Raw genomic sequence first — 72,089 nt, forward strand, 5'->3', positions numbered from 1 at the left:
ACGCTATTAGCCTATTATCAGTGGCGTGCCGTGACATTTGATGATAGGGAAGCTGTGTTTCTGTAAGAAGCAGACTTACAGGGGCAATCAATTAATTGCGCGTCAGGGCCCGTTCGTATTCGTTTGTTCGATAAGCCAGTAAAAACCGTATACTTCTTTAAATGTATTTTTAATAGATTATCCGACGTACTTAATAAATAAGAAAGTTCAATATAATTACCTCCGTTATTAGATTCAATGAATTCCGTATAACCCTTAAATGCCAATTCTTGCTTTGAGAAAAAACATATAGCATCTATTAATTTAGATATATCCATTAATCGTAATTATCTCGTTATAATTTTCAATATTTATTTTATATTGTCTACCAATGTTAAATTCTATTCTATTTTGATTTCCAAATTGCTTCAATTTTACGAAAGAATCGTCATTCGTCATAAATTTTATCGTCAAAATGTCAAAATTTTTTTGTCGACGTATTTATATTTAATTTAGGCATTGGTCTTTCTCTTTTAATAATGTTTTCTTTTTCATTATATGGTCTCGAGCCAAAACTTTTTAAAAATAAATTTTTGAATCACTAGCCACGATATAAGGGCTGAAATTAAAATTATAAAAAAACTTACTTGGTAAAACAAAATGTGTGACGAATATACACGCCTAGTACAAAAAATTCTTCAATTATACGAATATACTTTTAATGAAACTTATAATTAAATATAACTTTGTGAAGAAACGTACATAAAAATAAAAAAATATTCTTTACTTTTTAAATCTTAAAACAATCCACTTAGTGAAATAGCTCCCTACGAGTGGCTAATGAATGGAATCGGAGACGTCCTGGTAGGTGTGTGCGTGCCAAATCCCGAGGGTGCCGATACCGGTCGATGTCGAATGCCTCTTTTGTCGCTCACTAGTATTTATCAAAGGACGCGACGAGGTTGTTGTAGATTTTAAACGTTTCTCACCATAGCTGTAAAAATCTAAATACGTTAAACACAACAGATTGTCCGTCGTTCGTTTTCTAACTAATTCGTTTTAGGACCGAGTGTACACGGAAATTTCCAAAATTTACAACTTTTCGGACACTCTCGTTGAACTGGAAATATTTCTGTCTTTATTACATCTAATATTACGAAGAGATCAGACCCTACTGTACTCGGCAAGAGATTGGTTCAGTTAAGCTTGTGTTTAAGTAAAATTTCGGCTCTTTCGTCAGGGTTTTATTTATGTTTCTAATTCCCTAATCGCTTAATTATTTAACTACTTCTTAAATAGAAATAAGTCGAAACCGGTTACTTTATACTCGAATATCTGTACTCTTAGGGAAGAAGTGGAAAGAAATTTTTATGACAACGAATACATAAATCGAAAATTTAAAGAAAATAAATTCTAAAGCTTTTTTTGTATCATTGTACGTCCCATTCATCAAATTTGGTTGTAAATGATGCTGCCAAAGTAACAGTTAATTTTTAACACTGTACTAGAATTGTACACGTTTTTTCTGCACCCTCTTACAAATGGGACGTACTAAATCGTAATATCACCGGTTTCACATTGAAATCCGTAAGTTATATAAGATGGGAGAGCGGAATAAACGCAAAATAAACATATCAAATATTTTAATGGATTTTTTTAAACTCCTGTCAACTATACAGAATTATCATAAAAACGTGCCAGTAAACTTCTATCGGTTGGGTTAAGTTATAAATCTAGTCTAGGGTGAGCAACCTTTTTTATAACACGGGCCAGAATAAATTTTACGTTTTTTCCGCGGGCCGTAGTAGTTAATTGACGTCCTCTTGTGACTCGTAATTTTTTAAGTCTGCAAATATGAAATAAATAAATAAATAAGTTAATTACTACATTTATTTCTCTTATCGTTTTCGAAAATAACAAAAAATTGGAAAAATAACTAATTATCTATTAAAGATCTCGCGGGCCGGATAAAAACTTTTCGCGAGCCGTAGCTGGCCAGCGGGCCGGGGCTTGCCCGCCGTTGATCTAGTCTACTCGTGATTCGCATAATCGGGCGAGGGCGGCTGAATATCTAGCAGGCAGGCGGCTAACAACCGGTCCGGGATATAAAATAAGAAGCTTTGTGTGTGAAGCATCCACCGGCTAAACCGGGTGGCGTTGGTGCTCTATAAAGCGCATGCGCCAATGCCTATAATCTGGCTGCTTGGAAACTGACCCGGTTTCGACACTCCTTTTGCCACCGAATTATTCGAATATACAATAGCAATCTTATCGTTTTTTTTTCACATGTAGTATAGAAATTTCTAAAAGATAGATAATGCAGTTATAATAAAATATTAATTTTAATTAATGCAAAGTACGTTAAAATATGAAAATTTATATTTTATAAAATACAAGGGAAGGTCATTGGAAGATGGAATCGGCGCTCCATCGCTTCCAATGACGGCACGCCACTGACTATTATAGTACGCTTAGTGTGCGTGTCACCATTCGCCGCTGACCGACACTCAAGCTGAGAAAGGGGATTCCCCGAATTGCGGGTCGAAACTCGATTGGTCGTAAGAGCGAGTGGTCGTTAAGCAGATAGGTTGTAAAGTGAGGAGTACCTGTATATATTATAATGAATCTAATATATATTAAAGAATTTATGTGAATGTAAAAACGTACGAAGACTGGCAACACTGAGGAGAGTTTGACAAACAAAGAAAGCGTTGAAAACACGAAATTAAAATTAAAATTAAAATAATCTACGATAAATGTAATATACGAACACTTGTATATAAAAAAGAATAAATACTGTACTATCAGATGGTACGTTAATTAGACTTAAAATTAAATTAATTACATTCAAAAAACCGCTATAAAAAGCCAACATATTGCTGTCTCACACACAAAAAAAAAAACAACTTAAATATATCTTCTGACATCCTAAAAGCTAAAAAATTAAATTCTATAATATTTAGAAGGACTGATAGTCATATCTCTAGTATGAAAATTGAATATTCGACAAATTTTACGTCATCAATAATATAATCATAAATTAACATAATCATCTTTTACAGGTCAAGGCGTTTTTTAACATAATGTGTTATAATTCGCGAAGATATATAAGTATACGAACATAATATACATCAAAGTGTAGAAAACAGAATTCTCCATTAAAGCAGCATATAGCCAAACAGCAAATACAAGTTTAAATGATTTTACTGCAATTTAATCGGACATAATTTTACAAGTCATTATGTAAACAAGAAAACGAATTTTTATTTTGAAACAAGTAAACAATACAAGCCGGTGAAAAGTACACTAAACAGAACTACTAATACTTGCATATTAACAATATTTTTTTCATACTCCTATTATAAAAATTTGATTTTATACGAATTTTTTAAAATAATAATAGTACATTTCACTTCCATGACGTTCGCATAGAGTGATCACAAATGGACTAGTTTGTACCAACTACGGTTAAGCCACAAAAAGTTAGAATAGCAAATAATTTCCATGTTTTCCTGCCTGACCGTTCATCCAAGCAAGAAGAAAGTGTTATAAACAATTAATATTGGACCATTCTACAGGAAATTGTCCCATTGCTGTATCATCATCACTTATTACTATCGTTATTACGGTTACACTAACAAATTTTATAAAAATTTAATTATTTCAATGACGTGGCAATAAAATTAATCAATTAATTGAATTTCTTTATGAATCATTTATAATGCAACGAAAAATTTTTATAAGAATTGACTGAATGTTTCTCTGTGTTTAAGAGTAAAGATAAACGATGGATAAAACGAAAAACAAATAGAAAAACTAGAGGACATTATTATTTTAAATTAAAAAAATGATTTAAAATTGCAGACCGGCATTTCCTAACTTCGTGTTAGTGCATTAATAAGAGATATTTCTCTACATCTTTCGTTTTGATTCTGAATGCTTCTTACATTTAAGAGACTGGAGAATATCGAGTACAGAGAATTGGCCATCTGAAAAAAAAGAAAAAGAAATTGAAATATTGTACCACAACGAATGTTCCCTCTAATTTTTTGGTAGATGACCGAAAAATATACTCCTCTGAGCAAAAAGAAATTTTTCTCAGCAGATTCTGAGCAAAATACTTTTCTAAGCATATATATACAATTTCTTAAATATATACAGATCTTATTTTTTCCTATACAAATTAAAATAATTAATTATAAAGTAGAGATTAAAATTCATGCTAAAACATACTTCTGCACAAAATATTATCTTTTCTCAATGATTAAATGTATTTAATCGAAATATACATAGCAATAATCATGTTGCAGACAGAGTGAGAAATAAGTAAACAACAATTCAAATAAGTGTGCACGCTCGTCTGCGCGGCGCATAAATTCTCGTGCGCGGCAACAATTTGAGCAATGCGCGGCTGCGCAGCTTAGAGGCAACGTTAACCACAACACACTAAAATATCAAAATATTTAATACTAAAGTATTAAATATTATTAAGTTGTAATAAATAAATAAAACGGTTTTGTGTTTTTTCGATTTAAAGTGTTACTCTTGAACATGATGTAACAAGATAATTTCTTTAAAACAATCCAGCAACGAGTTGCTTAACGAGAAAAATCTAGGGTGCAATTTCCGGCAGCATTTAAAATCGCGCCATTTGTTATGACATTTTATTATTAATAATTTTATATCTTTTTTATTATTATAAATTGGCACATAGCTTAATTTTGAAGATAGAATGAGATTTATAAAACTTATAAATGCTAATATCGTGTAAAATTGTCATTAAATCCGATCCTACCCGAGATATGAAAATGACTCTTTTTATCTTTGCACCCCGTCGAATTTTAACCATGAAAGTTTAACAGCGTGGGACATCCTAATACCCCATCCTCCATGCAAACTTCCAGAAAATGTCGACTAAAAGCACAGGAGTTATTAAGCTTCAATGAAGGCGAACAAATTTGTGCCCCACCTCCCGCCATGCATAAATATCAATATATACAAAAAAAAACCCACGAATTTTTTGCATTTCTCGACTTTTTAAAATCCCCTGAGTACAAGAGGGTGAAAATATAACGGAAGTATTTTTGCCCGATCGCCATACTTTTCCTGTATTATATATAACAGCCGGAAAGGTAAAAATTCACAAAAATCCCAGAACGTTACCTGTTGGCATTTTGTTGGTAGGCCAGCAATTTGCCATTGTCTACCAGTACCATTGGCCATTCAGAGAGGTTATCAACGATCACCGTTATAGAATATTTTAATGTTTCTCTATCATGGGGCAGGAAATGAATCTCTGTAAAGTTTAAAGATTTTACCTTGATGGGAAATTTCTTTGTTACGTCGAAGAAGTCTTCTGGTGAGATCAATAAAGAAGCTTTTCCGAATCTCTTCATGAAATTCAAAATCTGTTCAAACAAATCATTTGCGTGAATTGTCTAATCTGGCACAATAATTAATTGTCAAAAAATGAGTTTAATTCGTGAAGCATAATTATAATTTTATAATAAATACAAGACACGTTTCTTAATTATAAAAGAAATCAATTCAATTGAAAAAGTGATATTAAAATCCTGTACAGTATTTTGGTTTCAGAAGCCGTAAAAACCCCTAACATTGACAGTCCATTAAAATTATCGGAAAACACGAACTTGAAATTATTAAAGACAGCTCTGACAATGCTATTACCTAGAAATTATTGTCATCGCATAGACTTGCTGTAAGAAAATCCTTTGAAGAATTTTTAAGGCATAAACGACTATAGTGTATTGAAAGACCAAGCAATTTCATCTGTTACTAATAAGACAATCAGATTGAAATGGCAAAAAAAAATAATATCCTACAACAGGGCTGTCCAACTGTTTTCCTAATGGGCCAAATTAGAAATTTACATATACTCAGCGGGACAAAAAGGTACAGTACTTTACATTAATATACAGTTTTAAAAAGTTCAACATGTGAGTATCAAATTTTAATAACAAATATATATAATTATAAAAAATACTGTATAACTGACTGTAAATAAATTATACTCACACAAAATAAGAATAATTTAAATACGATTTTTGATATTGCTTTCCTTTTCAACTATTGTCAAAATCTGCTCTTATGGTGTTAGTCGTAATTCTAAGAATGTTAATTAAATGGAAATTACTCAGCGCATTTCTTTCAGCAATTTTTATCTTTTTCATGCACGAAAAGAATTGTTTACAACAGTATGAACTACTCCACACGCATAACAGCAATTTTCTGGCACCAGTTACGCCATTACGACATCAAAGTGTATCCAGTGAAACGAGAATAATTTTTACAACATAATTTACTGAACTAAATGAAAATGTACCTAAAACATTAGAATGCAGTGGGCCGCGAATCGGACATTCCTGACCTAAAACACAGATGGAGACACATTGTGTTTACTAATTTCATTAGTACACACAATTGCACGGTCCACATGATCTGCAATATTGCTACGATATAAGTAGTTAAGAACAAATGTATTCTAAGAAGTAGCAATGAGGTAATAGTGTTTCATGTTGACATGAGTTAAACCAAATGTGCTTTTTTTAATGGTAAAATGAATACTATTGCTTATAAGCTCTTCCATTTGATAAAATAATTGGAAGTGCCGAATGAATGTTTGAGAAGACAATGCTCCGAACTATACAGCAAGAAAGAACGTGAGAAATATTGCCAGGATAATACAGGTATACCTCGACTTACGTCCCTCTCGAATTACGTCGTTCCCGATTATACGTCGTTTGTCAAGAAAGTATATGGAAGAATAAAAATCAAGTTTAAATCAGTTTATTCGACTTTAAATCCGTCCGCCACAAACATTGAAGTCGTAATATCACTAGAAAAGCGTTAAAAGCACATAAAATCATATTAAAATATGTACATTTACAGTAAATGTTAGTATAATCATCATAAATCTTAGAGAACGAAACACGAAAACATCTGTGTTTATGTGTTGTCGTCTTAGTTAGCGGTCTTTAAGTGCTCATTATTGGCGTTTCCTCCATTATTGGCGTTTAGTTACGACGTAAGTCGAAACTACGACATACGTCGTAACTACACAAGTAAATTCGACTTACGTCGTTTTTCGACTTACGTCGCCTTTCCTGGAACCAATTACCGACGTAAGTCGAGGTAGACCTGTATTTTGAAGTTATCACATCTTCTTTTAAGATGATAAATAGAACGTAACTTCATTGATTCTTATAATATAATGAGTTTATATTTTTTGGACATTTCATATTCGCTGTATTCATAAAAATTTTGCATTTGCTAATAACTATTTTTGAAGTGCATTGTTTTTTTTATTACAACTAATATTCAGAATGTGTATAGAATAAATACATTAATGTTTTTATTGCTTAAATAATAGGAAATAATATACAAAGCTTTTACTGAACCATGCACGCATTTGACTTACTTTCAGCTTTTGTTCAAGCTCCAAATTACAGTCTGCGAATTTTCCAATGTCTTGGAACCCATTTTGCATCTGAAATAAATATTAATTTATTGAAAACTGAACGTTTATTCTCTAAGAAATTATAAAGATACTTACTGCGGCAGTAAATGAAGATAATTCGTAGGCGGCTACAAGACAGGCCAGAATGAAAATCAAAGTAAACATAATATATACGATCGTGACGATTTCATTCATTTTTACGAATAAAGCATTGTAAATGAATAAACAGGTCAACAACATCAGAATAAAGTAATCCAGCAGCAAAACAGGGCCATGTATTTTATTTACGTCATTTATAAACAGCCACAATTGATTGTGACAAAGGATTACAGATTCTATTTGACGAAACAAATTTCTGTTATTCTTGTTAATTGATAAAAGTTCTTTGGATAAACTCAAAAATCCAAGTTTTTCTATTGAAGAGAGTACAGAAAGAAGAATCCAAATATAGTCTTGTCCAGTAGCGATATACAAATAAAAAATTTCCGTTCCAACACTGCAGAATAATGCGTAATTACGTGAGTAATATCCTCTTTCGAAAGCAAAATAGAATGGAATAGAAACTACAATTAGTGACAGTACAGCGAAAACCGTAGTAGTGTAGTAAAACAGACCCTTGAATGTTAATTTTAATTGATTATTTAAATTTTGTTTATCCGAGAAAGATATATTTCTTAATTTAATCGTTGTTTTTATTTTGTTCCGTTTCGTCGAACTGTACATTATCGTATACATCATTATCCAACCAGTAATTGATAATTTGATAATTGTTGTGTCGTCTGCAAGTACATTGAATACTCTAGCGCAAGGAACCCACTCGTTTATTACTGGAATGTTGGAGAGAATCGATAGACATAAGGTAAAATAACAAATATTCTCTATCATTTGAAAATAGAAGGCTTTCACCAACTTGACCAGAGAATTACTTTTACTCGAACACTGGCAATTGCATTCTAAGAAAGGATCCACACCAGACACTAAGGCCATGGATAGCAACGGTTGGAGATAACATCTCAAACACAATTCAATCTCTTCTTCCATGTTTAAATATTCTAGATGTGTAAAAGTTTGAGGAGACGAAAGAAAATGTTGCGAGTAAACAATAAACGCAGTTGTTTAAATGTGATTCGTGTATAAATGAACTGTGTCAGATATCGTAATTGATAAGTTTCTTTCAAAAGTAAAAGTTGTTCGAACCAGTTTACACAATGCACAGATTCTAATCCTCTGGACTACTAAATCGTTTATGATTTTCGATATAGTGTTACAACACAAGGGCTTATGTAATGCTATACTTACGATATTAATTAATCTATTAGAAACCTTGAAAGCCTCAAAGGTAAATGGGCGACTATAAAACAAGCCAGCACGAAAACGACTATGGATCGATGGATTTAATGAGAAAACGACGGATTTAATGAGAAAAATGCATCTGAAACAATAAATCGATATTTACTGCAAGGTACACAATTATAATATAATATAATTAAGGAAAAATCATTGCCGCAGTCAAAGCAGAAAACGAAAAGGCAAATGAAAGACATTATACAGTCGAAGATGAAGTAACAAACAAATATAATTGTTAATTTAATTATTATACTTTTGTGTCCTTTTTAACTGAATTTAAAATTTATTTTGTATACTTGTACTTTAGATATATTAACAGGACTTATTATACTGGAAAATATAGATTCAGATATTTAGTCTTACAGATCAAAAATAATGTTCTTTATTCAGTTCACCCGAACACATACACTTTAAAGTTGTGTTTCGGACTTGTTCGTCCCTCTTCAGCAGGCCTTTAAACGACACTCTCTACAGTTAACAATAGAAAAACATTTTTTTTGTTTGGTACTATTATAACTAAAATTAATTAAAACACAATTATTTTCCGACAATAAATTAAAAATTCTTACAAATTCTGTCTTAAATAAATATAATAAATTGGTTAAGAAGAAAAAAAAATATCCAATCTTTAAAGAGAAAAAGAATACGAAAAAAAATTAATGTTAAACATGACAGACGTAAAGATACCAGAACCTGTCAGAAGAACATTAAATCAAAAATTAGACTATAATGTACCAGAAATACTGAAAACGGAAAATATAGCAGTTTTTACAGAACATTTATTGTGGAAGTTTTTAGAAGAAGAGAGAGAGCAAATAAGAACAGGTATACAAATATTAATTAAAAATAAAAAATTAAATAAAAAAACGAAAAAAATAAGATAAAAAATTTTAAGAGAAATTTAAATAATGTTAAATCGTTTTTAACACAAAATAAATTAGAAATACTTCAGAAGGATAAAGCCAAACAAATAATAATTATGGAAAAAAAAAAAAAAGTAGAAGTTATCAAGGAATTCATCCAAGAAGGAAGTTAGAAACAGCTCAACAAAAATCCAGTAAATGGTCTATTAAAATCGTTAGAAAAAGAACGAAAAATTTAAAAATACAACAATATGTAACAGAAGAAGACATCAACTACATAAAAAGAAAAGACAACAGAACACCGAAATTCAACGTAAGGGTAAAAACACATAAAAATCTTATTAAATATAGACCTTTAATAGATGTTAAAAATTACGTATATTATAATGTAGAAAAATATCTAAAGGGTAAATTAAATTTATTAGAAGTTTCTCAGTATAGTATGAAAATGTGAATGACTTATTAAATTAATTAAAAAATATAACAATTAATAAAAATATAAAGTTAATATCACTCGATGTTGTAAACATGTATCCTAGCATAACGATAGAAGATATAGAAAATTTATTAATAAAAATAAATACACCTAATTAAATAATTAAACTGTGCCTAATTATAACTAAAAATAACTACTTTCAGTTCGATAAGAAATTCTACACCCAAACAGAAGGAATACCACTGGGTACGTGTATAGGTCCGAAATTGGCCGAAATAACAATGATACAAATAGATGAAAAGATCAAAAATATAGAAGGCATTGAATTTTACAGCAGGTATGTGGACGATTGCTTAATAATTTTTGACGAAACAAAAACAAATGAAAATATAATTATAAATAAGACCGATAAGATTAGAGAGAATATCGAATTTGAATTAAAAAAAGAAAAACACAATAGTATAAATTATTTAGATATAACCATGTAAATTAATCTATTATTTTTTCTTTCTAAGAAATATCTTAAACCAATACAAATACCCAAAATAATTAATTATAAATCTGGTATTCCGGTCAGTATGAAATATAATATATTTAAAATGTATATGAATAAAATAAGGCAAAGAACAAGCGAAATTGAAACACAAAAGAAGAAGAAATAATTAAAATGTTTATTTTAAATGATTACCCAAGATGCATATTAACAAATGGCTTGAAAAAATAGATAATGACAAACAACCAAAATCAATAGACGAAGAGAAAAAATTTATTAAATTAAGATATGTTCCAATATTATTTAAAAGAATTTAAAATGTAATAAAAAATTGAATCAACTTAATACCGGAAAAAATAAATTCAACTAAAAAACAATTATGTTACAGAAAAGATGAAAAATATGACATAACAGAGAAAAAAGGAATAGTGTATTCATTTGATTGTAATTGTAATTTAAAGAAAACATATATAGGAGAAACACAAAGAAAATTAAAAATAAGATTAAAAGAACATATCAGAGCAATCAGAGGAACCTATGCAAATTCGGCAGTAGCTGACCATTGTAATACAGAAGGTTGTGTAATTGATCTAAATACGGTAAAAATCAAAAAAAAGGAAACAAAAGACGACTGTATGAGCATTTAAATATAATTAAGCAAACTAATAAAATGAATAACAATAATAACAGAGAAATCCATCAATCATGGTTAAGCATTATAAAAAGGGAGAGGACGAGGTATAAAAGAAGTGATAGAAACGAAATAAAATAAAATCGGAGGAAAACCGACAACGGCCATAACCTCCATATAAACCCTGGAAGAAGTAGAAAGAATTAGAATAGAAAATGAGTAGAAAAGGACAAACAAAAGAGAAGTAAATTAATTGAAGTAATAATATTTTAGATAGATATTTTAATTTATCGTTTTAAACTGATTTTAAATGTATAAAAATTAGGAATATGTCAAATTGTATGGTTGCTGTGGATCGTGTTTTTAATTGGAAATGTAAAGAAGGTCGGAAATACAAAACTTGTAAGAATTTTTAATTTATTGTCGGGAAATAATTGTGTTTTTAATTAATTTTAGTTATAATAGTACCAATAAAATAAAAACATTTTTTTTTGCTACTGTTAATTGTACAGAGAGTCGTTTAAAGGCCTGCTGAGGAGGGACAAACAAGTTTCGAAACCCAACTTTAAAGTGTATGTGTTCAGGTGAACTGAATAAAGAACATTATTTTTGATCTGTAAGACTAAATATCTGTATCTATATTTTCCAGTATAATAAGTCCTGTTAATATATATAAAGTACTAGTATACAATTTTAAAAATAATTGTTACTGCGATATGCTATTTTATAAATAATAAATGAATAAACAAATAAGAAACATTAAAGTGATTAATTAGAATCACAAAGTAGTAGGTATTTTGTTCATGTGATTAACAAACAGCTACAATTGGTCGTGACAAAAGATTATCGATTTTAATTAATATGCCTTTGTGGAGGTGGACGGGGATACAGAGTTTGGATTGTACTCCTGTACCGCTTATTCTGCATCCAGTTGGAAAAAGTGGCCCGCGGAGTCAAAAATGGTTTCCTAAACTTTAATGAAAAAACAAGGGTCCGTGAAGATCATCTGTAAATTGTTTTTTTCTGACATCAGCCTAGTTATAGCGTTAAACTCGCTGACATTCGTTCGCGATAAATTTCGAGCGGGGGGGTCGCAAGTAAGTGGAATGGACGTACGCTTGGGTTGAGACAGAGAAAAATCATGTTAAACAAATACAAAAAAATTTAATCGAATCAAATGAAATAAAAATACAAATTAATTGGATTACAAATGATATATTCTAGCTCCATCTCGCGGAGAGAGATCAAACTATCTAACCTAATCTTAATTAACCTTTTTAAAAGAATAAAGAAGACTGAAACACAAAAACAAAAAGAATAAGAATTTTAATGTTTATTTTAAATGATTATCCAAAATACTTACTGAATAACAGAATAGGAATATTAGAAAATGATTAACAATTAAAATTAATGAGTAATGAGAAAAAATTTTGTAAATTAAGGCATGTGCCAAAGTTATTTGAAAGAATTAAAAAAGTAATAAAAAGTAGAATTAATTTAATACCGGAATAAATAAATTCAACAAAAAGTATCTGTGTTATAGAAACGAAGAAAAATACGACATAACACAAGAAAAAGTTGTGGTGTATTCATTTAATTGTAGTTGTAACCCGGAAAAACATACCGTATTTTACGGACTATAAGATGCTACGGACTATAAGACGCACCTGAATTTTGGAGGCAATTTTTCGAAGAAAAAATTGCGTCTTATAGTCCGTAAAATACAGTATATTGGTGAAGCAAAACGAAAATTAAAAATAAGATTAAGTGAACATATTGGAGCAATAAGCAAAAAATATGCAAAATTTATAGTGGCTTAACATTATAACTCAGAAGGTTGCGAAATTGATATGAATACCGTGAAAATAAGAAAAAAAAGAAAAAAATAATTATAAAAGACAATTATACGAGTACATTAATATAATTAAACAAACGGATATAATAAATAACGATACCGAAAGAGAGATACACCAATCGTGGAGAGGAATCATTGACGAAACAGAGGGGGAGACGTATAAAAAAAAAAATTGGAGGGTAAAGTTTAAGTGAAGACCGGACCCTAAACACTGAGAAGTTCGATCGTCGGTTCGCGCCGCGACTCGGACAGACTGGTAGCTAAGAGTTTTTCGGGTTTTCTCCTAGCCAATAACGACTGAATAGGAGGCCAGTTCCCCATAAAAAGTCCTCCCGGAAGGCACGGTTTTCCGCGCGTACGGTTAGGCCGCGAGATAAACGGTTGGCTCTTCGGTCGCGAAGCGATCAATAACTGTTCTTCGGAGGAAAGGCGTATTAAAACTATATGAACCTGAGTGGAGAAGAATAAGAAGTTTAAGTGAATGTGAACAATCAATGATGTTAAGTTTTAAACCAGAACAATTTATATAATTTAATTATTTATGTTATAAAAAAACAGGAATACGTATGGAATTATTTAATTAATATTGATTTTGAATATGCTGAAAATTAGGAATGTGTTTAAAAACCCAGAATTTGTAAGAATTTTATAGTTTTATTGTCGAGAATTTTATGTTTGTTTATAATTTTCTACAATTAAAATAAATTTTGTTACAATGTCATTTAAATGGCTGCTGACGAGCAAACAGGTCCGAAACACAATGTTAAAGTGTATGTGTTTGGGTGATTTCAATAAACAATATCATTTCTGATCTGTAAGACCCAATTGCTGTATCCATAAATCCGGTATAATAAGCCCTGTTAATTGATAAATTACTAGTAGACGAGATAAGTTTAAATTAAGTTAAAGACACAAAGGTGTAAGAATCGAGATTAGGGGATTAATTATTTTTAGAAATTATCGTTAGAAGAACGTTTTAATTTCGAGTAAACTAACACTTTATTTTCTTGATTAAAATTTTAAAGAAAAAGAATGTAACATTCGTCATTTCCACGGAGAAGGGAAGTTGAGCTTCGCTTAGACGGCCGACTTGCGTGATGAATCAGATACGGCCTTTGTACACGCTACTGGGGCGCCAGAAAGAGCCGGACAGAAGTCCCTATAAAAAAAAGCATTTGTCCGCCATTACGGGTAGTTCTTCAAGAATACGAAATTATGCGTAGTTCGATAAGACTAGAATTTGCCATATAACTACGCAGCGGCAGATCTCCGTAGGAAAATTGCCATAGGCCACAGCGTAAATCATAGAACCCGATTCTTCCGTTCCACATTTTCCAGACTACTTAGAAACGCAGAACACGTAGAAAGTAACAATATCAAATCTCAAGTGAAGGTAGTATAATAATGTGTTAGAAGTATGTAAACTCTCTCTCACGCGTATAGGTTAATTAAGATTAGGTTAGATAGTTTGATCTCTCTCCGCGAGATGGAGCTAGAATATATCATTTGTAATCCAATTAATTTGTATTTTTATTTCATTTGATTCGATTAAATTTTTTTGTATTTGTTTAACATGATTTTTCTGTCTCAACCCAAGCGTACGTCCATTCCACTTACTTGCGACTCCCTTGCTCGAAATTCCTCGCGAACGAATGTCAGCGAGTTTAACGCTATAACTAGGCTGATATCAGAAAAAAACAACTTACAGATGATCTTCACGGACCCTTGTTTTTTCATTAAAGTTTAGGAAACTATTTTTGACTCCGCGGGCCACTTTTTCCAACTTGTTGCAGAATAAGCGGTACAGGAGTACAATCCAAACTCTGTATCCCCGTCCACTTTCACAAAGGCATATTAATTAAAATCGATAATCTTTTGTCACGACCAATTGTAGCTGTTTGTTAATCACATGAACAAAATACCTACTACTTTGTGATTCTAATTAATCACTTTAATGTTTCTTATTTGTTTATTCATTTATTATTTATAAAATAGCATATCGCAGTAACAATTATTTTTAAAATTGTATACTAGTACTTTATATATATTAACAGGACTTATTATACTGGAAAATATAGATATAGATATTTAGTCTTACAGATCAAAAATAATGTTCTTTATTCAGTTCACCTGAACACATACACTTTAAAGTTGGGTTTCGGAACTTGTTTGTTCCTCCTCAGCAGGCCTTTAAACGTCTCTCTGTACAATTAACAGTACCAAAAAAAAAATGTTTTTATTTTATTGGTACTATTATAACTAAAATTAATTAAAAACACAATTATTTCCCGACAATAAATTAAAAATTCTTACAAGTTTTGTATTTCCGACCTTCTTTACATTTCCAATTAAAAACACGATCCACAGCAACCATACAATTTGACATATTCCTAATTTTTATACATTTAAAATCAGTTTAAAACGATAAATTAAAATATCTATCTGAAATATTATTACTTCAATTAATTTACTTTCCTTTGTTTGTCCTTTTCTACTCATTTTCTATTCTAATTCTTTCTACTTCTTCCAAGGTTTATATGGAGGTTATGGCCGTTGTCGGTTTTTCGTCCGATTCTATTCTAATTCGTCTCCTCTCTGGTTTATATGGAGGTTATAGCCTTATATTCGCCTTTCCTCCGACGAGTAGTGTAATGATCGCTTCGCGAGCGAAGAGCCAGCCGTTTATCTCACGGCCTAAACGTATTCGCGGGAAACCGTGCTTTCCGGGAGGACTTTTTATGGGGAACTGGCCTCCTATTTAGTCGTTATTGGCTAGGAGAAAACCCGAAAAACTCCTAGCTTCCAGCCTGTCCGAGTCGCGGCGCGAACCGACGAGCTAACTTCCCAGTGTTTAAGGTCCGGTCTTCACTTAAACTTTACCCTCCAATCCTTCCTTTTATACGTCTCCCCCTCTGTTCCGTCAATGATTCCTATCCATGATTGGTGAATCTTTCTTTCGGTATTGTTATTTATTCTATCCGTTTGTTCAATTATATTGATGTGCTCGTATAATTGTCTTTTATAATTATTTTTTTCTTTTTTTTTTCTTATTTCCACGGTATTCATATCAATTTCGCAACCTTCTGAGTTATAGAGTTCAGCCACCCTGAATTTGCATATTTTTTGCTTATTGCTCCAATATGTTCACTTAATCTTATTTTTAATTTTCGTTTTGCTTCACCAATATATGTTTTTTCGGGTTACAACTACAATTAAATGAATACACCACACCTTTTTCTTGTGTTATGTCGTATTTTTCTTCGTTTCTATAACACAGATACTTTTTGTTGAATTTATTTATTCCGGTATTAAATTAATTCTACGTTTTATTACTTTTTAAATTATTTTAAATAACTTTGGGACATGCCTTAATTTAACAAATTTTTTCTCATTATCCACTAATTTTAATTGTTTATCATTTTCTAATATTCCTATCCATTTATTCAGTAAGTATTTTGGATAACCATTTAAAATAAACATCTTAATTCTTCTTGTTTTTGTGTTTCAGTCTCTCTTGTTCTTTGTCTCATTTTCTTCATATACATTTTAAATATGTGATATTTCATACTAACCGGAATGACTAATTTGTAATTAATTATTTTGGGAATTTGTATAGGTTTAACGTATTTTTTATAAATTAGTCTATCGACTTTCCTTTCAATTGTTATATGTAGATAGTTTATGCTGTTCTGTTTTTCTTTTTCTAGTTCAAATTCAATATTTTCTTTTATCTTATTAGCCTTTTTTATAATTATATTTCATTGGTTTATCTTTTATCAAAGATTATTATACAGTCATCAACGTACCTGTTGTAGAATTCAATGACCTCTATATTTCTAATCTGTCGATAACTGATGTGGAAATACCAGATTCTATCCGACAAACTCTAAAACATGGAAATGGATTACAACGGATCAGAAATAATAAAAATTGAAAACTTCGCAGTATTCGCAGTATTCGCAGAACATTTGTTATGGAAGTTTCCAGAAGAAAAGAGAGAACAAATAAGAATGCAAAAAATAATAAAAAATAAAAAAGTAAACAAAAAACCGCAGAATAAAGTTAAAAATTAGTGTTCCAACGAATACAGTAGAGAGTCGTTAATCCGAATCAATTGGGGACTGGGGTTGTTCGGATTAGTAATTTGTTCGGATAACCGATTATGTACGAAAAAATATATTAATTTGTCCGATGTTCGAATTTTTCTCCGTTGCGTGTCGCTTCGTGTTGAATTTTCGTCGATTTTAAGCCTAACGAAAATTTTTATAATAATAATCGAGGCTATTGTATCGTTAAAAATTACTTCTTTATTTTGTACAAACAAAATAAATATATTGAAAGAATATAAAAACATGAAAATTACACTTTAGAAGTAACTCTAGTATCAAAAACGTTCGATTCAGCACGACACAGTCCGACTGAAAATGGTTCGGATAACCGGCGATTCGGATTACCGGGGTTCGGTTTTACGACTCTCTACTGTAGTATATTTAGCCTCAGGCCGAATACCGAATACTTGGCCAGAAGCGTGTCGTATAGTCGAATATTCGGCCAAACTATACGGCTTAATTAACGCATGTACGAAAATTGACGCGCAAACTGCATTATGGCAAGGACCCTGCTCACTATTGGCCCGCTGTCACTACGCTTTTCCAATCGCGTTAATTTTTGACAGTTGTAGCGGACAGACAAGAGCGTCATGGCAGTATGTGATAAATGATTATATCAAATGTGGATAACAATGAATGACCTACACGTGTAAATAACAGAAAAAGAACAGAGAAGGACCGCGAAGTGAAAAAGTGAAAATAAATATGAAATTGAGTTGATGACATAATCAAACAAGTCGAGGCGGCGTGTTCGAATAAGTTGTAATTTCGGCCATCTTGAAAGAATAATGAATTTTAAAACAAGAAAATTCCTGTGTGAACCGTCTTTGTAAGCCAAGTAATGAGATTGGTAGACGCTCCAACAGCATACGGTTAGGGAAACTTAGTTTATTTATTCATATGCATTTCGGGTTGGTTTATTTTCCAACCCCTCTTCAGTGCTGTTAAGGAAATTACAAAAAACGTTGAGGTTTCCGACAGTATTTAGGATCACGTAAATTGGAAAATAATAAACATAGAAACTTACATATTATAAAGCCGATGCGTTATTATAAGTTGGTACAATTTTTATAATTTTTTTCGGTATTTTTAACAGGAGTGTTACATTCACTACAACAAAAAATCTGTGATTTAATACAATATAAACAGATTTGTGATTTAATACAATTGTTAAATATATATATATATTTATATACAGTTATACATTTTATATTATTTAAATAAAAACTTACATTTGCAGTGCAGGTGTTATGTTCATGATGAGAGTGAAGATGGGTAAAGATCGGTGTTTAACGGGACTTGACTGCTTACTGACATGTGTTGTAAGGTCTACCAATCTCATTACTTGGCTTACAAAGACAATTCACACAGGATTAATATTCACAGCATCCACACCTACTACGTTAAGAAAATTCCTATTTTTAGATTAAAATTATTAATGAACCATGCTCAACCACGAATACTCGACGTTTAAAAAATCTTCGGCATTATTCTATAAAAAGTTTTCAGTTTCATATTCAGTTTTCCATAGAAAGGCCTATGAAAAACTGGTCGCGATTTAGATGTGTAAAGAAAACCCTGAAAACTCCACGTAGCCAGCCCATTGGTTATGGCCTAACCGTTAGGCCCAAACCAGTGGTGTAGCTAGAGGAGGGAGACGAAAGCGGCACGCACCCGACTGTAAAAAAACAAACCATCACAATATTTTTCAACAATAAAAAACTTAGACTTGAAACCATTTTAACCAGGTTATCTATATTTAATAACTTAATTTATTAGTTGTGATAATTTATAAATGCACGTATGCTACAAAATAAATAATTACTCCAGATTAAAATGATTACAAGGAACAGTAATGGAATCACTACAGTTTTGCGAATTTTTATAGGTGGCAGTACTGATGTATGGTTATGATTTATTTTGTAAATCTAAACTTATACGTCACGACATTGCATATTCGATATAGCGTTCGAGTTGCTCAAGTGCGAAGATAATACGATTCAATAGTGTTTTATAAAAGAGTTAAAAAGGGTGACACTACGGTGGGACTTGGGATGACACCACGATATCCGCACCGGGTGCCATCCATGCTAGCTACGCCGCTGGCCCGAACCCACCCCCAACTATCAGTATTTAGTGATTTCATCTACTCCGTCATTGATGGAAATCTTTCGGATGCCATTTATAATTATATCATCTTCATAATTTTTAGTATTAATTATTTAAAGTTCCATTAAATATACTTATTCTCCATATTTTTATGGAAATTATTTAGATCCCAGATGAGCTAGCCAACTCTCAAAGAATTGAATCTGGGAGTTTTTCATTTCCAGAGTAGAAAAGTTTGGGAGATTTCCATTTTTACTATCAGCAATATCAAAATACTGTCGCCTATTCTTCAGTCTGCTTTAATATATACTCCCAAAAGTCGGTCATTTTGTAAAGTAAATATGGAAAGAATAAGACCCAATTCGGGGTCTCAATCCGACTGAAATGTTTTGCCAAATTTCGGGGATGTTGGTGATCCTTCTCACAGAGGGTCTATTGGCATTTTATTAACTAATCTGCTAATGCATAAAACGCAGGTGTCGCAAATATTAACAGCTCTCTGGTTAAGAGTGAGAGCAAGCTCTAGTTTAGTATCCTCGGTCATTGCACACATGTATTAATATATGTAGTGTTCAACTCCATCACGGCAATTACAGATGGCACAGATGTACGTTGCTGCTTTGCCAAACCTGCAGGTAGGCCCCAAATCGCCCATGCCCACTGAAGAATTGGGTGGTTTCAAAGTTCGATTCATCCAATGGTGAAAAAGGTGGTCATGAATAGATGGAAAGAAGTTCCTGGCAAAGCCATTGTAGCTATCCCATCTCTGCTGCCAGAGATCCAAAACGTAGTTTCATTGTTAAAGCTTAAAAAGAGTGGCATAAAGCACCGAATACTTGAAAGGGCCGGAGGTACCGGTTGCTGCAGCCTCTCTGGCAAGAAGGTCTGCACGCTCATTACCTAGGACAACCTGATGACCCCTCACCCATTCGAGAAAATACGAATTCTGAGCTCAGGGTATATGGTTAACAATCTTTCTAGCCAGAGGGTGAAGGTTATTGGAATTCCTGAGTGCGTTGATTGCTGAAGCACTATCAGAGCAGATGGTAACTCTACTTTCAGTAAGATTGGCTTCACATCAATAACAGCCATGTAAATGGCACAGAGTTCTACCTGGAATATAGAGCAGTCAGGATGAAGAGTGCCAGCGTTCTGATAAATTTCCTTTTCATTGGCAAAAACGACAAAGGCCGAGCCGTGCTCGTCGCATTCTTTGAACCATCTGTGAAAATTGTATAATCAGCAGCAACTGTAAAAGATGTGTCAAACTCACGTCTCAATGCTGGATGAGGGAGGGTGGTAAACAGGACATCTGTCTCATAGTGCCTTCAGTATTGGAGGAAGGGTTCGCAATGATGTCGTGGTCTTTGCTAACATGATAAGTACTAGCAATGTGCTTCAAATGAAGATCCATAGGTGGTTTCCTACTGATGACCTGAAGAGAATAATTTGAGGCGGTAGAGTACGCTCTGGTGAACCTGAGAAGAGCCCTACGCTGAGCAGATTGAAGATGGCGGTAGTTGTGACTGAGAGAAACTGCGCTTTCCCATACATTCATAGCATACGAGATAATGGAAATGAAGACCGCGTTGTAAATACAGTTGAGGGCAGCATGATTTAGCCCCCAGTGATTTTTAGCAATTCCTTGTAAGTTATTGAAAATAAGAGTGGTTTTATCAGTAATTTGATAGATGTGGAGACTCCAAGACAGCTTATGCTCAAGAACAACACCCAGAAACTTCAAGGAAGAGAGAGACAATGCAAATGGATTGACCTTGCGACCTGATGCATGGGGTGCGGGAGTAAAGATGGAGAGAGTATGGGTTAGTGAAGACGACACCTTTGGTCTTGTTGGAATTAAACTAGAGCTTATTGCATCTGTCTTACTCCCTGACCGCAGGAAAGACAGCGGCAGTCCTAGTCTCGAGCTCACGCTTTGACTTGCCAAGAATAAGGAGGAAAGCATCATCAGAATAAGCCAGAGTATGAACATGCTCTGTAAAGTCAATGTAAAGAAAGTCATTAATAAGGATACACCATAGGAGAGGGTCACAAGCAGAACCCTGAGAGCAGCCACGCTGCAAATGACGAAAAAAAGTGTTAGGACCTGACCTTAAGATGGCCTTTCTGTTGGAGAGAAAATCCATGGTTAGCTAGTTGAGGTAAGCTAGACACCCGTTCTCTCTCAGTCTGTTTAGAATGAGAGGCTGCCAGACATAATTAAAAGCGTTCTCCAGGTCAAGTCTGATACCTAGAACATATTTCAATGATAAAAGGCATTCACGTTCTTTGGACGTAAAAGCTATCAAAGCATCAAGTGTCACACTGTCTTCTAAAAGCAAATTCATAAGGGTGAAGATAGTTATGCAGTAGATTTGAAATGCCATGTAAGTCTGTTACATAAAAGTTTGTCAAGGACCCAAGTGAGACAAAAATGAGATGTTGCAGAGGTTGCTAGTGGTTGGCAGAGGAGACCATAACTTAAGCAGAAATTGTGGAGATGAAACAGGAGGTCTGGACGCATCTGCCACAGACCTCTGACTGTGTCTCAGTAATGTTGTCAGGTCTGGGTGCTTTATCACGTTGCCGAACTTGCTTGGTCCGTCTAGTCTCCACATTTGTCGCTCATCGAGCATATGTGGCCGGTCCGAAAACCGGACGTGGCCATCTACGAGTGCAAACGATTTGGAATGGCAGTTGATGGCACATCAGATAATAAATCTATCCTAGAATAGCAAATAATTTCCATATGCTTTCCTGCCTGACCGTTCATCCAAGCAAGAGAAACTATTATTTAATGGACCATTCTACAGGAAATTGTCCCATTGCTATATTATTATTTCCACTTATTACTATCGTTACTATGGTTACACTAACAAATTTTATAAAAATTAAATTATTTCAATGACATGGCAATAAAATTAATCAATTAACTGCATTATAAATGATCCATAAAGAAATTCAACTAAAAATTTTTATAAGAATTGACTGAATGTTTCTCTGTGTTTAAGAGTAAAGATAAATGATGGATAAAACGAAAAACAAATAGAAAAACTAGAGGACATTATTATTTTAAATTAAAAATATGATTAAAAATTGCCGCCCGGAATTTCCTAAATTTGTGTTAGTGCATCAATAAGAGATATTTCTCTACATCTTTGGTTTTGTTCTTCAATGCTTCTCAGATTTAAGAGACTGGAGAATATCGAGTACAGAGAATTCGCCATCTGAAAAAAAAAGAAAAAAAATTAAAATATTGTACCACAACACAATAAAGTATAAAAATATTTAATACTTTAAGTTGTAATAAATAAATAAAACACTTTTCTGTTTTTTTGATTTAAAGTATTACTCTTGACCATTGGATGTGACAGGATAATTTCTTTAAAAAAAATCATCAACGAGGAGCATAACGGGAAAGATCTGGGGTACAATTTTCGGCAGCATTTAAAATCGCGCCATTTGTTATGACATTTTATTATTGATAACTTTATATTTTTTTTATTATTATAAAATGGCACATAGCTTAATTTTGACGATAGAATGGGATTTTTAAAAATTATAAATGCTAATATCGTGTAAAATTGTCATTAAGTCTCATCCTACTCGAGATATGACAAATGACTCCTTTTTATCTTTGCACCCCATCGAATTTTAACCATGAAAATTTAACAGCGTCAAACATTCTAATACACCATCCTCCATGCAGAATTTCAGAAAATGTCGACTAAAAAGACAGGAGTTATTAAGCTTTAATGAGGGTGAACAAAATCCTGCCCCACCTCCCGCTACGAATAGACATTAATATAAACAGAAAAAACCCACGAATTTTTTTGCATTTCTCGACTTTTTAAAATCCCCTGAGTGCAAGAGGGTGAAAATCTAACGAAGGATATTTTTTCCCGATCGCCATACTTTTCCCGTATTATATATAACAGCCGGAAAGGTAAAAATTCACAAAAATTTCGGAACGTTACCCGTTGGCACTTTGTTAGTAGGGCACCAATTTGCCACCGTCTACCAGTATACCATTGGCCATTGAGAGAGGGAATCAACAATCACCGTTACAGAATATTTTAATGTTTCTTTACCACGAGGCATGAAATTACTCTCTGTAGAGTTTAAAAATTTTACCTTGATGGGAAATTTCTTTGTTACGTCGAAAAAGCCTTCCATTGAAATCGATAAAGAAGCTTTTCCGAATCTCTTCATGAAATTCAAAATCTGTTCAAACAAATCATTTGCGTGAATTGTCTAATCTGGCACAATAATTAATTGTCAAAAAATGAGTTTAATTCGTGAAATATAATTATAATTTTATAATAAATACAAGGCGCGTTTCTTAATTACAAAGGAAATAATTTTAATTGAAAAAATGATATTAAAATACTGAACAGTATTTTGATTTCAGAAGCCATAAAGACCCCTAACTTTGACAGTCCATTAAAATTATCGGAAAACAGGAACTTAAAATTATTAAAGACAGCTCTAACCTTGAAATTATTGTAATCATATACAGACTTTCTGTAAGAAAATCCGTTGACGAACTTTTAAGGCATAAACGACTATAGTGTTATGAAAGACCAAGCAATTTCATCTGTTACTAATAAGACAATCAGACTGAAATGGCAAAAGAAATGATATCCTACCACAGGGTTGTCCAACTGTTTTCCTAATGGGCCAAATTAGAAATTTACATATATTCAGCGGGCCACAAAGGTACTTAATATAAATATATGGTTTTAAAAAGTTCAACATGTGAGTATCAAATTTTAATAACAAATATATATAATTACAAAAAAATACTGTATAATTGACTGTAAATAAATTATACTCACACAAAATAAGAATAATTTAAATACGATTTTTGATATTGCTTTCCTTTTCAACTATTGTCAAAATCTGCTCTTATGGTGTTAGTCTTAATTCTAAAAATGTTAATTAAATGGGAATTACTCAGCGTATTTTTTTCAGCAATTTTGATGTTTTTCATGCACGAAAAGAATTGTTTACAGCAGTATGTACTACTCCACACGCATAACAGCAATTTTCTGGCACCAGTTACGCCATTACGACATCAAAGTGTATCCAGTGAAACGAGAATAATTTTTACAACATAATTTACTGAACTAAATGAAAATGTGCCTAAAACATTAGAATGCAGTGGGCCGCGAATCGGACATTCCTGACCTAGAACACAGATGGAGACACATTGTGTTTACTAATTTCATTAGTACACACAATTGCACGGTCCACATGATCTGCAATATTGCTACGATATAAGTAGTTAAGAACAAATGTATTCCAAGAGGTAGCAATGAGGTAATAGTGTTTCATGTTGACAGGAGTTAAACCTAATGTTGCTTTCGTTAATGGTAAAATTAATGCTATTGCTTATAAGCTCTTCCATTTGGTAAAATAATTGGAAGTGCCTATTGAATGTTTGACAAGACAATGCTCCGATCTATACGGCAAGAAAGAACGTGAGAAATATTGCCAGGATAACATTTTGAAGTTATCACATCTTATTTTAAGATGATTAATAAAACGTAACTTCGTTGGTTCTTATAATATAATGAGTTCATAATTTTTAAACATTTCATATTTACTGTATTCATAAAAATGTATTTGCTAATAACTATTTTTGAATTGCATTGTTTTTTTATTACAACTAATATTCAGAATGTGTATGGAATAAATACATTAATGTTTTTATTGCTTAAATAATAGGAAATAATATACAAAGCTTTTACTGAATCATGCACGCATTTGACTTACTTTCAGCTTCTGTTCAAGCTCCAAATTACAGTCTGCGAATTTTCGAATGTCTTGGAACCCATTTTGCATCTGAAATAAATATTAATTTATTGAAAACTGAACGTCTATTCGCTAAGAAATTATAAAGATACTTACTGCGGCAGTAAATGAAGAGTGAAAATAGGCGTGTATAAGACAAGTCAGGATGAAAATTAAAGCAAGGATCAAAGATACGAACATGACGATTTCATGCATTTTTACGAATAAAGCATTGTAAATGAACAAACAGGTCAACAACATCAGAATAAAGTAATCCAGCAGATAAACAGGGCCATGTATTTTGTTTACGTCATTTATAAACAGCCACAATTGATCGTGACAAAGGATTACAGATTCTATTTGATGAAACAAATTTCTCTTATTCTTGTTAATTAATACAAGTTCGTTGGATAAACTCAAAAATGCTGTTTTTTCTATTGAAAAAACTATAGGAAGTATACTCGAAATACAATTTCCTCCAGAAAAGATATACATCAAAGGAATTTCCATTCCAACACTGCAGAATAATGCTTCATTACTTGAGTAATATTCTCCTTTGAAAGCAAAATAGGATGAAATAGAAACTGTAATTAGTGACAGTGCAACGAGAAAGGAAATGAAGAAAACCAGACTCTTGGATGTTACTTTTAATCGATAATTTAAATTTTGTTTATCCGAGAAAGATATATTTCTTAATTTAATCGTTGTTTTCATTTTGTTCCGTTTCATCGAACTGTTTATTATCGTATACAGCATCATGCAACCAGTAAATGTTAATTTGATAATTGTTGTGTCGTCTGCAAATACATTGAATACTCTAGCGCAAGGAACCAACTCGTTTGTTACTGGAATGTTGGTGAGAATCAATAGAAATAAAATAACATAAGAAAGATATTCTACCATTTGGAAATAGAAGGCTTTCATCAACTTGACCAGAGAATTACTTTTACTCGAACACTGGCAATTGCATTCTAAGAAAGGATCCACACCAGACACTAAGGCCATGGATAGCATCGGTTGGAGATAACACCTCAAACACAGTTCGATCTCTTCTTCCATGTTTAAATATTCTAGATGAGTGACAGTTTGAGGGAGACGAAAGAAAATGTTGCGAGTAAACAATAAACGCAGTTGTTTAAATGTGATTCGTGTATAAATGAACTCTGTCAGATATCGTAATTGCTAAGTTTCCTTCATTTGTAAAACTCGTTTAAATCAGTTTACACAATGCACAGATCCCAATTCTCTGGACTACTAAATCGTTTATGATTTTTGATATAGTGTTACATCAGAATGGCTTATGTGATGCTATACTTACGATATTAATAAATTTATTAGAAATCTTGACAGCTTGAAAGGTAATTCGATTGAATGAGAAGAATGCATCTGAAACAATAAATTTATATTTACTGCAAGGTACACAATTATAATATAATATATCTAAGGAGAAATCAATGCCGCAGTAAATGAAGAAAACGAAAAGGCAAGTGAAAGACATTATACAATCGAATATGTAGTAACAAACATAAATATAATAGTTACTGCGGTATGCGATTTTATAAATAATAAATTATAAATGAATAAACAAGTAAGAAACATTAAAGTGATTAATTAGAATTACAAAGTAATAGGTTTTTTGTTTATATGATTAACAAACAGCTACAATTGGTCGTGAAATAGGATTATTGATTTTATTTGATAAAATAAATCTCTGCTGTTATTTGTTAATACAAGTTCTTTGGATAAACTGAGAAATCCTGTTTTAAGTAACAAATTGATAACGATTGAAACAATCCAAGTAGCGCATTTTCCTCTACAAAAATACAAATAAAATATCTAGGTAGTTAAAGTTTGTAGAGCTATGATGCAGCAACAAAGCTCAAGAAATAAAGACATGGAAAAAATTTTTCATAGCTTAGGTGAAATTCGGATTTTTATCTAGTTTTTTCGAATTAATTATTCCAATAGTTTTAAAAACGAAAAACAGAATTCGTGGGTAATTTTATAATTCTTCTATTAAAGCAACCGATTTCACGCTGTAACATCATAAAATTGTACACTCAACGTCCGAATTCATCATTTTCTTCTGTCTGACAGCGATCTCGTGACTTAGTTCCCACGGCGAATCTATAAAAACTTCCCCCTCGGGGGAATCCCTTTCGATCTGCCAGTCATACGTGCTCGTGGACGAGCCGCGAATTAATTGTTCGTCAGAGTCGCGGAAAATTTGACCTAGTGCCTATAATTTTGGATATTCCGTCGTTTACGGACTTTGCAAAGATGTATGAAATGATATCTGTAAACTCTCTCTCTCGAGCTTTCCCTACGCATAATTGAGAGTTAGAATTGTAGCTTAGAGATTAGCTTAAATTTATCTTTGTATACTAAGTACATTTATCAATTAACAGGACTTTATTATACTGGAAAATTATGGATGCAGACAACTAGTCTTACTGATCAGAAACAATATTTTTTATTTATTTCACCTGGCTAGGGGGATTCTGACTTACTTGTTAGAGGCGTTCGGTCATAATCCCACGGATGATAGCTTCGCATCACTGGCCGCTCGACCAAGCACATGTACCAAGTGTCCGAACCTGCGGTTCCTCTCGTACTGAGCAGGATTAATATCGCAACGACTAGTCATCAGTAGGGTAAAACTAACCTGTCTCACGACGTTAGCTCGTCGTGAGACAGGTTAGTTTTGTGTAATATTATTACGTATTATACGTATTATTGTGTAATATTTAATATGTTAAATTTTTTCTTTTTTTAATATATAAAATACTATTTGTGTATGTAAAAGAGTTACTGTTGTGATCTCCAGATGGCGTCAATGAAAAAGTTTGAAAACTTTCCCTGGCGCAGAAATGCGCAGGCGTTTTTAATTTTATTTTTCTTGAGAACCATACATTTTAGACATTAGCAGATTACACCTTCGTTTTCTTCTGTTTTTATTCTACACGGTAGTATATTTTTGGGATTTTATTTTTAAATAAATTTGTCATTTTCGATTTTTTAACGTTTTTACGTTCGTAAATTCGATTACGTTCTCACTTTTTCAAATTAAAAAATTCAAGTACAGTAGAGCGTCGAAAATTGGAATCAATTGGGGACTGGGGTTGTTCCAATTAGTCATTTGTTCCGATTTCCGACTTTGTACGAAAAAATATATTAACCTGTCCGATGTTCAAATTTTTCTCCGTTGCGTATCGCTTCGTGTTCAATTTTTCTCCGTTGCGTGTCGCTTCGTGTTGAATTTTCATCGATTTTAAGCCTAACGAACATTTTTATAATAATAATCGAAAATATCGTATCGTTAAAAATTATTTATTCATTTTGTACAAACAAAATAAATATATTGAAGAAAATAAAAAACATGAAAATTATACTTTAGAAGTAAATTTAGTATCAAAAACGTTCGATTCAGCACGACACAGTCCGACTGAAAATCGTTCCAATTTCCGGCCATTTCAATTACCGACGTTCCAATTAACGACGCTCTACTGTAATTCAACATAATTCAAAATTGTGAAAATACCCAATTCTCAATGTTACTTGTGATTTGGTTCATAAGAATATTTACTTTTTTTTCTATTACTTATGTTAAATGATTTTTTTTATTTTTAAATTAATGTTTAATTAAAAAAAAGGTTCTAAAAATGTGTGTATAAATATTGTACTTGTTTTAATGCAAACACATAAAATTTACGATACAGTGTATTAAAAGGTAAAAAAGTAATTTGAGCAGATATTTAGTTTAAATTATCGTTAAAAGATGGCATAGCTATAGCAAATCGTAAATTTCCATTAAAACACCAGAAATTATTTTTTTACTGCAAGTTACGATCTACTTTAGTAATTGCATAATTACCTTTACTAACGCGCGATAAACGCTTAATTGTTTTTTAATAGGATTTTTTGTTAAATTAATTAAATTTACAATTAGTGATGCCTCGAAAAGTATTGTTACAATAATATACTAGACAATTAATAATATTGTTCATTATTAATTAGCTATTTCACGAGAATCAACAACTAAATAAGCAATGACTGAACATTACTCATGTTTAGCATCATCCTTTTGCTTATAATTTCAAAAATTTTAACAAAACGGAATACCAACAATGAAAGGATTTTGACCAAGACAAGCGACATCGATTACGCAGAGTTACCGAAGTGAAAACACGTGAAACACTAATTACAATTCACAAAATTCAGGAATAAAAAAAAGAAAATTAAAGGATATCTTCAATACACCGGAGAAGAATGATCCTAAAAATTGAGAAGGACTAGAAGAATGTTACTTTATAAGTGTGTGTGTCTTTTTCATGTATTGTGACTTACAAAAAACAAACGGAAATGATTTTTGTTATGGTTGTCCCGTCACCCTTACTTCGATTACGCATTCCAACCTTCTCCAAAGATCGTTTAGCTTATGTATATATATAATCGAGACGAGTTGATAATAATGATAATAATAATAATCAGCGCAGAGCCCAAACGGTTAAGAGTTAAAAGTTGAAATTTGGTACACAGTTAGGGTATGTCACGAGAACGCACTTCTAACATGGGATTTTTCGAAATTCCTCTTCACGAGGGGGGAGACAGGATTAAAGCTTCTGTATACATTATCAAGACGTGTCCAAACGGTTTGGAGTTGAAAGTTGAAATTTGGTACACAGTTAGGGTATGTCACGAGAACGCACTTTAACAAGGGATTTTTCGAAATTCCTCTTCACGAGGGGGAGACAGGATTAAAGCTTCTGTATACATTATCAAGACGTGTCCAAACGGTTTGGAGTTGAAAGTTGAAATTTGGTACACAGTTAGGGTATGTCACGAGAACGCACTCTAACATGGGATTTTTCGAAATTCCTCTTCACGAGGGGGGAGACAGGATTAAAGCTTTTATATACATTATCAAGACGTGTCCAAACGGTTAAAAGTTGAAAGTTGAAATTTGGTACACAGTTAGGGTATGTCACGAGAACGCACTTTAACATGGGATTTTTCGAAATTCCTCTTCACGAGGGGGGAGACAGGATTAAAGCTTCTGTATACATTATCAAGACGTGTCCAAACGGTTTGGAGTTGAAAGTTGAAATTTGGTACACAGTTAGGGTATGTCACGAGAACGCACTCTCAAGATGGGACTTTTCGAAATTCCTCTTCACGAGGGGGGAGACAGGATTAAAGCTTTTATATACATTATCAAGACGTGTCCAAACGGTTAAAAGTTGAAAGTTGAAATTTGGTACACAGTTAGAGTATGTCACGAAAACGCACACTAAAAAGGGACTTTTCGAAATTCCTCTTCACGAGGGAAGAGACAAAATTAAAGCTTTTATATACATTATCAAGACGTGTCCAAACGGTTAAAAGTTGAAAGTTGAAATTTGGTACACAGTTAGGGTATGTCACGAGAACGCACTTTAACATGGGATTTTTCGAAATTCCTCTTCACGAGGGGGGAGACAGGATTAAAGCTTCTGTATACATTATCAAGACGTGTCCAAACGGTTTGGAGTTAAAAGTTGAAATTTGGTACACAGTTAGAGTATGTCACGAAAACGCACACTAAAAAGGGACTTTTCGAAATTCCTCTTCACGAGGGGGGAGACAGGATTAAAGCTTTTATATACATTATCAAGACGTGTCCAAACGGTTAAAAGTTGAAAGTTGAAATTTGGTACACAGTTAGGGTATGTCACGAGAACGCACTTTAACATGGGATTTTTCGAAATTCCTCTTCACGAGGGGGGAGACAGGATTAAAGCTTCTGTATACATTATCAAGACGTGTCCAAACGGTTTGGAGTTAAAAGTTGAAATTTGGTACACAGTTAGAGTATGTCACGAAAACGCACACTAAAAAGGAACTTTTCGAAATTCCTCTTCACGAGGGGGGAGACAGGATTAAAGCTTTTATATACATTATCAAGACGTGTCCAAACGGTTAAAAGTTGAAAGTTGAAATTTGGTACACAGTTAGGGTATGTCACGAGAACGCACACTAACATGGGATTTTTCGAAATTCCTCTTCACGAGGGGGGAGACAGGATTAAAGCTTCTGTATACATTATCAAGACGTGTCCAAACGGTTTGGAGTTGAAAGTTGAAATTTGGTACACAGTTAGAGTATGTCACGAAAACGCACACTAAAAAGAAACTTTTCGAAATTCCTCTTCACGAGGGGGGAGACAGGATTAAAGCTTTTATATACATTATCAAGACGTGTCCAAACGGTTAAAAGTTGAAAGTTGAAATTTGGTACACAGTTAGGGTATGTCACGAGAACGCACTTTAACATGGGATTTTTCGAAATTCCTCTTCACGAGGAAGGAGACAGGATTAAAGCTTCTGTATACATTATCAAGACGTGTCCAAACGGTTTGGAAGTTAAAAGTTGAAATTTGGTACACAGTTAGAGTATGTCACGAAAACGCACACTAAAAAGGGACTTTTCGAAATTCCTCTTCACGAGGGAAGAGACAAAATTAAAGCTTTTATATACATTATCAAGACGTGTCCAAACGGTTAAAAGTTGAAAGTTGAAATTTGGTACACAGTTAGAGTATGTCACGAAAACGCACACTAAAAAGGGACTTTTCGAAATTCCTCTTCACGAGGGAAGAGACAAGATTAAAGCTTTTATATACATTATCAAGACGTGTCCAAACGGTTAAAAGTTGAAAGTTGAAATTTGGTACACAGTTAGGGTATGTCACGAGAACGCACTTTAACATGGGATTTTTCGAAATTCCTCTTCACGAGGGGGGAGACAGGATTAAAGCTTCTGTATACATTATCAAGACGTGTCCAAACGGTTTGGAGTTAAAAGTTGAAATTTGGTACACAGTTAGAGTATGTCACGAAAACGCACACTAAAAAGGGACTTTTCGAAATTCCTCTTCACGAGGGAAGAGACAAAATTAAAGCTTTTATATACATTATCAAGACGTGTCCAAACGGTTAAAAGTTGAAAGTTGAAATTTGGTACACAGTTAGAGTATGTCACGAAAACGCACACTAAAAAGGGACTTTTCGAAATTCCTCTTCACGAGGGAAGAGACAAAATTAAAGCTTTTATATACATTATCAAGACGTGTCCAAACGGTTAAAAGTTGAAAGTTGAAATTTGGTACACAGTTAGGGTATGTCACGAGAACGCACTTTAACATGGGATTTTTCGAAATTCCTCTTCACGAGGGGGGAGACAGGATTAAAGCTTCTGTATACATTATCAAGACGTGTCCAAACGGTTTGGAGTTAAAAGTTGAAATTTGGTACACAGTTAGAGTATGTCACGAAAACGCACACTAAAAAGGGACTTTTCGAAATTCCTCTTCACGAGGGGGGAGACAGGATTAAAGCTTTTATATACATTATCAAGACGTGTCCAAACGGTTAAAAGTTGAAAGTTGAAATTTGGTACACAGTTAGGGTATGTCACGAGAACGCACTCTAAAATGGGATTTTTCGAAATTCCTCTTCACGAGGGGGGAGACAGGATTAAAGCTTTTATATACATTATCAAGACGTGTCCAAACGGTTAAAAGTTGAAAGTTGAAATTTGGTACACAGTTAGAGTATGTCACGAAAACGCACACTAAAAAGGGACTTTTCGAAATTCCTCTTCACGAGGGAAGAGACAAAATTAAAGCTTTTATATACATTATCAAGACGTGTCCAAACGGTTAAAAGTTGAAAGTTGAAATTTGGTACACAGTTAGGGTATGTCACGAGAACGCACTTTAACATGGGATTTTTCGAAATTCCTCTTCACGAGGGGGGAGACAGGATTAAAGCTTCTGTATACATTATCAAGACGTGTCCAAACGGTTTGGAGTTGAAAGTTGAAATTTGGTACACAGTTAGAGTATGTCACGAAAACGCACACTAAAAAGGGACTTTTCGAAATTCCTCTTCACGAGGGGGGAGACAGGATTAAAGCTTTTATATACATTATCAAGACGTGTCCAAACGGTTAAGAGTTGAAAGTTGAAATTTGGTACACAGTTAGGGTATGTCACGAGAACGCACACTAAGAAGGGATTTTTCGAAATTCCTCTTCACGAGGGGGAGACAGGATTAAAGCTTTTATATACATTATCAAGACGTGTCCAAACGGTTAGGAGTTGAAAGTTGAAATTTGGTACACAGTTAGGGTATGTCACGAAAACGCACACTAAGAAGGGATTTTTCGAAATTCCTCTTCACGAGGGGAGACAGGATTAAAGCTTTTATATACATTATCAAGACGTGTCCAAACGGTTAGGAGTTGAAAGTTGAAATTTGGTACACAGTTAGGGTATGTCACGAAAACGCACACTAAGAAGGGATTTTTCGAAATTCCTCTTCACGAGGGGGAGACAGGATTAAAGCTTTTATATACATTATCAAGACGTGTCCAAACGGTTAGGAGTTGAAAGTTGAAATTTGGTACACAGTTAGAGTATGTCACGAAAACGCACACTAAAAAGGGACTTTTCGAAATTCCTCTTCACGAGGGGAGACAGGATTAAAGCTTTTATATACATTATCAAGACGTGTCCAAACGGTTAAAAGTTGAAAGTTGAAATTTGGTACACAGTTAGGGTATGTCACGAGAACGCACTTTAACATGGGATTTTTCGAAATTCCTCTTCACGAGGGGGGAGACAGGATTAAAGCTTCTGTATACATTATCAAGACGTGTCCAAACGGTTTGGAGTTAAAAGTTGAAATTTGGTACACAGTTAGAGTATGTCACGAAAACGCACACTAAAAAGGGACTTTTCGAAATTCCTCTTCACGAGGGAGAGACAGAATTAAAGCTTTTATATACATTATCAAGACGTGTCCAAACGGTTAAAAGTTGAAAGTTGAAATTTGGTACACAGTTAGAGTATGTCACGAAAACGCACACTAAAAAGGGACTTTTCGAAATTCCTCTTCACGAGGGAAGAGACAAAATTAAAGCTTTTATATACATTATCAAGACGTGTTTAAACGGTTAAAAGTTGAAAGTTGAAATTTGGTACACAGTTAGGGTATGTCACGAGAACGCACTTTAACATGGGATTTTTCGAAATTCCTCTTCACGAGGGGGGAGACAGGATTAAAGCTTCTGTATACATTATCAAGACGTGTCCAAACGGTTTGGAGTTAAAAGTTGAAATTTGGTACACAGTTAGAGTATGTCACGAAAACGCACACTAAAAAGGGACTTTTCGAAATTCCTCTTCACGAGGGGGGAGACAGGATTAAAGCTTTTATATACATTATCAAGACGTGTCCAAACGGTTAAAAGTTGAAAGTTGAAATTTGGTACACAGTTAGGGTATGTCACGAGAACGCACTTTAACATGGGATTTTTCGAAATTCCTCTTCACGAGGGGGGAGACAGGATTAAAGCTTCTGTATACATTATCAAGACGTGTCCAAACGGTTTGGAGTTAAAAGTTGAAATTTGGTACACAGTTAGAGTATGTCACGAAAACGCACACTAAAAAAAAACTTTTCGAAATTCCTCTTCACGAGGGGGGAGACAGGATTAAAGCTTTTATATACATTATCAAGACGTGTCCAAACGGTTAAAAGTTGAAAGTTGAAATTTGGTACACAGTTAGGGTATGTCACGAGAACGCACTTTAACATGGGATTTTTCGAAATTCCTCTTCACGAGGGGGGAGACAGGATTAAAGCTTCTGTATACATTATCAAGACGTGTCCAAACGGTTTGGAGTTGAAAGTTGAAATTTGGTACACAGTTAGGGTATGTCACGAGAACGCACTTTAACATGGGATTTTTCGAAATTCCTCTTTACGGGGAGGAGGGACAGGATTAAATCTTCTGTATACATTATCGAGTCGTGTCCAAACGGTTTGGAGTTGAAAGTTGAAATTTGGTACACAGTTAAAGTATGTCGCGAAAACGCACATTAAGAAGGGATTTTTCGAAATTCCTCTCCACGAGGGGAGAGACAGAATTAAAGCTTTTATATACATCATTGAGACGTTTCTAAACAGTTAGGAGTTGAAAGTTGAAATTTGGTACACAGGGTATCAAATTTAAGGAATTGTGTTACATTAAAGTCTTAAGTAACAATGATAGTGTTAAGTAACAATGAAGAACAAGAGAAAGCAACGTACAAGATTTACTGGCGCTGGAGAAAAAGAAAGAAAAAGAGTAATATGTTAGAACATATTCGATTTTCAAATTTAAAGAGATCAGTTCGGTTTTTTCGACACTTTTTCTTTAGAATATTCGATGAAAATCGAACGATATTAGATTATTCGATTTTCAAATTCGACCTTTTTATCAGAAATACTTAGTTTGTTGATGAAATTACTCTTTTTCTTTTGTGACTATTACATAATAATTTTAATCTTCGCTATCGTTACTTTTGCCCGAGCAACGCCAGGTCTACCTGCTAGTTTATTAAAAAATTAATTTAATAGTATTTACTACAAGTATAATTTTTATTCTTGTTTTTAATTATATATTATACTATTAAATTAATTTTTTTAGTAATCATAAGACTGATATTTTTATTGTCCTATATGCAATATTTTTGTGATAATATCATGGTTTTCTGTGATTTTTGTCAAAGATTTATTTATATAAAATAATTATAATAATTACTTATATCGTACTATAATTGTTTCTTAAATTAATTTATCCAAAATTAATTTATTTTATACGTCGGCTAGTTTGAAAAATCCATCGGAATAAAATGAAACAATAAATAATTTCTGGTTTGTAAGCTGGTTCGAATAGCAGTCACATACCTAGAATTCTAGGTCCTACCTGAAGCACCACTGCCCACGTACAGTACTTTACAAAAAATTTCCAATTAATTTATTCGATATACAAACATTACTTATTTTATATATTTATTATAATATTTTATATTTTATAATTATAATATTTTATAAAATAATTAATAAACATATAATAAATATATATCATTATATAAATTATAATTCCTGTGAGTTTATGAAAATACTGTATAAATACCCCATTCGAGTTATCAAAAGTTTGATGAATTCGAGTTAACCGGTTAGATTTAACATGTAAATAAATCCCTATGCTGGTTCTCATATCTCCATCAGTTATAGGTTTATCACTAAAAAATTTCTTGCAAATCTCTAGCTCATCTCCATCCATTCACATCATCCACTTGTGTCAATAACTAATACGCTATGTTAGTAACATCCATACGAATCGTAACGTACCGTACATTCACAGACTAATAATAAAATATTATTACCAAAAATAAAATGACAAATTGTTTATTAATAACAATATTTTATTTACAAAATGAATTCTGTTGTGAGCTTCTATTGTGTATTTAATGTTATATTTACTCTCATATATTTAAAATATTTGCAAATAATGAATATATGAAATATATGTAATAATAATATTATATATTATTATATGACATTATTATTATAGAACAGAACATGTCAGTTCTGATTTACACTTCTTTGCAGGATTTTCTGCAGAATATATATTATTTTTTTTTCAGAATATATATATTTTTACATCTAAACAATTATATATAATATAATATGATATAATGTAATAATATTATATATATATATATATATATATATATATATATAATTGAAATGCTCTTTTAATGTTTATTATTTATTTCTTTCAATTTATATATATACACATACATATAAATTGAAAGAAATAAATAATAAACATTAAAAGAACATTTCAATTAATAGAACATGAAATATTTTACTTAAAACTGTGTTCCACGAATAGAATAATCTTATATACAGTCAAACCTGTTTTTATGCGCTCTTTTTATGTGCGATTTTTATTTGTGCGATTTTTTTAATGCGAATTTTTAATCTGTGCGTTTTTTTTGGTGCGATTTTTTATTTGTGCGGTATAGTTGGCGACTAGTCTCGTGCGATTCGTCATGTCTCACGTTGACTTATTATAGCTAAATAAACTTATTATAGCATAAATGCACTTATTATAGTAATATTATTGCATGAATATGCGAAAAATGAAATTATTTACTTTTTAAGTCAACAAAACACCACCTGGACAAAAATATGTAAAACAGACGATAGACCAGACCAGTGTTTCTCAACCTTTTTGGACCAAACGCCCCCTTTGTAAGACCCGCTTTTTAATTCGCCCCCTATAAATTTTAACTGATAAAAATTATACGATAATCCCTAATATAAGGTAGATTACATTAGGCGTTAGTAAGATATATCCAAAGAAATTTGAAAGGAACAATAGTAGAATAACATTTATTAGTTATAAATTTAATTTAATTTACAAAAATAGTAAGATACATAAAGTAATATGTTTTAATTTTAACATAACAAAGAAATAATAAACTAAATGAAATTTTAATGAGAACCTTGAGGTTGGTGATCTTGACAAAGTTTAATAATATTGGGTTCTAATTTTGACAGATATAATCTTAAGTCACCTTGTTGGCAAATGTTGAGGCGATTTCTTTGCTTAGTCAGCATTTGAGAAACCGCACTAAAACCCTTTTCCACTAGGTATGACGTTAGAAATGCCATGATTAATAGTCTTATTTCTATCCATAGTCTCTGAAATGTGTTAGTACTGCTAATTTTTATCCAAAATTCTTCTAAAGTACTATGTTCAAATGAATGTTTCGCTTCTACATTTGCCTGTAAATCTATTAATATTTCTTGAATGTGCGAAGGAGCATTAGTAGGATCAGCACTAAATGGATTAATAACCCAATCAGGAATATGAATATTTTCAACATCTTTAAACCGAAGTTTCATATCTACAATTAGGCTTTCCAAATGCTTATAATAAACTGCAATATTTTCGTCCTGTACAATTATATTACTTAAACAGGGAAATAAAGAAAAATCTTTTCTACCCATGTTATTTTTATAGAGACTTAATTTATTTATAAAACCAATAATTAAACTTTTCACTTTAATTATGGTCACATTGTTTCCTTGCAGTTTCAAAAGTAATTCATTTATTTTTGCATATATATCTGCCAAATAAGCTATGTCACTCTTTAAAACAGATATCTCCATTGGAAAATTATAATTTGTTGATTCTAAATAACTAATGACTGTATCAAATAAGTTGAACATTCTTCTGAGGCAACTTCCTTTAGATAGCCACCTGACCTCCGTGTGCAATAATAGGCGCTCATATTCTTCATCATTTTCATGGCAAAGTTGCCGAAATAATCTATCATTAAGTGGGTGTGCTTTTATTTTGTTAATTATTGATTTTACTAAATTCATTGTTTCACGTAATCTCCCGCCAATGGATTTAGCAACCAAGTGTTGCCTATGAATTATACAATGAATTGTAAAGATATTTGGGTTTTCTTCCTTCAACATGGTTATAAAACCACGATGACGTCCTACCATCGAAGGGGCACCATCCGTTGCACAGGCCAATATATTTTTCAAAGGAATTTGTTTTTCATCAAAATACGTTTTAAAACATTTATATATTGATGTGCCTTTCGTATCAGTGACTAAATGTCTGCAGAATAACATTTTTTAGATGATTTTTGAATCTTTTATGTACCTAACATAAGCCATTAATATTGCATCACTATCCCGTACACCAGTGTTTCTCAAACTTTTTGGACCGCGACCCCCCTTCTGCACTTAAAAATTTCAAAGGACCCTCGAAGAATGAGTGTGTCGAAAAACATCCGGAGGGAGGGGTTAAGCTCGTATTTAAATATTTATATTGTTTTTATTATTTATATGTGCAATTTATTTAAGTAAAAATTATTTTATATATTTTTTATTTCTATTATTTCTAAACATGAATCCATAGCAAATTTATAAAACATTTGAAAAAAATTGATCTGGCATCAATTTTTCAGCGACCCCCAAAATATTTTTCACGAACCCCTTGGGGTCGCGACCCACACTTTGAGAATCACTGCCGTACACTACTCTCATCCAACTGTATAGTGAACTCTCGTGTTTGGAGATCCGCAGTTAGTTGATTTTCGACATCATTGGCCATTTCACTAATCCTTCTTGATATGGTATCATTACTTAATGGAATCATTGACAAAATATTGGCTGGATCTGCTGAAGTCATGGTAAGAACTTCCTTTATAACCGGCAATAATAATTTCTCTCCAATATTATGAGGTTTCGCATTTTGAGCTATTATACGTGAAATCTTATATGACACCTCCAATCCCTTATTTATATTTGTGGTTGCTGTTTTGAATACATCGATTATTTTATTTCTTTTGGTAATCATCGTTTTTAAATTTTCGAAATATTCAATGTCTTTGTCCTGCTTGTCGGGATGTTTTCTTTTTAAATGTTCAATCATCCGGGATGGTTTCATTGCTTCATTAGAAAATACCTGATTGCACAGCAAACACATTGGAAGTTGGCTATTTTGTGGCGAAGAAATAAAAACAAACTTTACATATTCAACAGAATATTGCCGGCATTTCTTTTTCTGGGGCATTTTTAGAGGTTGATCTATAATTCAAATTTTAAAAAAATCAGTTTTAAATATATAAAAATAAGTATAATTGAAAATATTTATTTACTCAATGGGTAGAGGAGAACTGCCATATGCGTACCACTTAATTTCGAATGCGATTTATATATTATTTAGTAATAATTTATAGGAATATTATAATTTGAAACCAATCTATAACTACCGAAGTTGCTAATTGACCACAATTTTTTAATTATTATTGATAAATATTTGTGATATAATCATTTTTCCAAGACAATGCATACAGTATGCTTTCAGATACCGGTATCCTAAAGCGTATCTATATGAAAATAGTACTTCTTGAATAAGTTTATATGTAAGTAAACCATTTTATTCACAAAAATATATTTTATAAAGAAAGCTCAGAAAACTCACCTGATTTCTTCAATCTCTTATAATTCACAACAAAACAATTATTGTAACGGAATTTTTGTTCCTACTTTATCGATTTAATTAGAACTTACAATATAAAGCCTTTGTTTAGAAATAAATGACCTAATACGCATTAGGTGACCAGTATGCATATGGCAACTCTCTCCTATAAGTAATAATTAACTTACCTATGATATACGGAACAAAATGAAATACGTTTATTTTAAAAATAATGCAAATATCATATATGGCGAGAGCACAACAGATTCACATTAAAATTCAAATTTAATAATACTCATTACTGACTGCTCGACCAAATGATTGAAATCGTTGCACACGCAAAGCGAATCTAAGACATGCGCACTAGGGATTGCAATACCGGACTGTACGATGCAACTTTGTATTCACAGTCCAATTAATTTTGCCCGTTAGGGAGACATATAAAACATTGAATATACATTGTAGCAATTAAATACCAAAGGATAACAATATTGTTTTACAAAATGTTTTATTCGCTTCTTTCGCAGCGCAATATAAAAATGCAGCGGCCCATCACTGCGAGCGGGTATTCAAAATGATTTCGCCCACGCAAAATGACTATCGCCCCCCAAAAGCGTATAGTCAAATAATCGCCCACTGTAAGTTTTCGATCGCCCCCCAGGTGGCGACATCGCCCAGGTTGAGAATCACTGGACCAGACGATGCAGTCAAGTTCTGACATCTGTTGTCAATAAATTCTATTTCGTACGGTTTTGAGTTATTTTCTATGTGAGACCTCTTTTATGCGGTCCCTATTGACCGCATAAAAAAATATTTTTTAAATTGTGTTGCGAAAACTATTTTTTATAGCTCCTCGTGAAGTTTCGTGCGATTTTTTTATGCGTTTTTTTAATGCGGTCCCTATCCCCCGCATAAAAACAGGTTTGACTGTACTGTAATTATATATTTCAAGGTAAACATCTGCAGCGCCATCTATCGCAAATAATTTGAATTATTTAAACGTTATCCAGAAAATCGTAAATAAAATACAGTCAAACCTGTTTTTATGCGGTCAATAGGGACCGCATAAAAAAATCGCACGAAATTTCACGATTGGCTATAAAAAATAGTTTTCGTAGCACAATTAAAAAATATTTTTTATGCGGTGAATAGGGACCGCATAAAAAAGTCTCACATAGAAAATAACTCGTTTTAAAATCGTAGTCTTAGTTTCTAGGAAATTACCTTCCTCTTTGCTTTGTTTCCCTTATTCATTTTCAGTGATTATGTGTAAACATAAACTAAAAATCCTAAAATTTTATATCTAAATAGAAAAAATAATACAGTACATTTACCTTCAATTTACGCTTTGAAATGAATCTTATCTTAATGGCCCAGAAATGTGAAAGCACTTTGAAGGTTTAATTAACGTAATTAAAACACACGTAGAATTTATTGACAACAGATGTAAGCACTTGACTGCATCGTCTTGTCTATCGTCTGTTATACATATTTTTGTCCAGGTGGTGTTTTGTTGACTTAAAAATAAATTATCTAATTTTTCGCATATTCATGCAATAATATTACTATAATGAGTTTATTTAGGTATAATAAGTCAACGTGAGACATGACAAAACGCATGAGACTAGTCGCCAACTATACCTCACAAATAAAAAATCGCACAAAAAAAAACCGCATAAAAACAGGTTTGACTGTATATTTTTAATAAAAAAATTAATTACATTCTTAAAAAATAACAATAAAAGACAATTATCGTAATTACGGAGTCAATTCGATGTTTACATAATTTAAATATTTTATTATTTCGAAAATATAAACACAGTAATAAATTATATAAATTATAAATTCAGTTTATTTATAAAAAATATTTTAATCTATCGATTAAGAAAAACCATTTGAAACAATTATGGAAGAATATAAAATTAAGTGAAATTGTTGTTTATGACGACGAAACACGAAACACGTCCCACCCATGATCACGTGAATACTCTATTTCCGCTACGTCAAACTAGTCTGACGAGTAACCGTTTAAATCCCTTTGTGTTTAAAAGGACAAAGAAAAATTTCCCTAACCGTTATATTTTAAAACTTTCTGTAATAAAATAAAAATTTCAGTTTAATAATACTTTACAATAAAAACATATTAAAATAAAAATATATAAATAAATTTTGTACAAATAAAATTTTAAAACATTATAATGTAGCTAAAAATCTGTAATTTATTTACTATTAATATCTACCGATTAATTAAATAAACTAATTATATATTAAAGAATTTATGTGAATGTAAACGTTCGAAGACTGGCAGCACTGTGGAGAGTCTGACAAACAGAAATACCGTTAAAAAAATGACATTAGGATTCAAACAAAAACAATTTACGATAAGTGTAATATACTAATATTTGCATATAAAAACGAATAAATAGTATACTATCAGATAGTACATTAATTAGACTTAAAATTATATTAATTGCATTCAGAAAACTTTTATAAATGCCAATATATCAGCTTTCTCACACAAAAAAAAACTTAAATATATTACTTCTGACATTCTAAAAATTAAAAATATTAAATAATATAATACTTAGAAGAATTGATAGTCATATCTCTAGTATAAAAATTTAAAATTCGACAAATTTCACGTCATCAGTAATATGATCAAAAATTGATGAAGTCAACTTTTACAGGTCAGGGATTGTTTCATATAATGTGTTATAATTCGCGAAGATACATAAGTATACGAACATAATATACATGAAAGTGTAGAAAACAGAATTCTCCATTTAAATAGCATATAGCTAAACAGAAAATACGAGTTTAAATGATTTTACTTCGATTTGATCGGACATGATTTTACAAGTCATTAATGTAACAAGAAAAACGAATTTTTTTTAAAAAAAGTAAAAAATACAAGCGGATGAAAATATACCAAACATAACGACTAATACAGTAGAGACTCGTTAATCGGAACCCGGTAATCGGAATCGCCGGTAATCGGAACGATTTTCAGTCGGACTGTGTCGTGCTGAATCGAACGTTTTTGATACTAGATTTACTTCTAAAGTATAATTTTTATGTTTTTATATTCTTCAATATATTTATTTTGTTTGTACAAAATGCAGAAATAATTTTTAACGATACGATAGCCTCGATTATTATTATAAAAATTTTCGTTAGGCTTAAAATCGACGAAAATTCAATACGAAGCGACACGCAACGGAAAAAAATTTGAACATCGGACAGATTATATTTATTCGTACATAATCGGTAATCGGAACAAATGACTAATTGGAACAACCCCAGTCCCCAATTAATTCCGATTTTCGGTTCTCTACTGTACTTGCATATTAGCAATATTTTTTTTTCATACTTCTATTATAAAAATTTGATTTTATACGAATTTTTAAAATAATACAAATACATTGAACCAAATGACCTTCAACTTGCCCTGAATTTTAGCGATAGGTTGTAAAACAGCTACCTGGCCGCTACCTGAAAGCCAAAGGGTTAAACCTAACGTGACCAGACGTCCCGTTTTGAACGAAACTGTCCCTTTTTAGAGTTAGGAGTCCCGTTGTCCCCGAAATGAACTCTGGGACGCAAAATTGTACCGTTTTCTGAAACCGCGCGAAAATTTGAGTAGTCCAGCCGACCGGACGGCTGTCGCGCCGGCAGCCGGACGCGATCGGTGTGCGAGAGCAAACCGCGTCGTCGGTTGACGCGACGATAGCTGAGAGTGGCGAAGACGTCATCGCTCGCGCTTTGTTGACTAATTGTTTGGCAGATTTTTCGTTCGCCCACTTCTCGATATTTGTTTTGTTGTTGTTTGATGGTCGTGTACCTAGTAAATAACTTAAACTTCTTTTGTTTTGGAATCATAAGTTGAAATGCCGAAACGCAAGTGTACGTTCAATGTTAACTTACAAGCAAAATATCCGTTTATCAAGCAAATAAATACTCCCTCAGATGTCAGTGTAAAAAGTGTCGTACAGAATTTAGCGTTTCCCATGGTGGTGCCATGATATTGAACAGCATTTAAAGTCTGAAAAACATAAAAATGCCGATCGTACCGCCGCTTCGAGTTCTTCGATGTTAATTTTTTTCAAGAAATCGGACGCACCAACTTTAAAGGAATTGGATATCGCCGCGGCAGAAGGCGTCTGGGCTTATCACACGATACAAGAAAACCACAGTTTTCGCTCTAATGATTGTGCGTCGAAATTAATTCAATCATGTTTTGATCCAAATTTACATGCGCGCGTACGAAATCAGAAGCTATTGTAGTAAATGTTTTGACGCCTACAGCAATGAAAGAATTAAAAGATGATCTTGATAAGTCCAATTGTATTACAATACTAAACGACGCTTCAAACCACGGTAACAAGAAAATATACCCTATTCTAGTGCGCTTTTTTCAACCTTACGTAGGTGTGCAAGTAAAAATTTTAGATCTCCAAGACCAACCGGTGACACTTCTGACATCATTGTCGATTATTTAAACCAAGTGTTGACAGATAATAATTTGACAGCAAAAGTCGTGGCATTTTGCGGAGACAATGCCAACGTCAATTTCGGAGGTGCGGCTAGGCGAGGAACTAACAATGTGTTAACGAAATTGCAATCATCACTGAAAAAGCCATTGATAGGTATTGGATGTGGAGCCATGTAATTCACGATGCAATAAAATCTGCTGCAGAAACAGGCTAGCTACCCTTAGATTACGAAAGCATTATTGTGAAGATATATTCATTTTTTTATATTTACACGATTCGAGTTGAAGCTCTAAAGTAGTTTTGCCCGAAACTGAAACGGAATATTAACAAATGCTCGGCTATAGCAAAACTAGATGGCTTGCTTTTATGCCTGCCATGGAAAGGGTTTTAAAAAATGTATCAGCCATTAAAAAACTACTTTTTGAGTATTGAGAAATGTCCCCTGTTACTAAAAAACTTTTTTAAAGATCCCACATCCGAATTGTGGCTTTATTTTTTACACGCTCTGTCAGCAAGTTTTCATCAAGCTGTATTGAAACTGGAAGGTCAGACTGTATCGGCAATTGAAGCTGCAAAAGAAATCAATCAACTAAAAGACAATTTGACTCAGAAACAGACCAATCAGTTTCTTCCATTTATGGTCCGTCAATTAATAGTGAAATCGAAAGATAATGTTGCTGACATAGATGAAGAGTTTGTGAAAAGGGCGGCTACAGAATTTTATCAAACAAGCCGTGAATATATGAAGCAGTGGACTTGCTTTCTTACCAAAGAAATGGAGATATTTTATTGGCAGATTTAAAAAAGGTCCCCGCATGGGAAGACGTTCAAAATCTCTGGATGTATTAATTGAAAATAAATATATTGACTGTAATAAAGATGCAGAAGTTTTTGACGAATTTTCGTTAATTTGTAACTACATTACATCGGATAAAGTAACCGAATGGAATAATTTAAATGTTTCCACGGAAACTCGTTGGGTGGAAGTATTTAAACACTTTCAAGCCAACAATCTTCAGCATGAAAACTTTTCTATTTTAATTGAATATATTTTATGTTTGCCTGCTACAAATGCTCCAGTAGAAAGAGTATTTTCTATGATAAACAAATTGTGGCCATCTGAGAAGACCCAGTTACAAATTTCAGTTCTAAAGGCGATGTTGGTAGTTAAGGTGAATATAAAAAAAACGTGCCAAGAGTTTCATTCTTACTTAAAATCATCACCACCTATATTAAAGCAAATTTGTTACTCTGATAAATATAACATAACTAAACGTTTCGGGTATATATATTTTTTAATTCGTAACTTTTAAGCTAACTGACTTTTTCTGAATAAATAACTTTAAAAAAGTGTTTTTTTTATTGACTACCTGTTAATTAACCTAAATAAACCAATGTCCCGTTTTGAGTCAAAAAATAAATGGTCACGTTAGTTAAACGCCGGAAGACCTCTTCTACACCGCCATTTTTCTTTTCCTTATTTAAAATTTTTGAATTATATCCATGTTCATAGATTTCTCGCGAAAAATACGAATATTTATCTTAGAATTTAGAATAAGACCCTTTAACGGGATTTTATATTATATTAGCCTAATCGAGAGAGAGTAAAATAATAATTTTTGTAACTTTACATACCTCGGGTGTACTGTAGATTACCACCCATGGAATTTCGGGACTTTGAGTATACATTTGAACTGAGAGGACTGAGACGAGTTCAACGGTACTTTTGAGCCGGAGGCAAAAAATAAGAAAGTTATCGTACTATTTTCGGCGATCGCGCGATGATCGAGAGGCGCGTATCTCTCTCCGCTAAGCCTACCGCGTGTTTAACAGGCAGTCCGGCAAGTCGGCCATATATACCTTCAACAGTGGCAGATGTTGATCCGTGAGCACACCGATCGTCTACAGTTCGAGTTAAGTCCTTTTTGCACACCCTCGCGCTCGGCTAGTACTACGAGCCGACTGCGCTACGGCGATCCTGAGTCGCGATGCTTGAACAAAAGGGAAAAAAACTAGCCTTTGACTTCGTGCTCCTGACGGATTCCCCCGGAGGGAGCCGCCGATTGTTAACGTCACTAGTTATTGATTCACGGTAGTTCTTGAACAAAAGAAAAAAAAAGAAAGTGCATTCGACTGTTCGTGCAATTTTTTGTCTTTCAGAGTGCTTTTTTTTAATTTGTTTGCAGACTTTACCACGAGATGGCAGCACTAGCAACTATGGTGCATCTGCATGAAAGCATTAAAAAGTATGATAACTTTCTTATTTTCGTCTCCGGTCCAAAAGTAGGGTATCGTTGAACTCGTCTCGATCCCCTCAGTTCAGATATATACTCAAAGTCCCGAAATTCCATAGGTAGTCATCTATAGTATCTCCCATACCTCTATTCGGAACTTAAGGATTAGTTGTTAACTCCAGTAACTTAATATTAACGTTTATTTTAAATCTGAGAACAGTGCAACCTCACCAAAGGTGCTGATTCACGAGACTACATCCGTTCAACAACGGCCTAACTACTGACCTCAACGGACCTATTACTCAAAAGACCTACAACACAACAAAAAATTATCAACTTCTCTGGGAGTTCTCCAACTTCCGGATCGTTATATTCATGAAGTCAACGAAGCTGACCATATCTTCGGACGACCAATTCCACAGAACAAAGAACTCCAACGACTATCTCAACCTGCCACGAACTTTGAACTCTAATTTCAGTCCAGGTCAACGCGAACTTCGTTCAGCCAATCAACTGACCGCCTCCAGGAAACCAGAACAGCACCGTCACCGTCACCTCAAATAAATAGTGACGCGAGATCGACACGCTCCGGAAGTTGTTTGTATACCTTTTGGTGTTATCTGTTTACAGCCATCAATTTTTATTGTAAAATGTTACTAATGACCTAGGTTACGAAATTTTATTAATTGTTATTAAACAGACCTATATTAACAAAGACCTATGTTACCTTGACTATGTTACCAATGACCTAACAAATTTATCGAGAAAAACCTTTATAATGTTTCCAACTCCATGTAACATACCTCTTACCACGACATTACCCAAATATTTTAATTGCATAGAGGTATGAAATGATATCTGTAAACTCTCTCTCGAGCTCCCCCTACGCATAATTGAGAGTTAGAATTGTAGCTTAGAGAACTTAGAATTGTAATCAAATTTTTCGTTGATTTTAATAAATATTGTTTGTTGTTAAAAATGGAGTCTTTACTTGACTGTCGCCACACCTTATCGTCGACCCCATCTCACCTCCTCCACTCGCGTAACTCGTAACAAAACGTAACAGCCATCCTTGACAAGTGAGTAGGTGAATGCCCTGTTGCCGGAAGGAGAAGTCGGACTTCTTCCGACACTTCCCCGGGCTCACACTTATTTAACGTTCCCTACTCGTATTCGTATTATATCTTAACTTGATTGTTGTATTCATCTTTTTTTCTTTTCATCGCACTGTTCGTTAACGTATACACAAGCAACAGAAGTGAAATGGCTAATTTGAGAACAGTTGTATCGTCTCCAATTACCTTGAAACCTACACAACAAGGAACATATTCGTCCATTCGTGCAATATTGAACAGAAGTAGTAGTAGTTTCGGCCATAGTGATCACAAATCTTAATTAAATTAATTGTATTTTAACAATAATGCAAAGTTTAATATTGTGAGGTGCCGGGAGTTGCATGTTGCACTGTTGACCTCTTTGATCGGCGTCGGATCGAAAGATCCGCTCACTTTGCCAGCGGATGGCTTAATTTATCTTTTGTCGTCAAGATTGCAAAACTTTTTTCGACGTTAGGTCCTGACATCAGTTAGGATTGTTTAATGCGATATTTCGGCATACTTGGATAAAAAATATGTTCAAATAGAAAGATGCTTTGTAGTTTGAATGGGGGGGGTTAACGAAGTCGTTCATAAAGTGTCTGAGGTTGGATGAAGGTGAGAGTTAGGCGCTTCAATTAAATGCCACAATTTAATGAGCTAAAGCAAGGAGAACGTATAAGTTACAACACTAAGTCTGTATACAATTTCCAGGTTCAATTGCATTTGATCGCGTATCAAAGATCGATAATAACTTTCGAAGTACTTATGCGTTGATTGATTGAAAGAGAGAGTTTACAATTTTAAATACCTCGGTAAAATGATTCGTTCGTGTCCGATCCGTATGGAGTGACGGTGAAACGCTCCTTCCGGTCGACAGTCCGCGGACTGTACGGATGTATCCGGGGAACGAGGAGACGATATGTTACACACAATATAAACGAGGCCGAAAATGATCGCCCGCAATACCAATTGTCCTTATATTTCCAGCAGGTGTGGGAATTTGATTAGGTGACCTTATGTTTCTAATGATGACACTTCGAATGTGTCATCACCAGGCTGGTTAAAGCGGTGGGTATCAGACTTGTTGTTTTCTTTTTGTTCTAGAATTGTTTTAGCTGTCGATGTTCCCACATGTCAATAGCTGAATAATGTTGACGATTTTGAACGATTGTGACGATTTGACTTAATATTTATTTGTTCCTTCTGTATGGGACCCGCGGGAGACAGAAGTACCGTAAATCGGGAAATGTTTTTCTTTCGTTATAATAAATTTTAACAATTAACCTCCGGATCTCACAATATATTCTGTTTAATTATCAAATTTATTATCACTCACTCCTCAAACATTTTTGAGAGTTAAAATCTAATTTATACGAAAATATCGATTTAATATGCACAAAGAAAACTGTGTTTATTATAATTTATTTTAAGTCTTATCGCTTGAAAAGTTTTTCGAAAGGCTGGAATCTAAGTATTTTTAAAATATATCAATTGAATATAGATGTATATGAAAAATATACTTACAATTTATCTTATTGAATGTTGAGGATTGCTGATTGTTGAAACCTCTTGATTCTGATAAAAAAAATACTTCTTATTTATACTTAAATTTAAAGATATTCAGGAGGTGTGGTTGAAAATTATTAATATACAAAGTGTTTATAAATGAACGGTGCGGTTTAAAAACTTAATAATAAATCTATTTATTACCATATATGGGCAAAGCTTACAGCATAAGCAGCGGCAAATGTCCAAGTTTTTGGTTACGCGACGCACATCTACACAATAATCAAATTCTTCCCATACGCGGTGTAGCGTGTCTTCCGTGATGTCTGCAGTCAATGTCCCCTCTAAGCTGCGCGCTGCACAACCACGCACTGCTCAATTGTTGCCGCACACGAGAATTTATGTGCCGCGCAGGCGAGCATGCGCACTGATTTGAATTGTTGTTTACTTAATTTTCACTCTGTCTGGAACACGATTATCGCTACGTATATTTCGATTAAATACATTAAATCATTGACAAAAGATAACATTTTGTACGAAAGTATGTTTTAAAATAAATTTTAATCTCTACTTTATAATTAATTATTTTAATTTTTATAGGAAAAAATAACATTTTATATACATATGCCTCAAAAAAATTTTTTGCTCACAATCTGCTCAGCAAAAATTTTATTTGCTCGGAAAAGTATATGTTCCGCTCATCTATAAAAAAGAATTAGAGGGAACATTGTCTGCAGTGCATGCTTTATCTCATCACACAGTTTCTCGAGGGACACGGGCATTGACGGTACATAAACTCGGTCTTTATCAAATCCCCACAAAAAGAAATCGCAGGGTGTTAAATCTGGCGAACGGGATGGCCAGGGGAGCGGGTTGTTGTCTGCTGTTGCACCACGTTCAATCCAGCGTTGGTGAAGAACACGATTAATACTAATTAAAAGTTGTACATTGCATAGATCCTAATTCTTTCGTACACTGTCGTATATGTGTTTAAGAGTTTTGGTATAACCATGTGGTCAGGGCCGGATTTAACAATCAGAGGCCCATGGCACAAATACGGTGGGGCCCTCTTTAAGAGTAGGCAAATTTGATGATTTAAAAATTTACACGAAATACTGTACTTTCAACTAGACTTCAACTATGAAGTTGTAAATTTCATTTTAAAATAAGGTTATTGTAAACATACATATATTTTATTGTGTAAAACTAATTATTTTAATTTAATTGAAAAATAGCTATGTAAAATTTTTTCTCAAAATTTCCGATATGGTTTCATAGGTTTTTTCCCGGATTTGGTATTCTCTGCCTGTGGCCCTCATGATTTGGTCACAGTAGGCTGTCGCGGTGATAGAAAAAAAATATATATATATATATATATATGTATGTTTAAAACATAGTCTGTGGGGACCGTGGGCACCAGCTCCATACAGGCCCTAAGCACCGGATTTACATAATCTGGTGGGCCCGGGCATCACATCATAATAATGATGGCCCTGGGCACCGGATTTACATAAAGGCGAATGCCTTTATGTAAATCCGGCCTTGCATATGGTACTTATATAATGCTATACAAGGAATATTCATAAATTTATTGGAAGTCGATCAAGCTATTATATGAATGGTTGAAATAAGACAAATTCAATTACCGATATTAAAATTTAAAATTATTACCAATTGGAAATATTTAAATCGATGCGAGCGAATATACATTTGTAGACAAATAATTACATTTGTTTGACTTTAATATTGTCTGGCAACATTTATGAAACTATGCAAACAATTGTATGAAAAATCTTCGAAATAATGTTTGGAGTTTCCAGAGTAAATCGTCAATTCAATGTTAGTTTTAAGAAATAAAATGAATTTTTGCTTTGAAAATGATTCTTTACGATTCAAATTATTAAACAATGGAGGACGTAGTATGAAATTAATTTCGTACATAAACAATTAAATTTCTAAAAGAGATCTTTTTTAGTAATTTAATCGTTTATTTATGTTATTACAATGGATGTCTTAAATCACAGAATATACCCAACCACAAATAACGGCAATTGTTCTTAATATTCGCGTATTTGAATTCTGCGTGGTGTTTCGTAATTGTAAATTATATGAAAAATCCTGTAATAGTTTTTAAAAGAAGTAGAGTCCTAGAGTAATGTTGTAAATAAAAGCTGTACTAACCTGGTCGTCGTGTGATTAGTTCATATTACCTAATTCAGATATAGTAAATATAAGTTTCATTTTTAAAAATTCGCGTGTATTCTTAATTTAATAGAAAATGTAGACAAAATGTAAACCTTAGTACATTAATTAGCAATATACAGAAAGAAATCAAGGAAAAAAGGGAAAAACGTCTCGAAATCGCTGGACTGATTCTGAGATAATTCCTATTCCAAAAACTAACATACAGGTCGATACCACACCCATTTTTAATGTCCCTTCGAATATACTTTTCCGCACGATTTGAAAAAGAGCCTTTCTGGAATAAATCGTGGTTTTATATATCTTTTATATTTTAATATTTTTATATATATATATATAAAAGATAACTAATACTCATATATTTTATTTTTTATACATATAAAAGAAAACTAATACAGTAGAGCACGGATTATGCGATTCAATTGGGGACTGGGGTTAATCGGATAACTGAAAAAACGGATAACCGAAAAGTATGATAAAATACATCTATTAGTATATTAGTATATCGCTATTAACCTACTTCGCGTTGAATTTTCATCGATGTTAAACTTAACAAAATTTTTAAAAAAATAATAATCGTCGCTATTGTAGCGTTAAAAATTATTTCTTTATTTTCCACGAAATAAATACAAAAATAAAGACAAAATAAAAAATTAAGCCTGGTTTAAATACTGGCCTCCCTTTCATGGTAAAGCCAGTGTTGCCAGCTAAAACACGCAAAAATTTAACAAAAATAATATTAAAGTAGCCAAGACATAGCCAAATATTGTGGCACCAAATCACTAGCCGACATTTGAATTTGCCGACTAGAACGTGGTCGGTTAACCGATGTGACGGTTGATCGGGGTCGGATAAACGATGCTTTACTGTATTATATAAAAGAAAACTATTTTTTTTATATATAAAATCGTGCCTTTATATATAAAATATAAGCCTTATACACTAATAAATTTGATGTGATTTGATTTGATATATATTGAAATATATATATATATAATATTAAAATATAAAAGATATTTCATGAAAATATATATAAAAAAAATAAAGTTATAAATAACTATCATCTATATAACTTTATTTTTAATATGTTACAGTAAAAACCCGTTTTTAGTGAAAACGCGTTTTAACTAGTTGAAACTAGTTTTTACTAATGTCATTGTTATATCTAGAATGTACTGCTAGCCAAAAATGAATTCGAGTTAAAACTAGTTTTAACTAATAAAACGGGTTTTAACAAAAATGGGCTTAGTAAAAACTGTTCTTACCAAGGTCATTCAGCTAACACGTTCCTATAGTGCAGGGGTGGCCAACAAGTCGATCGCGAATCGACCGTCGATCGCGAAGCCAATTTTGGTCGAGCCGCTCGCGATGTGTTTACTTTATGTGTTACATTTGTAACTGAACGCAACGCCTGAACGTAACAAGCAAACGCAACAGTATGCATGCAGTTATGACTCGACTCATAGAAAAAAACAGCCATTTAGCTTGAATATTTGGTACTGTCATACGGTAGCTTCTTTTCTTTAGTACATGTATTAACAATATTATTACTATTTTTCCCATTATTATTAAGGCAATAAAATAGATTCCAAATCTGTCTATATCTGTAGCTAATTAGAATTAATAAATATTGTTAATAATTACTTATGTTGTTTTAATTCCCTTGGATGTGAGTTTTTTGGCTCGTTAGATAATTATGTTGTTTTTTACGTAGGTAGATATACAGAGTGTTTCAGTACGACGTGCACTCCCGCGATCATGATAGATTAACAAAGAATAAATCGTAAAAATCTTATATCATTCTTCCATGATAATCTTCAATCAAATTATCAGCCATACTGTACTTTTTCATATTTACGAACAAATAGTACCACAACTTATACATTGCAATTGATAAAAAAATTAAATTATATTTTAAGTTACTAAAAATCTATCTTGAAAGATTTTTTAGGTACTCGCCTGTACGGAATGAACTGGTAGCTGCAAATATCAAAAGTTGAGGTCTGGAAATTTATTTTTTTATGAGCCTTATATCTCGAAAACTTAATAAGTGATTTAAAAAATAGAAAAATAGTTTTGGATATATTTCGCTTATCTACCCATAGCTCGCAGGAGTGTACCTCGTACTGAAATACAGTGTATAAACATAGTATATATTACACACCTCCCCTCTCCACTTAGACTATGCCTATAACAACAAGTCGATCGCGACACATTTTTAAGATAAAAAGTAGATCTTATGTACACAAAAGTTGGCCACCCCTGCTATAGTGTATGATGAATTTCGTATCGCTTTAACCATTTTCCACGACATCTTGTTTACGTTTATTTTGCGATCCCTCCTAAGGCAATATAAATCAGTCGGGCTATATTATTTTAAAAATTCACCAATAATCAAATTATCATTATATCTATATGAAAGAAATCACTTACGTTTATTAATATTTTTAATTTTAAATACGATAGTTTTCAATGCATTTTATTAGAAAAATTTATAAGAAAAAAAATAATATATATCAGAACTAACACATAAACTTGATAATTTGTAACATTTTGTGAAAATTAACATTGTCTAGTTACATAGTTGTTTGCTGGCACCGAGCCAGAAAGACGTAGAATATTGTTTTGTACAATTCGATATAACACTTACGCGTGTATGTTTATTCGTTGTGAAATTATCGCCCATTATATCAAACATTTGTTTGAAATCAAAATTTTATACTTCTATCAACTAATATAATGAATTATTATACTTTATTCACTTCGTATCGAACGAGATTATATCTGTTGTTAATAAATTTTACAAAAATCGATATTTACCAAAGTAACGAATCAACAAAATGCCAACAGGTAACGTTTCGGGATTTTTGTGAATTTTTACCTTTCCGGCTGTTATATATAACACAGGGAAAGTATGACGATTGGGCAAAAATACCCTTCGTTAGATTTTCACCCTTTTGCACTCAGGGGATTTTAAAAAGTCGAGAAATGCAAAACAATTCGTGGGTTTTTTTTTGTTTATATTAATGTTTATGCGTGACGGGAGGTGGGGCACGATTTTGTTCGCCTTCATTGAAGCTTAATAACTCGTGTGCTTTTAGTCGAAATTTTCTGAAATTCTGCATGGAAGATGGGGTATTAGGATGCCCGACGCTGTTAAACTTTCATGGTTAAAATTCGACGGGGTGCAAAGATAAAAGGAGTCATTTGTCATATCTCGTGTAGGATCGGACTTAATGACAATTTTACACGATATTAGCATTTATAATTTTTATAAATCCCATTCTATCTTCAAAATTAAGCTATGTGTCATTTTATAATAATTAAAAATATATAAAGTTATTAATAATAAAAGGTCATAACAAACGTCGCGGTTTTAAATGCTGCCGGAAATTGCACCCTAGATCTTTCCCGTTATGCAACTCGTTGATGGATTTTTTTAAAGAAAGTATCTTGTGACATCCAATGTTCAAGAGTAATACTTTAAATCGAAAAAACAGAAAAGTGTTTTATTTATTTATTACAACTTAAAGTATTAAATATTTTGGTATTTTATTGTGTTGAGGTATAATATTTCAATTGTTTTTCTTTTTTTTCAGATGGCCAATTCTCTGTACTGGATATTCTCCAGTCTCTTAAATCTGAGAAGCATTGAGGAACAAAACCAAAGATGCAAAGAAATATCACTTATTGATGCACTAACACAAAATTAGGAAATTCCGGGCTGCAATTTTCAATCATATTTTTAATTTAAAATAATAATGTCCTTTGTACTTTTTCTATTTGTTTTACGTTTTATCCATCATTTATCTTTACTCTTAAACACAGAGAAAAATTCAGTCAATTCTTATAAAAATTTTTATTTGAATTTCTTTATGGATCGTTTATAATGCAGTTAATTGATTAATTTTATTGTAATGTCATTGAAATAATTAAATTTTTATAAAATTTGTTAGTGTAAGTGTAACGTGTAGTGTATCGTAATAACGATAGTAATAAGTGGTGATAATATTACAGCAATGGAACAATTTCGTGTAGAACGGTCCATTAAATAATAGTTTGTAGGACTTTCTCTTGTTTGGATGAACGGTCAGGCAGGAAAACATATGGAAATTATTTGCTATTCTAGGATAGATTTATTATCGGATGTGCCATCAACTGCCATTTCAGATCGTTTGCACTCGTAGATGGCCACGTCGGGTTTTCGGACCGATGCCACGTATGCTCGATGAGCGACAAATGTGGAGACTAGGCGGACCAAGCAAGTACGGCAACGTGATAAAGCACCCAGACCTGACAACATTACTGAGACACCACTTTTATCTTCACAATTTCTGCTTAAGTTATGGTGTTTTTCGAGTGTCCAGCTTTCCTCTGCCAGCTAACCATAGATTTCTTCTCCAACAGAGAGGCCATCTTAAGGTCAGGTCCTAAAACTTTTTCCCATCATTTGGAGCGTGGCTGCTCTCAGGGTTCTGTTGTGACCTACTCCTATGGTGTATCCTTTACATTGACTTTGCAGAGCATGTTTATACTCTGGCTTATGCTGATGATGCTTTCCTCCTTATTCTTGGCAAGTCAAAGCGTGAGCTCGAGACTAGAACTGTCGCTGTCCTTCCTGCGGTCAGGGAGTAAGACAGATGCAATAAGCTCTAGTTTAATTCCAATAAGACCAAAGGTGTCGTCTTCACTAACCCATACTCTCTCCATTTTTACTCTCGCACTCCATGCATCAGGTTGCAAGGTCGATCCATTTGCATTGTCCCTCACTTGAAGTTTCTGACTGTTGTTCTTGAGCATAAACTGTATTGGAGTCTCCACATCCATCAAATTACTGATATAAGCACTCTTATTTTCAATAACTTACAAAGAATTGCTAAAAATCACTGGAGTCTAAATCATGCTGCCCTCAACTTATTTACAATGCGGTCTTCATTCCCATTATCTCGTATGCTATGAATGTATGGGAAAGCGCTGTCTCTCTCAATCACAACTACCGCCATCTTCAATCTGCTCAGCGTAGGGCTCTTCTCAGGCTCACCAGAGCGTACTCTACCGCCTCAAATTATTCTCTTCAGGTCATCAGTAGGAAACCACCTATGGATCTTCATTTGAAGCACATTGCTAGTACTTATCATGTTAGCAGAGGCCACGACATCATTGCTCTACCTCCTATGCTGAAGGCACTATGAGACAGATGTCCTGTTTACCACCCTCCCCCATCCAGCATTGAGACGTGAGTTTGACACATCCTTTACAGTTGCTGCTGATTATACAATTTTCACAGATGGTTGAAAGAATGCGACGAGCACGGGCTCGGCCTTTGTCGTTTTTGCCAATAAAAAGGAAATTTATCACAACGCTGGCACTTCATTTTGACTGCTCTATATTCCAGACAGAACTCTGTGCCATTTACATGACTGTTATTGTTGTGAAGCCAATCTTACTGAAGTAGAGTTACCATCTGCTCTGATAGTGCTTCAGCAATCAACGCACTCAGGAATTCCAATAACCTTCACCCTCTGGCTAGAAAGATTGTTAACCGTATACCCTGAGCTCCGAATTCGTATTCTCTCGAATGGGTGAGGGGTCATCAGGGTGTCCAAGGTAATGAGCGTGCAGACCTACTTGCCAGAGAGGCTGCAACAACCGGTACCTCCAGCCCTTTCAAGTATTCGGTGCTTTATGCCACTCTTCTTAAGCTCCAACAGTGAAACTACGTCTTGGATCTCTGGCAGCAGAGATGGGATAGCTACAATGGCTTTGCCAGGAACTTCTTTTTATCTATTCATGACCTCCTTTTTCACCATTGGGTGAGTCGAACTTCGAAACCATCCAATTCTTCACTGGGCATGGGAGATTTGGGGCCTACCTGCAGGTTTGGCAAATCAGCAACGGACATCTGTACCATCCGTAATTGCCGTGGTGGGGTTGAGCACTACATATATTAATACATGTGTGCAATGACCGAGGATACTAGACAAGAGTAAGGGCAAGCTCTTGCCCTTACTCTTAACCAGAGAGCTGTTAATATTTGCGATACGTGCGTTTTATGCATTAGCAGATTTAGTTGATATAACGCCAATAGATCATCTGTGAGAAGGATCACCAATTCTGCTGAAATTTGGCAAAACATTTTAGTCGGATTAAGACCCCGAATTGGGTCTTATTCTTTCCATATTTACTTTACAAAATGACCAACTTTTGGGAGTATATATTAAAAGAGACTGAAGAATAGGCGACAGTATTTTGATATTGCTGATAGTAAAAATGGAAATCTCCTAATCTTTTCTACTCAGGAAATGAAAAACTCCCAGATTGAATTCTTTGAGAGTTGGCAAGCTCATCTGAGATCTAAATAATTTCCATAAAAATATGGAGAATAAGTATATTTAATGGAACTTTAAATAATTAATACTAAAAATTATGAAGATGATATAATTATTAAGGGCATCTGAAAGATTTCCATCAGTGACGGAATAGATGAAATCACTAAATACTCATAGTTGGAATTGGGTTTGGGCCAGCGGCGTAGCCAGCATGGGTGGCACCCGGTGCGGACATCGTAGTGTCACCCCAAGTCACACCGTGGTGTCACCATTTTAACTCTTTTATAGAACACTATTGAATCGTTTTATCTTCGCACTTGAGCAACTCGAACGCTATATCGAATATGCGATGTCGTGACGTATAAGTTTAGATTTACAAAATAAATCATAACCATTCATAAAAATTCGCAAAACTTTAGTGATTCCGTAACTGCCCCTTGTAAACATTTTAATCTGGAGTAATTATTTATTTTGTAGCATACGTGCATTTATAAATTATCACAGTTAATTAATAAATTAAGTTATTAAACATAGATGACTTGGTTAAAATGGCTTAAAGTCCAAGTTCTTTATCGTTGAAAAATATTGTGATGGTTTGTTTAATTTTTATTTTTTTACGGTCGGGTGTCATCCCTAAATGGGTGACACCAGGTGGGGGCCGCTCTTTTCTAGCTACGCCACTGGTTTGGGCCTAACGGTTAGGCCCTAATCAATGGACTGGCTACGTGGAGTTTTCCGGGTTTTCTTTACACATCTAAATCGCGACCAGTTGTTCATAGAGAGGCCTCCCGTGAGGCCTTTCTATGGAAAACTGAATATGAAACTGAAAACTTTTTATGGAATAATGCCGAAAATTTTTGAAATGTCGAGTATTCGTGGTTGAGCATGGTTCCTTTATAATTTTAATCTAAAAATAGGAATTTTCTTGTTTTAAAATTCATTATTCTTTCAAGACGGCCGAAATTACAACTTGTTCGAACACGCCATTAGTCGAAATCAACTGGTCGGTTTAATTTAAATTGTCCAGTGAGAGAGCGCTTTATCGTCACGTGACAACAAGGTGCTAGAATACAGAAAAACCTGTTCTTGTGCGGTGGATAAAGACCGCATAAAAAAAGTCTCACGTAGAAAATAACTCAAAACCGTACGAAATAACTAGGAATTGCTTTTTTAACTCCTTGGGCCTTTTTCTGCAATCCCTAATGGGAAAAATCCTCTAAGAATTTTATTTTTTATATTAATTATTTATTTCCACTTAAATACGAATCTAACATTAAAAAGTTAAAAATAATTGTTAAAAAATGATTTTATTTGATAAATATAGCTGCAGGAAGTGTTATTTCACTTAACAAGAAGTGAATTTTCACACCTGCAGTCTAAAGCTGGAGGGGAGCTAACTCACCGCATCGATATAACATAATATAACAAAATAATATAACAAATATAACATAATATTTATGATTTTTATGCTATTAAAGTAAGAGGGGCCCGAAAAAAACACATATGAGAAAAATATTTTACTGAATAAAAAATGAAAAAACCTGCTGATGTCATAGAAAACATCCAATAGAGTTTAAAAAATTTTACAGGAGTCAATTATGTTCCAATTTGATTGAAATATTCATATACCGCACAAAAAAAATCGCACAGAAAAGACCGCGCAAAAATAGGTTTGACTGTATGGGTGCGTTCTTTAATAGCGGTCGCTCTGGGTCTCCGCTACTATGGGAGTGCGCTGCTGTTTGTAGGCATTAAGGAACGACGGTGAAAGAAAGATGGCGGCGCTCGCACTATCGATAGTACGATGATGGAGGAATCTATAATTCTAAAATATGAGCTTTTAAAGGCAAAAGAAGGGTCCCGATTGTAAAAATTAACCATAAAATGGATTATTTGTTGAAAGAGCATTCCAAATAGCTACGAAAAGAATTAGAATGCCGGCTACCATTCGAAAAAAATTCGTAAAGACACTTACATCACCGCGTGCGCTGACTCGCGCTTTCACAATTTCTAAATTTTCATTCATAAAACCACATAATGGACCCGGAAACGAAACTATCTTAGCCATGGAGGACGCCATGTTGCTTTCCATTGTAAACTACTGCTACAAGAGGCCGTTTTTGCCGTTCGACGCGCGCACTCCTACCGGAATTTAGGAACGCGTTCCGCAGGAATTTTTAAACGGATGTCGCTCGCGCAGAGTTACGCGGAGGAATAAAAAACGCACCCTATAAGGTTAGCTCATTCAGCCGATTTAGCCACTTCCTGCCAGATTCCGGATATACGTCATCCGTAGTCGATCCGTGTCGAGCGACTGCTTCACCACAGTAAGCGAGGAAAGAAACTTTTGAAATTTCACTATTTTGTTACTTTGTTTAGCGATTTTAGACTCATAATCTTCGAAGGTAAATATATCTATCATTATTACTATTATTAAACATAATAATTGTACGGAAGTAACAAAAGTGTTCCTGGAACCGTTTGATATTCTGTTGTTGTCTTTACTCTTCGTTCTGTAGAAATTACAGAATATGGTTACGGATAAAATATATTTATTACTAAAATACTTAAAAATACTAAGAATAGTTTTCTGCATGTATTAAAATAGTATCCGCACGATGAAACGACTACAAATAATAAGCTGGCCTCGTAACAGGATGGTAACACTTTTAAGATAACTCGAGATGTAAAAAAGAAATCTTGTTTATTATTAATTAATATAACTTTTTAAAATATGCATATTTACGTAAAATGCATAGAAGTAGCGGTGTTATTTATTTGTTTAATAATTTTTATGTAAGAAAAGTTAATACTACTTTTTACCACTTCAGAATGTATCTCGATTAGATTTATTTGAGAAAATAAAAAAAATACCTAAATTTTATTATTATTATTATTATTATTATTAGATGCTGGGAGCAGCATGTGCTGTTGCAACTTGTAATAACAGCTATTGTAAAACACTTATTAAACATGAAAGGTAGTTATTTTACATTTCCTAAAAATCCAATAATAAGAAAATGGATCCATAATTGTAAAAGAAAAGACAAATTTAATCCCGATTCTTGTCACGTTTGCTCCGATCATTTCGCAGAAAATGATTTTGAGAAAATTTAAAAGCCGAATTATTAGGTTTATTGGCAAGACCTAAACTAAAGAAAACTTCATTACCGACAGTAAATTTAGGAAATATAGAAATGAAAATATTAAGCAGTCAAATGAAAGAAAGAATCGTTTATTAAAAAGAAATAGAAAAAACCTGATAGAAAAACTTTTAGATGTAAATAAACAGGATAAACCGGAAGAATCTCTTAACAAATGCAACGATTGTAAAACTTTAGAAGATCTTAATTTAAAATTAAAACATGAAAATTCTGTTTTAAAAATGAAGATTAAACATATTGAGATAAGAATGCGAGCGATCCAAAGAAATCTAAAATTGTTGAAAAGTAAAACTGTCATCATTCAAAGAGAACGTGAAAAATTGAAAAAAATAAAAAAGATTTTGTTATATCAATATTGAAAGGTACCTTTACAGAAACACAAATATATAATCTGCTGGAGAGAAAAAGAAAATTAAATGGAAGAAAGAAGACACGAATTTGGCATTTACTTTGAGATATTTAAGCGTAAGATCATATTTATACTTAAGAAATCAAATGAATATCCCATTATCTGCAGTTTTACTGATATTTCAAGTAAAGCGTATATATGAATATGATAAAGTGAGGGATAAATTTATTAAACCCGATAATCAAGTTTTAGTAATGATGGCAAGAGGACTATTTGCATCGTAGAAACAACCAGTCTACTTGGATTTTGATGTTAAAATGAAAAAAAAAAAAAAAACTGTTATTTACTGTTATTTCAAAACTTTTCGATGCAGGATATACTGTTGTTACTGTTGTTAGTGAATGTGGTGGACAAATTATAAGATTATGGAAGGATTGCTTTGAGAAAAAACATATAACATCTATTAATTTAGATATATCTATTAATCGTAATTATCTTGTTATAATTTTCAATATTTATTTTATATTGTCTACCAATGTTAAATTCTATTCTATTTTGATTTCCAAATTGCTTCAATTTTACGAAAGAATCGTCATTCCTCATAAATTTTATTGTCAAAATGTCGAAATTTTTTTGTCGACGTATTTATATTTAATTTAGGCATTGGTCTTTCTCTTTTAATAACGTTTTCTTTTTCATTATATGGTCTCGAGCCAAAACTTTTTTAAAATAAATTTTTTGAATCACTAGCCACGATATAAAGGGCTAAAATTAAAATTATAAAAAAAACTTACTTGGTAAAACAAAATGTGTGACGAATATACATACCTAGTACAAAAAATTTTTCAATTGTACGAATATACTTTTAAAGAAACTTATAATTAAATATAACTTTGTGAAGAAACGTACATAAAAATAACAAAATATTTTTTACTTTTTAAATCTTAAAACAATCCACTTAGTGAAATAGTTCCCTACGAGTGGCTAATGAATGGAATCAGAGACGTTCTGGTAGGTGTGCGGCGCGTGCATGCACGCAGGTTGCCAAATCCCGAGGGTGCCGATACCGGTCAATGTCAAATGCCTCTTTTGTCGCATCACTAGTATATCTCAAAGGACGCCACAGGGCTGTTGTAAATTTTAAACGTTTCTCACCATAGCTGTAAAAATATGTTAAACTTAATAGTCATTTGTTTTTCTAACTAATTCGTTTTAATACCAGGTATACACGGAAATCAGTTCCCCACTGTACTGAGCTAGTAATTGGTTCGGTTAAGCTTTTGTTTGAGTAAAATTCTGGCTCGTTCAGCAGAGTTTTATTTATGTCCCCATTCCCTAATCCTTTAATTATTTAATTACTTCTTAGTAGAAATAAGTCGAAACCAGTTACTTTGTACTTGAATATCTGTAGTCTTGGGAAAACATTGGAAAGACAAATTTTTATGACAACGGATATATAAATCGTAAATTTAAAGAAAATAAATTCTAGAGCTTTTTTTGTACCTTGTACGTCTCATTCATTAAATTTGGTTGTAAATAATGCTGCCAAAGTAACAGTTAATTTTTTAACATTATACAAGAATTGTACACGTTTTTTCTGCATTCCCTTACAGATGGGACATACTATAATCGTAATATCACCGGTTTAACATTGAAATCCGTAAGTAATATAAGATGGGAGAGCGGAATAAACGCGGAATAAATATCTATATATATAATCGAGACGAGTTGATAAATTAATAATAATAATAATAATAATAATAATAATAACTCTCCCGTGGTCACCACCTGGTCGTGGTGGGAGAGCCCAGTAATTTTACTGATCCATAGGGCAATGCAGGCTGGAGCACAAGCTCCTGGTAGGGACACCCATGCCAGTAAGGTCTATGGGGAGAAACGAAGCTAAGAGTGACCACACACCACATTCTGTGGAGATATGTATCATGGTAGTAACCAGATCTAAATGTGATACCGGCTCGGACGTCGCCCGGGTTAACAAGGTCCGCGTTCGTGGGTTAGGCAGAGGCTCACGTTCGAAAAATAGGCCACAGTCTCCCTTGGTTACCGGTGGCGAAAGCAGCACCGGCCCAAGCATGGCTACTGCAATGCCCTCAACAGATATGAGGAACCAACCCAGCCTTGGTGTTTCTCTGGCAATGCATCCACAGACCACAAAGGCTGGAAAACCACGCCAACGGATGAAATGGACAGTAGAAATGAACGAGTTTATCATCCGTACTTATTACACCATCACAAAACTCGAAACAAACATGACAGCATACAGACAACAACTACACCATAGATTCACACAACAGTATCCTCATCTCACTGTCACCGAACAAAGGGTTGTTGATCAAAAAAGAACAATTATACACAACAACCTTATTCCACAAACAACACTTGAACTTATCAAACAACAGGTTGCTGATCAAATACATCAACAGACAGAAACATCTAACATTAATGAAGATCATGTAACCTGTCAGGATAATCCAGCAACAAGCATTGATAATAACACACATACAACAATTACCACTAATGATACTACAGACACTTCCTCATCCATCACTGATAACATAGACATGGATTTAGTTAATACGCTCTCACTTATATTTCAGGAAACACTCACTAAATATACAGGCACAGATCCCACACAACGACCACGAATACCAAAAATCAACACGTCAAAGGAAGTAGGAAAAACACTAAATTATGTAAACACTCACTTACTACCACACTACATTCATTCAATTTCTACACTCTCAGACATTCATACATTAGTTTATGCTGGGGCAGTCACAGTATTGACACACCATGGACTGAAAGTACAATCACAGACAAATACACAGAAAACACAATTCTATCACAAGCCTGCCTGGCAGAGAAGAATAGAAACACAAATAAATGACATTAGACAGCAATTAGGCAGGCTGACACAATACACTAGAAACAACATAACACCCAAATTAAGGAAACAGCTCAAAAACATTTTCAAGAAAATAAAAACACACACAAAACACGAACATCACAACGCACGCATTACAGAATACATTGATACACTAAAACAAAAACTTGCTGCCAAAGCACATAGACTCAAACGATACAAAACATGTACACTACGAAAACAACAAAATAAATTATTTACAAACAATGAAAAACTCTTTTACAGACAAATTAATAACAAAGCAAACACTGATACACAGCACAGTGGCACACCAACAGAAGAAGAACTCACAACATACTGGTCTTCTCTTTGGTCCAGTGCTGTCACGCACAATGCTGATGCAGGCTGGATCGAGGAGGAGAACAGAAACTTGCACAACATACCAACTATGCCCTGTGTTGAAATAAGCATACATGATTTCCAATACACTGTTAACAGAACACACAACTGGAAGACACCTGGTGTAGACAACATTCACAATTTCTGGTACAAAAAGTTTACATCACTGCACCAGGAACTAGCTAAACACCTAACACACATCATCATCAATCCACAAGACATGCCAAATTTTCTTACTCAGGGCATCACCTACATGAAACCTAAAAACAACAATACCACAGACCCCACACAATACAGACCAATTACATGTCTTCCAACACTCTACAAATTATTGACATCCTGTATCGCAAACAAAATATACAAACATATTGAAGAACACGACATTCTAACGGAACAACAAAAAGGTTGCCGTAGAAATCACAAGGGATGCAAAGAACAGTTACTCATAGATTCAGTCATTCTACGGCAAGCACACAAACAACACAGAAACATACACATGGCATATATAGACTACAGAAAAGCATTCGACAGTGTTCCACACAGTTGGCTGCTACATATCCTACACATGTACAAAATACATCCATCACTCATTGCATTCTTTCAAAACACTATGCAGCACTGGAGAACAACACTACATCTCAGGGTTAGTAACACTTGCATACAAACAAACCAAATTTTTATTAGGCGAGGAATTTTTCAAGGAGATTCCTTGAGTCCTCTCTGGTTCTGCTTAGCCCTGAATCCATTATCCAACATGTTAAATAACACACAATATGGCTACAATATCAGGCATGAAAAAACAACACAGTATACACTGTCACATCTCATGTACATGGATGACATAAAACTCTATGCATCCACACAAAAACAACTTCATCAACTCCTACAAATCACACATTCATACACCAAGGACATACAAATGGAATTTGGCCTAGATAAATGCAAAACAGTTCACATAGAAAAAGGAATCCTGAAGAAAGAAGATTTTGCACTTGGAAATGGAGACGTTATTGAATCCATGGAAGAGGGCGAGTTCTATAAGTATTTAGGATTCCAACAGGCCAAACTAACAGAACATACACAAATAAAGCAAAGATTAATTAAAGAATACCAAAGTAGGTTAAATGCTATTCTCAGAACAGAGTTAAATGCAAAACACACAGTTAAAGCAATAAACACATATGTCATCCCAGTACTCACATATTCTTTTGGAGTTATACATTGGACTCACACAGATCTTGAGCAACTCCAAAGGAAAACAAGAACTACACTCACTAAGCATAAACAACATCATCCTAAATCCGCCACAGAAAGATTAACCCTTCCACGTAAAGATGGCGGACGTGGCCTGATTGACATAGTTAACCTTCACTACAAACAAATACAGTCACTGCGAGAGTTTTTCTACAAAAAACAAGAAACATCACAATTACATAAAGCAGTAACTCTAGCAGACTCAAATAACACACCATTAAACTTACACTCACATCATATGGACACAACACAACATATAAAAAGCATAGACACCATTAAGCAAACATGGGCTCGAAAGGCACTCCATGGCAGGCATCCTTACGACCTGGCCCAGGATTTTGTTGACAAAACTGCGTCAAACAGCTGGTTAGCTCGGGGATGTCTCTTTGGGGAGACGGAAGGATTCATGATTGCCATACAGGATCAGGTCATAAATACTAAAAACTACAGAAAACACATACTCAAAGATGCAACACTCACAAATGACACATGCAGAAAATGTCACATCATGCCAGAAACTATACAACACATCACTTCTGGTTGCAAGCTCTTGGCACAGACAGATTATTTACACAGACATAATCAAGTAGCGAATATAATACACCAAGAGCTTGCAAAGAAACACAAATTAGTAGACATCCACGAACCATACTACAAATACATTCCACAGACAGTATTGGAAAACAACACGCACAAAATGTACTACGACAGAGCCATAATCACAGATAAAACAATTTACCACAACAGACCAGACATCACACTCATTGACAAACACAATAAAATCACATACATTATAGACATATCCATTCCAAACACTCACAATATACAAAACACATGTACTGAAAAAATTAGCAAGTACACAGAACTCGCCCAAGAAATAAGGCATCTGTGGAGGATGAATAGGGTGCTTATTGTACCTGTTGTTCTCTCCTCTACAGGTGTCATACCACACACACTACACAAAAGCCTGGGCACATTAGAATTGAATAGAAACACATACATCACACTACAGAAGGCCACTATATTGAATACATGTCATATTGTGAGAAAATTCCTGAATACAGACACACACACTGATACACTTCTTTAATTTCTGTTTTGGTTACTATGCCTTGACTTTGGTCCGGCATGGTACACAACCACCGGTGTTGACCGAGTATATCTCACTTAACCCAACATAATAATATAATAATTAATAATCAGCGCAGAGCCCAAACGGTTAGGAGTTGAAAGTTTGAAATTTGGTACACAGTTAGAATACGTCACGAAAACGCACACTAAGATGGGATTTTTCGAAATTCCTCCCCACGGGGGAGAGGGACAGGATTAAGTCTTAACACTTCCATCAACAATGGAAGTGTTAAGTAACAATGGAAGTGTGAAGCAACAATGGAAGTGTCAACAATTGGAAGTGTTAACAATGGAAGTGTTACGTAACAATGGAAATGTTAAGAGCCCAAACGGTTATAAGTTGAAAGTTGAAATTTGGTACATAGTTACGGTACGTCACAAAAACGCACACTAAGAAGGGATTTTTCGAAATTTCTCAACACGGGGAGAGGGACAGGATTAAAGCTTAACACTTCCATCAACAATGGAAGTATAAAGTATCAATAAAAGTGTTAAGTAACAATAAAGAACAAGAGAAAGCGACGTGCAAGATTCACAAGCGCTGGAGGAAAAAAAAGAGTAATATTTTAAAAAATTTTTTGTTCTAAATTTTGATTTAAATATTTGTATTCTATACATGGAACGTATCTGTTTCATTTTGTTTTTGACCTGATGATGGCCTGTTAATCGGGCTGAAAACGTCTGTGTTTTCAATTATATATTCTTCTCAGCAACAAATTAAGGTGTTATATTTCTATGTCTATATTAATTTAAGCTTTTGTTTTCACTGGACTAATTGCAAATTTTCTTTTTTACAGAATGAAGACGTTGGTGCGGCTTTGGAGGCGGTTCCGGCGGAGGCAGACGGTGGCGCCGGAGGGAGGGGGTTCCTCGGACGTGGAGGAGCGGGGGCTGGACGAGCGAGAGGCAGCGGGTGAAGAAGACCTTCCCCAAGTGCGCGTGGCGTGGCATCCTCCCGGAGTCGGGATGATGCGACGCTACACCCTGGGTCCAGTGCACTTGGCGAAGGTCTTCGGGGGTCGTCCTGCCACAGACCTTGCTGTGGAGGATGCTGAAAGTGACAACTCGTCCGAGCTGACATTTTCTGGTTGGTCGCGTTCTGCCCGTTCGTCCGCGACGGCGACGCCACCGCCTTGCCGAAGTCGGAACGGGGAGGAGTCGAAGGAGAGAGCCGCCGAAGTTGAGGGACCGTGCTGTCCGTGGTTTTGTTGCTGCGGACGGCTGCGGTTCCCTTGGCCTAGGCGGTGATCCTCTTCGATTTCCTCTTCTTCACCCGGATGCGACATTCTCACCGGATTCGACACTTTACCCGGACTCGACACCTTTTCCCGAACGTGACCTCTCTTACCCGGTCGTGACCCACGGACTTGTCTCCCGAACGTGACACTCGGTCGACGACAACGGATTTGACTCCCGATTGTGACCACCCGGACGCGACACCTTTACTCGCCGGACGCGACATTCGGCCGACCTTTCTTCCCAAACAGCTGTTATGAGGATTGAGCTTCCGGTTAGGCTGGGCTAGGTCAGTTCCTTCGCTCTTCTCATAACAGTGTTCGGGAAGAAAGCCTATCTGATAAAGGTAATAATCTTCACCTTAGGTAGTAAATGAATCAACTTCTCCTTTTCTCACTGTCTTTGTGTTTTGTAGGAACATTTGGGAGGGAGATTCTTCTCCCTCCCCAACTTTACCACGAAGAGGACCAGTGGACAAGTGAATATTTTCCGAAATCTCCGATGGTAAGAACTCTTTCGTTTCATTTTTTAACACATCTTATTCTCGTATCGTAATTTACCGTTTTTCTGTTTATAGACATGCCGAAGACGTTCTTCGATCACACCACACACACACACACACACGGACACAACATCACTTTACACGAAGATATACACCGTTTAACCTTTACTCGAATTCTCGCACTCACGCACTTACACGTCAAGCGCCTGGTTCTGTGTAATTCGACACAATGAAACAACCCGAACACTCGCTTCCCACAAATCCAACCCCTGGGTCCTCGTCCCGGGAAGTGGAAACGCCAATTTTAAAGATTAAAATTCTTTAAATTGGCGGCCGAAGGGGCTCTGGTAATCACACATCTTGCATCGGTTAATTGCGTTTATATCGTCGTTTTTCGAGATTGCTCTCAAACGGTAAGTTTGTAACATCAGATCTGGTTTTTCTAATATAGCGCACAACGATTGATACTGCCCTAGTGCTTTTACATACGAAGAAAGAAAAAAATATTATTGTAGTTCAAATCTCTTTGGTAAACAGTATATAAAAAACGCAATAAAGTGTATCTTTTGTCATATTTTCTCCCGTTTTCTGTTTTGAAAGTATTCCGTAAAATCGCAAATAATTCTTTTTGTCCCATTCCATATCGATCGATCACATCATGACTATGGCTTGCTTTGCCAACAGTTACTAATCAAATGTCTATATTTCCTACAATGAAAATCACTAGAAAATTTATACAACCTAAAATTATACAAATTTTTATACTTAATCGATATATTGATGATAAACACAAATAAATCGAGTATGCGTATATATATATATATATATATATATATATATTAGTCGTTAAATAAAATATTTATGGTTTGAAATGTGCGATACGCTTACCCTACAATACAGTATTAAGTTTCACGAGTTAGTAATAATATACATAAACAAATTTATGTTTATTTTTTTTTATTTTCAAATTCGTTACCAAACCACAAACATTTTTACTGGATGTAACAAACCAAAAATTTTAAACAAGTAATAGTAAGAAATTGGGATATAAAATATTACAATTAGTGTACTGTAAATATCAGAGAAGAAATAAGATACGAGATTTTGTATGTAATGTAAAGGAAAACCAGTTTTTATATATATAACAATTTTTTAATTACAGCTATCCTATTAATATTTCTTTTAGATGCTTCAGCTTTCAATTGTTTATTTCTTGTTAAGGTCGTGCCTGTTTGGCATTCTTTGTCTAAATTATCTAATTGTCCACTTTTGATAATTCTCATTTCGAAAAATGCGGTCGATCTCTGGAATATTTTGTTTAGATTTAATTGGTACTCTTTTGCGGCGAATTATTCACTTGATTTATCCAGTTTAATGTCAGGTGGATTAAATTAAATTGTTACGCGTGGCAAAAACTCACGACGAAAGGAACAAAGTTTTAATAAGAATTTTCTATTGAATTTCGAAAGCTTTGATCGGATTTCGAACCCGAACCCCTATTACAAAGAGAGAATTCTCGTTGTAATAGGGGTTCGGATGATCAATTCCTCGATCATCCGATAGATTCTCTTTTTTAATCCTTTCTTCAGAATATTGATTCCAAATTGAGAAATTTATTATACGGTAATAACAATTGATTTTTAAATTCTATCACATTTATATCGACGCATTCCTAATTCGAAATTAAATGTTCTTGTTCTTGTTCTTGTTCTTGTTCGTGGGTTTATGTTGGAAGGTATGGCCGTTGTCGGCTTTTCTTCCGATGCGCCGCCTGGTGGTTAGGCGAAGCGGCCGGTCTTATATATGTACCGCTCAAGGGCTGAGATGTGGTGGCTCGGGTCTAAACCCGCGTGTGGCCAGTAAAGTTGGCTGAGGTGGCGAGTCTGGTTCAGGTCCAAAGAAAGGGCTTGGCCCAACTCCCGACGGGCCTCGTTGTACGCCGGACACACCAGCCAAAAATGATCGGGGGATTCCTCCTGCCCGCAGTGCTGGCAGTCCGGTGAGCGGCTAAGGTGACGAGAAAAAAGGAAAGATTGAAGAGGCGCCGTATTAGTACGTAACCTCGCCAAAAGCGATTCCGCACGGCGCGAGGAGGCCAGATGGTAAGGCCAAGGAGAGAACGGCCGGAGGTGCTCCCTCCCCTTGTGCCGGAGAGCAGCCGACCAATTGTCGGTGAGGGCGAGCACGATCTTGTCCCTGTTGAACCGACGTAGGTCTCTCGGGGTAAGGGAATGGCGCCAGGAACCAGTAAGATCGGTGTGACTGGCTGCCCTATCGGCCGCTTCGTTAATCTGAATGCCCGAATGTCCTGGGATCCAAACGAGGTCCAGGGGGGCGGGGAACCTGCTGACAATAGATGCAATGTCTGAGATAATGGCCGTCGATGAGAAAGAGACGTTCGTAATTGCCTGCAGGACAGAGCGGCTGTCTGAAAAAATTACGGTCGGACGATTATATTGAGAGGCGATCATCAGTGCTCGCTGAATCCCGATAGCCTCTGCCGTGAAAACGCTGCAGGCGTCGTGGAGACGCCAAGTCTCCCGGATACCCTCGCTAGGAATGACGATGCCGATCTGCGTCCTGAGAGTAGTTTTCGATGCATCAGTACCGATGCAGAACCTGTCGTACCAAAGTTTAGCGTGGAGCTCAGAGTAAAGGCTTTTCAAGCCCTCGGCGTGATCCGCACCCGCTACGGACCACTCGTTGAGGTGGACCTTGGGCCGGATCTGATCTGCACACGGAGGGAGGAAATTCTGGCGGTAAAGGCTGGCGACCGGGAGACTCTCCTTAGCGAAATGGGTAAAGACCCGGGCGACGTAAGGAGACTGAAAGCGGCGCCAATGGTGAGAGGCCAGACTGGGAGCCGCCTGGAAAAGGTGGAACAGAGGGCTTGATGGACCCCGAGATAAGTGTGTTACCGCATGCATTATCGCTCTGTGGCGAAGACGAAGCTGAAGCGGGATATACCCGGATTCCGTATAGAGAGAGATCAGGGGAGTCGATTTGGGGACCCCCAGCGCGGTACGAAGGGCCTCGTGTAAAGGGCGCTCCATACGGCTAATGCTGGAGGGCGGAGCCCCCTCCAGGAGCGGGGCGCCAAATTCCGCCATTGGGCGAAGCACCGAGTAGACAAGGTGCAAGAGGTCGGCGGTCCGAGCCCCATTTCGGCGGGAGGCAAAGTATTTTAAGTAGGAGCAGGACCGCGTTAGTTTGGTCCGGAGAAATTGGGCATGGTTGTCCCAAGTGAAAGTATGTGAGAGTTGGAGGCCCAAGACTCGGACTACCCTTTGCTGGGGGATGGTCCCCGAACTGAGGGTGAAAGATAAAG

The 72,089-nt window shown here is 34.2% G+C and overlaps 1 protein-coding gene across 1 annotated transcript; it reads right to left on the reverse strand.

Moving 5' to 3' along the window:
• Nucleotides 1-3,803: 3,803 nt before the first annotated feature.
• On the reverse strand, nt 3,804-7,834 carry LOC136979968 (uncharacterized). The gene is made up of 4 exons (XM_067275996.1): nt 7,553-7,834; nt 7,418-7,486; nt 5,298-5,387; nt 3,804-3,968 (listed from the first exon to the last, which is right to left on the reverse strand). The coding sequence occupies exons 1-4, from the start codon at nt 7,694-7,696 to the stop codon at nt 3,855-3,857; spliced, it is 417 nt and encodes a 138-aa protein (XP_067132097.1). The 5' UTR covers nt 7,697-7,834; the 3' UTR covers nt 3,804-3,854.
• Between the last annotated feature and the right edge of the window lie 64,255 nt (nt 7,835-72,089).

The sequence above is a fragment of the Centruroides vittatus genome, unplaced genomic scaffold (assembly GCF_030686945.1).
Source record: "Centruroides vittatus isolate TY-2023 unplaced genomic scaffold, ASM3068694v2 contig_658, whole genome shotgun sequence".
NCBI classification, from domain to species: Eukaryota; Metazoa; Arthropoda; class Arachnida; order Scorpiones; family Buthidae; genus Centruroides; species Centruroides vittatus.

Coding starts and splice junctions, on each gene's coding strand:
- LOC136979968 (XM_067275996.1), bottom strand. CDS start 7,696: ATGTTGTTGACCTGTTTATTCATTTACAATGCTTTATTCGTAAAAATG. Junction 5,388..7,417: donor AGCTTGAACAAAAGCTGAAA/GTAAGTCAAATG, acceptor TTGTTTGAACAG/ATTTTGAATTTCATGAAGAG. Junction 3,969..5,297: donor CAAAGAAATTTCCCATCAAG/GTAAAATCTTTA, acceptor CTTTTTTTTCAG/ATGGCCAATTCTCTGTACTC.